The following is a 60948-nucleotide window of genomic DNA, read 5'->3' as shown; positions in this document are numbered from 1 at the left end:
CTACACTCAAAATCGTGATGAAAGACTTACATGGGGATGATCAGGGGGAGAAGGAGATCACGAAAATGGGAAGGATCGGCCGAGGGAATGCCGGAAAATTGGTTTTCTGGTCGGGTCACCGATCGGAACTGTGGCTCCTTCGATCCATCTTTCGGGGCAGCGGCGGAGCAAAGCGACACCAGAGGGAGGCTTGTCGTGGGCCGGCGATCCCAGGGGAGCCCGGGTCCGAGGACGGAGGAGGCCGGAGGAGGAAGAACAGGCCGGGTCGGGTCGAGCTTGACCTGCCGGGTCTGAAGGTCGAGAGAGAGAGATCGGAGGGACCATTCCGCAAAATTGAAAACTCTCGTCCTTAATGAAAAATTCTGAAATTTTTCCTATTTATAGAAAATTCCCAATTTTTAAATATTCATAACTTATTCATACGAACTCCGAATATTGCGTTCCACATATGCACGCGATCGTATCGACGAGCTCTACAACTTTCATGAATGAAGTTTTCCCAAATTCCATACGTATAAAAAGTCACTTTCCACGAGCCCCTAAATAACGTTCGTTTTCGAAAATTAATCGTTCGAACTAATTCCACAACTTCTCCGAGTCTCGTACTCGCTCCCACTATCGTGAAATCATTTCTAAAAATCCACGGAATTTAATTTGGATTTTTCGGGGTATTACAGTAACTTGGTAATTTGTTTTGTTTTTCCTACTTTTGCCATGGTAACTAATTGAGATGTAAACACCAGGACAGATTTAATGGGTTGATCTTTGCACAATTGGATAATGCATTCATGGTTTGGATTTGGGTTGGTTTCAGTTGCTGAACTATGAGTGGTGGACTTCACAACAACCCAAAGGGGCTCCCGGTTAATGACCCAGAGAGTACTAGAATTGAAGGTGAGAGCCCCCCATTATGATAATTATTAGTGGATGAAGTTCAAGTTTTCTGTTTTCTTATGTTGAAAGTTTGAGGATATTAGTTAAAGTTGGCTTCTTTGTCCTTTAAAGGTTAGACGTTTAAAACCAAATGCACTGATTGGTCAAATTTAGTACAGAATTGCATTTGACCAAAAAAGTTGTAATTAAAATTTGCATTTAGTATAGATTTGCATTTGACCAGAACAAGTATAGATTTGCATGTGGTGTTGATCTTGATCTTCATGTGATTAGTGAACCTATTTTCTCTGATATCAAAAGAAGTACAGAAGTTTCATACTGATTGAACTAATGGATGCAGCAACATTAAGATCATTTTGAGCATAGAGTTTCTTGTTCTCTAAGAGTTGAATAAAGTAAAGTAATGGATTCAGAAATTTGGTTTCCTTTTTCTTAATTTTACTTTATGGTGCATCTGAGATAGGAAACCAACATAACTAATTGTGATCTCGTAGAAATTTTTATTACGACTTTTTTGTCATAAAATGTAAGGTTTGGTATCTAAGTTTGCAAGGTACTACCTCCATATTTTAGGCATTACCATGTCTAGAATTGAATTTGAATAGCAAGGGTGTGATATATTTTGGTGAACTTCAACTCCTGGGACAGGGGGAGCTATATTGCAGTCTTTCAGCTTGAAGATCTTCTGCTATAATGAACTGAAAAAAGCCACCAGGAACTTCCGTTTTAAAAATATTGTGGGTTTTGGTGATTCTAATACAGTCTACAAGGGATGTATTGATGAGCATTCACTCAAGGCCACCAAGCCTGGTACCGGCATAGACATTGCCATAAAGATGCCTAGCAGAAAAGAGAGGTTCCGGCTGCAGGATCACCAGGACTTGTTGGTGGTATCACTTCTTTCTTTCATGCTCAAAATGCAGTTCTCCATATGTTGTTGACCAGCTATTTGTATTGAACCTAGTATGTGTTAATTTTAGTGAAGTATAGAACAAATATGACTGATTTTCATTTGTTCAAAGTGCTCTTCAAGAAATAGGTGATCATATGAAGTTGGAAAGGCCTAAATATAGTCATCAAAAGTTCAATACAATCATAATGAATCTAATTTCCCCTTGATAGTTGCTACCTTTGATGTTGTGTGTGTGATTAATTTCAGACAATGATTAATTGACTTTGTTGAGCCGCTTGATGTATATAGACAGAATTTAACCGCCTTGGACAGCTTATTCATCCAAATCTTGTAAAAATGATTGGCTACTCTCTAGAGGATAACAAAGGGCTCCTGGTGTACGAATTTATGCCTCGAGGCAGCTTGGGAGTACATCTACATTCAAGTGAGTTATAAACTTCCTTCACTCTTTACTTTGCCATAATAAGGAGCTTTTATTTTCTGTATGAAATATATTAACTTTAGGGACTGCATTGTTGTTGGAATAGGGGATCCTCAATCACAACCGCTTTCATGGAACCTTCGCATGAAGATTGCGCTTAGTGCTGCTAAGGGTCTAGCATATATTTCTTCACGGTGACAAGACAAAAATGATATACGGGGACTTATTCTTCTTGATTCAGTATGTGAAACGTTTAGCTTTCATACTTTACAGCTCCTAGTAGAGAGTTTTAGATTTGCTGACATAAAATATCTGCATTGCAAAATAACAGAACTATGAAGCCAAAATCTATGGTTATGGCTTGGTAGAGGATGATGAGCTTGAAGGTTATAGAAGGCCTAGAGGCCATGACACTGAATGCTCTCTGGATTCATCGTACGCAGCTCCTGAGTATCTTACGGACACACACAGACGAGAATATGAGTATAGATTTGAAAGCAGCGATGATGATGAAATGGGTATCTTTTTCTCACCACAAGCTCACTTTTACTCTCTCTGTGTGAGGCATAACTACACACAAGAACTCAAGGATACCTGCTACTGACATCTAACTCCTAACTGCAGCACTCTGGACTTATACATTCCCGCTGGTTTAGTGTATATATATATATACCTGTATATTCCTAAGTAACTTTTCTGTATCAGCTCCATTTCTATTTGCCATCAAATTCCAGCCATTCTTAATCAAAGATCTCTGCCTCCATTTACATTATGTTTACCATTGCAGTTTCCATGACATGATCAAACATATATTCATGCCTGCTCTCATCTAACCCTTGGTTCATTCTTTTCCTTTGAAGATGACTTTGTTCACTTGAGTCCCAAAAGTGATGTCTACAGTTTTGGGATTGTTCTGCTCGAAATGATATCCGGTAGACAACCTCTTGACAATACGAAGCCAATGAAAGAACGCAAGTTAGTGCAATACGAAGCCTTACCTTACCAGAAGAAGAAAATTTCTCAAAATCATTGATGATCGTATTGAAGGCCAGTACTCCAAAGGTGGAGCTATTAGATCAGCTAAGCTTGTAGCTCAATGCTTATCAATAGATCCCAAGGGAAGGCCAAACATGAATGATGTGGTAAAAGCATTGGAGCAGCTTCAGGAATCCAGTGACATGGAGGGCTTGGGAATTTGTGAAGATGAACCTTCCTGAAGAAATCACAGGAGGAAGTATCAATCAGAAAGGCAATGCAATAACTGCTTCTCATTCCAGGCAATCTGTTTGCGGCAGCCATGCATAAGACATTGATGCATGCTTTAAGGAGGGGGCAATAATTTCTTCGTCAGTGTTCCTCACTAATACATCTCTTACACATGAAACTTTTGAACACTTCAAGGGTCTTTTAATGTTTTGTTCTAAATTTTAAGATATAGGCAAGGTCTTGGATGATGAAATAGCCTCAAGGAGCCCGATGCATGAGCAATTGGAGCGAAGAGAGCATGCTGGCAAGTGATCTGCCACTGTGACTTCCATTTCTTTTTTAGGATGGGGACATAATACTTGATGAATTGTCTCAAAATATATGAGGCAGAGAATAAGTACAACAAACAGAGACCTTCATACCTTTTCATTTTGTGATTATAAAGAAAATTTATGACCTCCATGTCAATTTTTACCATTTTGACTAGATAGTTGCTAGTTGATACCATTAATTACCAAGAGAACAGCAAGCTACAAATTGATAATTATACTATTCACTATGAGGACTAGATTTGATCATTAGGGTATATAGTCTGTAGTCTATAGGGTGACTCGTACCTATATGTTGTCTTGGAAGCCAAGCTAGGAACTTTCGTTAGCAACCTGAGATTTGCTGTGGCGGTCTTAAGCATGCATCTCAAATATTCTAGCTTTAGATATATCTTCCATATATCCTAACATTTCTTCTTAATCTGCATGTGGAAAATAAGAAAATCGAAAGAATGTCACACAAGTTTTTAATCTCCATAGGACCATAGACTTTCGATGACCCTGTCAATAACCAATAAAGAAATAACACCAATTTTTAATTTGCTTCTGCCGTCTGTAATGTTGTGAAGCACGGTTTGTGAACTTGTCCATGTCTGTAGACTGCTCTAGAGAGTTGACTAAACGCGCTTCTCCTGTAAATAAATAGCTCTGAGCTCTTTTAATCTGTCCATCTAGCCTTTTGGAATATCTGGCTTCCCTAGTTCGTTAAATGGTAAACTTGTTAATCAAACTGTAATAGTTTCTTATTGACGGATTAGGAGCTAACCATTTTTCTACTAGCTAGCAATAATTAGCTAGCATTCCTCTTCAATCTTGAGAAATGCTCTTCTGATTGCATGCATTGGTTTCAGTGATTGATGTTCTCGGCAAATTAAGGACAATACCAGTGGCAAAGATGAGGGCCAACGCCGTTGCAAGAGCCACAAAACCTCCTCGTCCTCGTCGGAGAGCAGACCTCTGTTACAATTATCCCAGCTTTCGGCATTCTCATTATCAAACACCAGTTCTTGCAGACAACACTTCATTTTCAAAGGACAATGAAGATGATGATGATCCATTGCCAGGTATAGACTGCCTCCAAATTCCAGGTGAAGCTCTTCCGGGATCTGAACTTCAAGCATGTGGATACCTAACTAAGGGAGCAACCAGTTGCAACTTTCAGTGGGTGCGCCATCATCCGGATGGATCATTTCATTACATTAATGGAGAAACAAAACCAAAATATCTCATTACTGCTGACGATGTTGATGCATACCTTGCTATTGAAGTTGAGCCTCTAGATGATCAAAGGAACAGAAAGGGAGAGCTTGAAAAAGTCTTTGCCAATAAGCACAACAAGATCAGTTTTGGCCCTAAAATGCAATACCAGATACACAAAATACTTTTCGAGGGTGAGAAATCACTTCGAGTGTTTCATTTCACTCGATGTCTAAATAAATGGCAATCTGCTATGTTGGTCATTAAGAGGAGATCTTACCGAGTTGAAGACCTTGTCTTTGGTGGAGTTAGTGTTATACTCCCTGACCAAAAGTATTCGCTGCACACAGTTGTTTCGATTCCTTATGGAAGTCCTGTAGAATTCATGATAACTGATTTTGATAGTAGCTGCGGTGAAGTTGGTGATCATCTATTCAAATTAATGGACACATCAATTTATTGGTCTAGAGATGTAGTTGTGCTCATACTGAGATCATTTATCCAAAGGGTTGTTCAAAAAAGCTCAAGCGAAGGAAAAGGAAAGCTGGAGGAGAAGGAGAAAACAAAAGATTTTTCTTTCTTTCCTGAAAATCCTTCTTGAAGATCATTTTTCATTTTCAGTGGATGATGATCGAACACCAGCTATAAACCAGAGGTTGCTTCTAAATGTGCCCCAGAACACTTCAAAGTTAGTGAACAATTTGTTTTAATATAAATTGTCAACTCAGCCAACGATCTAATGTGTTGTCAAGGGGCATTAATCCGGAAAATTAAAACATGATGAGCCCAGATTATTGTTGAGAGGAGGTCAAATAAATCAAAATTAGAGGGTCTTATTTGTTTACCTTGCGAGACAAGTATCTCCACTGTCATTTCATCTGTCCTGCTATTGTGCACGTGTAGGTGCGCCTACCCTCCTTTTATGTACAGATTATTATATGCCAACCCCTTTTTGTACAGAGTCTCAGATTTAGACTATAAAATGTATTGTGTGCTTAGGAGAAGTTGTGAACAAGAAGAAGATGTTGTACTGTAATAAGTAAAGGAACAATTCTTAGGTTCAACCCTAGAGTGAATGAGCAAATTCACCCTCTCTTGCGATTAACGCATAATAACTTTATAATTTTCTAATTCAACCGTTCATGTTGTATAACGTAATATAAAGATTAGCTCTGTGAAAAATCAATCAAATTAAAGACCTTTTAGTTATTCATTTCTATGAAATACATGGACGGTTCATCATATATAGTAGTAGTAAGTGTTGTTAGAACCATCCATTTTTTTTATTCAATTAGATAATTAAACGATTTTCGATTCGATTGATTTTTTACAGAGATGATCTTTAAAGGATAATTTAAGATATAGACCGTTGGATTATAAATTTATTAAGTAAAAATATGTTAATCGACAACGGGGGTGAATATGCTCATTCACCCTAGGGTTGAACCTAAGAATTGTTCTAAGTAAAGGGCATGCAATACCTCTGACTCAAGTAATTCCTGTCAAGAGGATATTTTAGTAACATTGTTGGCCACATTTGGCCGCACAAATCACTAAAGAGTTCATGAAATGGACAAAGAAAATGAGGAAACATATGAAAGTGAAGTGGACAATATTCTTCAACAGCTAGCTCATGTTTAGTTTCTGTAGTTTGGACAAAATTTTCATTTTGGTCTCACAATTTAAAGTTCAGAACAGTATATATAGTCTAATCTTTTATAGCTCATCAATATATATTTTTGTCGGAATTATACTTTGGTATCATCTTTGTCCTTAATAAGGACAATGAAAACAAAATAATTAGTGGCCACAGAATAGGCGCCTTGATGTCCTAGGCTCTCTGCGTCTCTATTTCTTGCTCCTTTGTCACTTGTAATTTCTTAATGAACAATCGAAATTTTTTTTAGTTCATATCATCTCATCTTTGAGTTAAAGTTCCTTAATTGATGCATTCGTAGTCGTAATTGATTTACTGCTGAATCACTGACCGGGGCATACTTGAAGGACTGGACTGGAGCTGCAATAGTATTCTAGTAGTCATCAGAAGCGGTAATTGGTTGTTTTCTTTGGCTTCACATTTGTATGACTAATTGAAATGGGTGAATTCAGTCTTTATTTCTTATTCCATATCCATAGTTTTGAAGTAGACAGTCTTGAGCTTTATAGCCTTCATTACAGTACTGCATTGCCCACTAGCTAGATCAGGTACTAATCACTTGACCTCATCCTGAGTTTCGATGGGTTAGTTTCAGTTGTTAACATGAACATGAGTGGTGTGATTCACACAAGCGTGAAGCGTGTCACTTTCGCTGTAAACACAGACAATAAGAATGTACAGAAGAACATGAGCTTGGCCTCAAACCCATACTGTGATGGTCTCATGGTAGCATTCCTTGCATGCCAATGTTGAGCTCTGCTGTCAAGGTACACAAGTCAAAGTCATATAGTAGTTATCGTTTTATGCGCATTGTAGCTGTGAATTGCAGTAACCAAGTGATCAGAGACACATCTCCTGAAAGAATATATCTCCTATGCATACTAGGATAACTATGAGATGTTAAAGAAGAATTCAGAATGCACTGCATCTGCTTCGGAATGGGTTGGAGGAATGTCCCCTGGCATACTGGATGATGTAATCAGACGTCTCACAGAGGTCCAATCAGCAAGGCCGGGGAAGCAGGTCCATCTCTCGCAGTCTGAGATCCAGCAGCTTTGTGTAGCTTCCAAAGACATCTTCCTTCAACAGCCCAATTTGCTGGAGCTTAAAGGCCCTGTCAGTATTTGTGGTATGCTGCCATAACACACATAGTAGTGTTCTCCTAGTCAACAATCTGAATTGACTTCTTCATGCTAAGAATTTCTAAGAGTGAATTTACTTGAGAAGATTTTCTTAACATTCTTAATTCCAATTTCAGGCAACATCAATGGGCAATACTCTGACCTGTTGAGGCTCTTTGAACATGGTGGTTTTCCTCCTAGTGCAAATTATCTATTCCTAGGTGGTTATGTGGATTATGGGAAGCAAAGTATAGAAACAATGTGCCTCTTGCTTGCTTATAAAATCAAACATCCGGAGAACTTCTTTCTCCTTAGAGGGAATCATGAATGTGCTTCTATCAACCTAAAACATGGATTTTATGATGAATGCAAACGGCGGTTCAATGTGAGAATATGGAAATGCTTCAATGACTCTTTTAACTGTCTTCCTGCGGCAGCTCTTGTAGATGACAGAATATTATGTGTGCATGGTGGTCTTTCGCCCGATTTGGAGAACTTGGATCAGATCAGAAACTTGCTTCGTCCTAGTAATGTCCCTGGTAACGGCTTGCTTTGTGATTTGCTCTGGTCAAGTCCTTGTAGTGATGTTAAGGGATGGGGAACGAACAAACACTCAGAACACATTGAAGTCCCATTCTCTTACTTAACCTTTGGCTCTGATAAGGTGACAGAATTCTTAATGAAGCATGATTTGGACCTTCTTTGTTGTGCACAACAGGTTACACACCTTCCTTTTAACCCTTTCAATCTGCTAGAACTACTCATTTTGTACACTGAAACAAAGTTTTTTGGATCCCTTAGGTTGTGGAGTGTGATCGCGGCTATGAATTCTTCGCCAACAGGCAACTTGTTACAATTTCATCAGCCCCCAACTTCCGCGGTGAACATGACAATCCTGGAGCTATGATGCATGTAGATGAGACCTTAATGTGCTCCTTCCAGATTCTCAAGGCAAAAGTCAAGAGATCTGTGTTCAATTTTTCACCAGTCACAAGAGCATTTCATAGAAATCCTTAAATGAATCAATTCACAACTTCGTATATTTCATTGTTTGAATGTTTATAAAGAATTTCAAAAATGAGACTAGCCATCTACCATTTGAATACAACTTGAATTTTTTTACAACATTTCATAGTAATCAAGGATCGAGATAGCAAAGAATGAACAACAACGACACCACATGAGTAAATGAGGTTCTACTAGAATTCCAAATTTGATATATAGACCTCCCAAAATTTTTTTAGTAACATTCAGGATCTATATTCAAATTCAAAAAATTTATTTCCATATAGACTGTAGTGTAGCTCTATTTTGACCTAACTTAATTATATCTCGATCACAATAGCGCTATCTCTCTACCGATCATGTGACATGAGCCTAACCATCTCTCCCGACCATGTGACATTGTGACCCGAACCTAACCACATCACCTCAGCCATCATAAACAAACCAATGGTGCACCGTGGCCCTCTTCTCTCTTAACCTAATCGGATAACCTTAAAACCACCAAACGACGCCGTTTCACCAACTCATCCAACATATTTATAGGCACCTCCGTCACATAGGAGTTGCAGCCGTCGCCCTCTTCAATGCTTTGACGCTTTCCTCCCTCCAAAAAAAAAAAAAAAAAAAAAAATTGCCCTTTCCTTTTTTGAATTCCCCCTCTTTTTTTATTTTTTAATATCCCAAGAAAAAAAAAAACCTAATAAATGTAAAACAATAAAAAAAAATAGAGTAATAGACCCACCAAACACCAAAAAGGCCGAAGCCCAAAAAGCGAGCCTCCACAAAACAGCTGAGGTAGTAGAACCAAAAAAAAAACAAGAAAAGAAAGAAAACCCCAAATTCAATTTCTTCTTCTTTTTCTCCTCCCTCTTCTGGTTTTCTAGGGTTTCTTCTTTCAATCGGTGCCGTCCGGCGAGGGATCTGAGAATCGAATCGAATGGCGACGCAGGGGCAGGGAGCGATGGACCCTGCCGTGCTCGATGACATAATCCGACGGCTCACGGAGGTCCGATTGGCCAGGCCGGGGAAGCAGGTCCAGCTCTCCGAGTCCGAGATCAAACAGCTCTGTGTTGCTTCCAGGGAAATCTTTCTCCAGCAGCCTAATTTGCTCGAGCTTGAAGCCCCAATCAAAATTTGCGGTACGTCGGAGTTATTACAGACTCGGATACATTGATGGAGTTGTGAAAGTATTGGAATTTTTTCCTTGGTTTTTGATTGGTGAAGAATTGGGTTGATTTTTTAGTCTTCTATGGCTTTGATGGTGATTTTGTGTGTGTTTTTTTGGTTGGGTTCTCATGGAATTGCTGATGGAGCTCTTTGTGGTTGATATTATAGTTAAATGGGGACTGTTATGTATGTGTTTTGAAGTTTTGAAGTTTTGAGTTTGTATCAAGAACAGAAAAACTTGGTGTTTTGAGTGGCTTAGAGAAGCGATGATTTGTGGCAAGCTGCATTACTAAATGATTTGGTTGTTTAATTTGTTCTTTGGTTATAGAAATTTTTTGGTAAAGATTTCTCCTTTAGTTGTGTGGTAATTTATGTAGCTTTGAATGATTGTGGATAGTTGATGGTGCTGTGCAATCATTGTTGTGTTGGAATTGCTAATTTGCTCACATTTCTTGCAAACAAAAGGATGTTCTTGTCATACTCTCTGTATCTGTTTAATCGCTACACGAGTGCACACAGAAGTAACCAGCTTAAAATTTTAAAATGTCGGCCACCATGTTTGTTCCCTATTTATGACTGTTGTCATCTTCATTAAAATCCCTGATGTGCATGGTTATATGTTGCGTTGCTTGAAAATAATGGTGGTTTTTTACTTTCTACTGCTACCGGAGGGAAATCAAGATTAATTTTTTTTTTTTTTAATCAAACACCATTGAGAATGAAATAGTGGAACTTGGAAGGTGAATATGGGAAAGTACATATGTTTTTCTCGTTTTATTTTGTGGGGAGAAGGTGGAGGGCGGATGATTAGGGGCATGCAGTTTAAACCATAAGGTCTTGTCATTTGGGTTCCTTAGTTTTGAGGGAGCAAATCATCTGAGGCTCTGAGAATCATTGATATTTGGAAAAAGGATTACCAGATGCTGATAGACACAAAAGCCTTTGCCGCTGTTATGGAAGTTATTATTGCGACTGTTCTGTTAAATTCATTGTTGTAGTCATCTTATATTTCTGGACTGTGTTTCTGACAGGAATTTTCTTCTTTATTTCAGGTGACATTCATGGGCAATATAGCGACCTATTAAGGCTCTTTGAATATGGGGGCTTTCCTCCGAGTGCAAATTATCTGTTTTTAGGTGACTATGTGGATCGTGGCAAGCAGAGTTTAGAAACAATATGCCTCTTGCTCGCGTATAAAATCAAATTTCCAGAGAACTTTTTTCTTCTTAGAGGGAATCACGAATGTGCTTCTATTAATCGTATATATGGTTTTTATGATGAGTGCAAGCGCCGGTTTAATGTCAGACTTTGGAAATCCTTTACCGACAGCTTTAACTGCCTTCCTGTGGCAGCTCTTATAGATGACAAAATATTATGTATGCATGGTGGTCTTTCCCCTGATTTGACAAATTTGGATCAGATCAGGAATTTACCTCGTCCAACTGCTATTCCTGATACTGGCTTGCTTTGCGATTTGCTCTGGTCAGATCCTGGCAGAGATGTTAAGGGATGGGGAATGAATGATAGAGGAGTCTCCTATACATTTGGCCCTGATAAGGTTGCAGAATTTCTAATGAAGCATGATTTGGACCTTGTTTGTCGTGCTCATCAGGTTATTGACTTTCCTTTTCTTTATTTGCAGCTTTTCAATGTGTTCACTCATGCTACCCGTGTTAGACACTGAACAATTTTTTTGGTTTAGGTTGTGGAGGATGGTTATGAATTCTTTGCCGACAGACAACTTGTTACAATTTTTTCAGCCCCCAACTACTGTGGTGAATTTGATAATGCTGGTGCCATGATGAGTGTGGATGAGAACTTAATGTGCTCTTTCCAGATTCTTAAGCCAGCAGAGAAAAAAACAAAGTTCATGATGTCAACAAAAATGTGATGATTGCAATATCACTGCTCCGGTCTTGATCCAGGTTAGCTTATTGTTGTTGCAGTTCGTTCCTTTTGGCATTTATGATTTTTATGTTTTTCTCATGTTCATGCTCATGGGTTTACTAGTTGTGTATGTATAACTGTTTTGTGTCTGTGTCATGATGTCTGTTATTGTGTAGCACTTTTCAGGTTGTACATTTGGAAAGATGCATGTATGCCTAACTGCATATATCAATATTATTACAGAATACTTGTCTTCTATGATTCTTCCTATCCTTTAAGGAAGGTTGTGCAGTTTTTGGAGGACTCTTTATATAACATTCAATTGATTTCCTATACAGTCTTGTTATTGTGTATTTTCCTTTAATTTCTTGTTGTGGCTGTATTAACATCATTTTAGATAACTTTACCATTTTTAACATACCTGTGAATTTTGATATATGTAATTATAGAAATGAACTTGTTTGAAATTTACTTTAAAAATTACATGTACTCAGTTTTCACAATATTGAGAGCTCATTCTAATCCTTTTCAGCCAATTTATATGAGACATTGTTACTTGAAGTGTTTTGTGTGGCACTTTTCAGGTTGTACATTTGGAAAGATGCATGTATGCCTAACTGCATATATCAATATTATTACAGAATACTTGTCTTCTATGATTCTTCCTATCCTTTAAGGAAGGTTGTGCAGTTTTTGGAGGACTCTTTATATAAAATTCAATTGATTTCCTATACAGTCTTGTTATTGTGTGTTTTCCTTTAATTTCTTGTTGTGGCTGTATTAACATCATTTTAGATAACTTTACCATTTTTAACATACCTGTGAATTTTGATATATGTAATTATAGAAATGAACTTGTTTGAAATTTACTTTAAAAATTACATGTACTCAGTTTTCACAATATTGAGAGCTCATTCTAATCCTTTTCAGCCAATTTATATGAGACATTGTTACTTGAAGTGTTTTGTGTGGACTGGATACTACATTTGCCTTTTGAAGAAAGCAAAATCACTGTCCCTTACTCCTTTCAATGGTTTAAAGACGCATTGAGGCTGTGAAAGAAAAATATATATTACACACGCACACACGGATGTCTCTACTGGTATCTGGAACTATTTAGTTTGGCATTTTCTGTTTTTGTAGAACTCATCTTAATATGTCATCATAGCCGGTCAGTTCATGCTTGTTATTTTTGGCTTGAAGCCATTGCCTCCGTCTTACTTTTGAATAAAAGGAGCTAATGATTTAATCTTCTGATCTTGCTAGCTACCTTTCTTTTTCACTCATAAATTTGGTAAAAGATTTCCTTAACCAGTTGGCAAGGTTCCTATGAGGAGTAATTGATGAGTGTGAGGATACTTGGTTGAGACATAAAAGATACTACTTATGAGTAATTCATTACACTCAAGATGCAGTTGGCAAGTATACTTGGTGTCTAACTTATTGATGCCGTTCATTGGCTCCATAGTACTGTCAAAGGATCAGTGTCATCTCATAAACGTAAAGCCTACTCCGTGTATTTCTGCCCTTCTTATAGATGGCCAATTGGCCCAATCTCATACCAAATGCTTTAGCACTGTTTCTGAAGAGCCTGCTTATAGAAAGATCATTGTATGTCTGGTGTATGCATCCAATTTGTGTCAAATGTGTGCCCACTTTAGTTGGTAAATCACTAGGTCAATTGTCACCATGTCGCATGGTCGTCTTATTGTGCTACATATAAGTTTTGCAGGCAATTTATATATTTATCTTTTGCAGGCTATTTTCTTTTCCCATTTTTTCTTGGGCAAATTGGCAGAAAATCAAGGTTGCCAACTTCAGAACTTTCCTGATCCCAATGATGGGGAGGGGCCATAGAAATTGGATGTTGGAGCAAATAGTCTGGAGCGGTGAGGGGCAGAAGATTTTTAATATTTCCTCGTTCACTTTTCTCTGTAATGCTTATTCTGCAACATTTGTGTACATATATTTGGTCTGGCAACTCATTGTTGTGCTTTCCATTGAGGCCAACATAAACGGCATCATTTCACTCCGTCAAGGATTCGTCGGTTTTCTCAGACTATTAGTTTTAACTTATTGATTGAATTTAACTCTTTGTATTCGTGCCTTAGGCTTATTTTGATTATAAAAGATGGTCGACTGTTATCAATTTTGCATCATTATTGGGGTCAAAGCATTATGGTTATCCATCGATGTTTATAACCTCAGAGCATTTGAGAAAGAACAGCATTTCTGATTGGTCTGTTTATTACCCGACCTCATTGGTGACATATATCCTCTTAAAGAGAGGAACTGGATTTGTCAAAACCCATCAGTATTGTGTTGGATGAAAATTTTATGCTAAAACCAAGTCCTAACCTTGCTTATGAAATCCAGTTTTGAAGACCTGTTAAACAATTGCTTCTTCTTTTCTTGGAGTTTTGATTACAATTTGTGTGTTATCAATTACCGCTGTTTCTTTTCTCAAAGAAAAAAAAAATCAATTACCATTGTTTTTTTCTTTTCTTTTTCTTCTTGCACTTTGTTCTCTTATTAAACAGAATTTGGCAGCATCAACATTGATAATGGATTGCAAATGTTTTCAAACTAAAAATAATTTTAACTCATAAGTTTTAATTTTCGTGCTCTCCGTTCATGGGACGTTGCGACTCATCCTGGAACTACTTTATTGCAGCCGATCATTTGGTAACTAAAACATTTCCATAGTTACTCAACCAAATACTTCATTTCCTTTCTCAAAAAAAAAAAAAAAAAAAAAAAAAAAAAAACCAAATACTTCATTTGACACCTCAATTTCTTATTAAATACACCTACTAAATAATTCGACCATATTTGATTACTAATGAGAAAAATGATTACATATCAATGGAACTCTATTGCTCATAATATAATTACATAATAAATATTTTTTTTTCGTATAAATACATGTCACAAATTCATTTTACAACGCATTTTAAATTTTTCGCCCTCTCTTTTTTAGTAGGGTTTGGTTTTTCTAATCCAAAAACCCAAAATTCAAATACAAACTTACAAACCAAACCCTCTTTTCATTTCCCAATTTCAATTCTCTTCTCCTTTCACTTCCAAAATTCCCCACAACCATAACCACTTCATTTCCCGGCAAATCGGAGCCGGATACCTTCCCGTTGAAGAAAAGGAGAAACCGAATCGGAAAACCTGGTTAGAAAAACAGAGCGACAATGAACATAGTGGATCCGTCAGTGACTTTACTGGCCGCAAGCGGCGGCGACACCGTGAAGCTCTTCGACGTTTCCGTCAAGTCCGGCGATCCATGCGTCTCCAGCTACATTCCTTCTCCCGGTTGCCACGTCAACTCCGTCAAGTGGAATCACACCAGTTAGTCACTTTCACTCTCACTCTCACTCTCGCTCTTTCATTTGTTGATTTAATTTCCATGAATTCGAAGACGGTTATAGATTTCGTTGCGTTTGGTTTCGAACTTTGCAACTGTTTTTATGAATCTATAGTTTTTTAGGTGAAATTATTGTGAATTTTCTGTTCAATGTGGGTTGTGATTTTTGCAGATTTGGTTGTGGTGAGTGCCGGAGATGATAAGAAGATATCGTTGTGGCATAAGAATGGGCAGAGCTTGGGGACTATTCCGGTGGCCGGGACGGACAGTGGTGACAACATTGAGGTAATTAAGTTGTGTAACTGAGAAGATATGGTGTGATATTGGATGTGAAGTGAAATGCTTGGGAGAATGAGTTAACTGAGTGGAAATGTTTATACAGGAGTCTATATCGGCGCTTAGCTTCAGTAACAAGGTTTCGAGATATATATGTTCTGGTGGGAGCGGTCAGGTTGTGAGGATATGGGATTTGCAGAGAAAGAGATGTATTAAATGGTTGAGGGGCCACTCGAGTACTATTACTGGCGCAGCGTACAATTGCAAAGATGAGCACTTGGCTTCCATCAGCCTTAGTGGGGATCTCATAATCCACAACCTGGCATCTAGTACAAGAACAACCGAATTTAAGGACCCTAATGGACAGGTTGTTTTCTCGCTGTCTCTCGCGGCCTTTTTCTTGTCCCTGTGGTGTTTGTGGTTTTGAGGCTTTGGCTTGCAAGCTAATTGTTTGTTTGCTGGCTTTTAAGACCAGGTACTAAGAGTGCTTGATTATTCCCGGATTAGCCGACACCTTTTGGTGACTGCAGGTGATGATGGCTCTGTGCATTTGTGGGACACAACTGGTCGTAGCCCAAAGGTTTGCATTAGGTTAATGAATCTCTCTGAATGTTAATGACCTCTGTGCTGGGTTGTCCTGATCTTTTTTGTTTGTAAATTCCCATTGCATTAATGGAAACTAAAATCTGTTCCCAATACACATTTGTGAAACAGGCTTATTTGAAGTAAAGAGAAATCGCATGTCTTACAAGTTTTCAATTTCTTCTTCTTCTTCTTCTTCCAAGGGGGGCATTCATATTGTCCTTTGAAAAGAGTAGTTGTAAATTATTATCCTTTGATTAACTTTTCTGTTTATCATTTCTGCATTATTAAATCTAGAGATAGTCATAGTTGAAAGATGAAAAGTACTTATTCTCAATTTTCTTGTTTTGTCTTTGGAAATATAACTGGTTTTTCTTCTCCTTTTCTTTTTTCAAACTTGCAGATTTCTTGGTTGAAGCAGCATTCTGCACCAACTGCTGGTATCAGTTTCTCACCGTCAAATGACAAGGTGGCATAAGTAAATATTAACTTTAATATTTTGATTCATTATGGTTATAAGACTAGAAGGCTATTTTACCACTCTGAAGTTGTGGAGTTTTATAATCAGAATATTTGGAAATATATTGCTTGTGCATTCTGATATTCAAAATGCCTTTTCTCTTAACAGATGTTTGCTAGTGTCGGGCTCGATAAAAAGTTGTATACTTACGACTCAGGGTCTAGGAGACATTCATCTTGCATCTCCTATGAGGCACCTTTTTCTGCATTGGCATTTAGAGATGATGGCTGGGTACTAGCAGCTGGAACAAGTAGCGGTCGTGTTGTATTTTATGATGTCCGTGGTAAACCAGAGCCTTTTACTGTTCTTCGTGCTTATAATAGTTCAGAGGTAAATCTCTCTCTCTCTCTCTCTCTCTCTCTCATATGTATATATTTGTATTTTTTTGTTCACGCAAAGATTTGAATTTATATGTCAACCAAAATGTGTCTTCACTTTGTTTTACTAGTCAGTTACACTATTCATCACATTATTACAAGTCTTTGCTGGCAAAGATCAAAACCAGGATTCTTGTTTTGAGGCAGAAAATAGTGCATTTAACTTTCAACAGACAGTCTGCATAAATAACATTTTTTTCCCCTTTTTTTCAGCCAAAGATTTGAATTTTTATATCAACCAAAATGTTTCTTGACTTTGTTGTACTAATCAGTTACACTATTAATCAGGCTGTTACAAGTTTATGCTGGCAAAGGTCGAAACCTGTCGTTGTAAATGAAAGCAGTTGTTCTGTTGAGACTGCGCTTTTAGGAGATGCTGTTGAAGATTCAATCCTTATGCCTGATCCACTTCCTTCTGTGACTTCATCAAACCTTTCTCTATCTATGGCAGTATCTAGTTCTCGGAATCCAGGCCGTTCTGGTTTATCTGCTGATACATTTTCAGTTACAGCAACTGGCAGTGGATTAGCGTCAACCACACTTAATGTTTCTACTGCAGAGGATACACCACATCGCGGGCATTTGTGGCCAGGTGGAACATTGTCAAGATTGCATGCTCCTCGATCTACTTTTAACTTCAAGGATGATATGGAGGTATTTTCCCCTCTTGTGGATGTTCATCCTATCACACCTACACTTGACAAGCTGTGGGATGATCATGACAGATCAAAGAAGGATAGTGTAGATAAGAAGCCTTCATCACTATTATTTCCCTCGTCTGGTAGGAGGTTCCCATTGGCAGAGGATGTGTCAAGTGATCATCCAATATTTGATTGGAAGCCTAGCTCAGCTTCTAAACAGGTGTCACATCCCTATAACTCTAGTATTTCTAGATGAATGCCTAATGTGAAATATTTATCTTTTGAATTTCATTAATCCAGTGCACATAAATTGTTTGCATGATGGTTTTACATTATTCCTTGGTGCAGGATGACAGCAAATCTTCATTTGCTCGATTAGAATCAACTCCTGCTCCGTATTCCAAGAGTGAAGACTCATCCATCACCCCTCCAGAAGCTTGGGGCGGTGAAAGATTATCTGATAAGTATACCAACCTGCTTCAGCCAAACATTATGCCATCTCGCTTTGGGATGTCAGCTCAGACATCAGGATCACTTATATCTGGATTACCAGATACATCCTTATCAACAAGTCAGACAAGTATTAGCTCTACAAGCTTAAACTATGCGAATATGCGCATTAAAGATGTCTCTTTCAATCACGAGAATTCCTTGGGATTTCCAGAACACGTTAACTCTAGTGCCATGCCTATGTCCCCTGGTAGCAAAGGAATCATGGGACAGTGTAGCCTTGATTCACCAACATCGTCTTTGACCCTCCATCGGAGATTCTCTACTTATGCAGAGAGGATAGGCACTACATCTTCCTTCAGCGACAGAACATCACTCGCAGTGGGTTCACCAAAAACAAAGAAAACAGGAGCTGAAATGAGAGAATTGTTAACTAGCTTGGTGTCAAAGTCAGATACATCAACTGCCACAGAATCAGGGATTCTTCCAGCAATGAACGTAAGATGTCTTTGATTTATTAGATAAGTTATTGCCTAATTTTGCATATGAATTGGCATTCAAAAGAATAATAGAAAGAAAAAAAGTGATGGAACTCATGGGAAGAAGCCATTAAAGAAGTTTAGTATGTTGCCTTTGATTTATTAGATAAGTTATTGCCTAATTTTGCATATGAATTGGCATTCAAAAGAATAATAGAAAAAAAAGTGATGGAACTCATGGGAAGAAGCCATTAAAGAAGTTTATTATGTTGGCTTTGTTCTGCCATACTAGATTATTATAGTACACTGAATGACAATACTTTTACAGGGAGGAACCTCACAACTGCAGAAGGTCCCTCAACAAGATGCACAGCAGGGAAATTCCTTTACATTTCAGATTTTTCAACGTACTCTAGAAGAGACTCTTGATTCCTTTCAGAAATCAGTACATGAAGATATGAGGAACCTTCATATAGAAATTTTAAGACAATTCCACATGCAAGAGGTATGCATCTGCTATTGCTCTGGCTGTTCCCTTTTTGTTTTTAATTTTCCTCATTCATTTTCTAATAATTTACAGACGGATATGTCAACGGTAATGAGTAAAATTCTGGCAAACCAAGCTGAGCTAATGGAAGAAGTTAAATCTCTGCGGAAAGAAAACCAGCAACTCCGGCAATTGCTTTGAGCCCTGTGAAGATTGTATTTAGTGTTAATGATTTTTGTGGATTAGAATATGTCCCTTGTTTGTGTTTTACAATTTGCTCTTCGTTAATGGGCTTCTGTTCAGTAGAACGTTGAGGGGTGGTTTCTTTCCTAGTTTAGGGTTTCCTCTTCAGCAATGACACGTTTGGCATATTGTATATTATAATGGAACATCATGATTTTATGATGTTCAACCTGCCAAACGTGCCACTGCTGAACGTTTTTTATTACCACCTCTTTATCTTCTTTGTTTTGTCAGTTATACGTTTTCTGGTATGTTGACAGTTGCAATTATCAATTGAACATGAATAGCACATGGTTGCCTATAAGTAGGGCTAGGATTTCGCGAGTACTTTTAGGCTGTAATCTATGAAATTATATTAGTTAGTATGTCGCGGATTCCAGTTTCAGAAAAGGGGAAGGCCCCTGTGCTGGAGTCTGAAGTCTCTACTATGTTCGTCCTGTCCAGAGTCCAAAACCTGTACAGAGTCCAAAACTCCAAATTTACCACGAAGATGTCAATTTGCCATCTGTGGCTCTTTCCCTAGCCTGCCTCCATTTTTTTGCCAAAAAGCAAGTGTTCTTATACAAGAGCAGTAATAATTTGGTTCAGTTTGGTTGGACTTAATTTAAAGGGAAATGATGCTTGATGAAAAAAAAAAAATGCTTATGGTAAAAAATTTGAAAATAGCTTACAGGTTTGCGATTTTGTTTTCATAAGCTAAAATCAACTGATGCCAATTGTTTAACTACAAGTAGAGCTGTTAAAATCTACGGTTGCTTATTGTTGAGTGGATGATATTATGACTTACGAGACATAGTAAAGAACATTTATATAAAACAGAGAGTTAGAGTCTGGATCTGTGAAAATATGGATGAAAATGTTCTTTTTTTTTTTTTTTTTTTTTTTGAAGTGAGGCTGGTGCGGCTGCCCTTAAGCCTTGATTAATGAAATTGCAGAATACAAAGGGGGGACGTAGAGCCTGAACCCCAAATTACAATAAGCATAGAGAGAACATCTTAGAATAAAACCCGGATTCTCCACAAAATCTATGTATTCTAACAAGCACCAATTAGCAAAGAGTGCACGAATGGCTACTCTATTTGCTTTGACATAGCGGTGACATACCGGAAAGATAACTCTATTACGAAGAAGCATAGTTGCAAATAGCACAGCTTTCCCACTATGTTGCCGCACGGAAATAAATCCGGCGACACTCAATTTCATCCTGCCACTAGGAGGTTGCGTCCATTTGATCAAGCAAATAGCTCGCAGCCTCGCTAGGCCAGACAAGGCACACTGAGTGTGCATACCGGGACAGAGCCCACGTCGCCCTACCCAAAAGTGGTAGGGACTTATTTCTGGCATATAGCCACATCTTATAAAAATGAAATAAACATAAAACAAAACATAAAAGTAAAATGGGTCAATGGACAAAGCCCAAGCCCAATCTTTACCAAGCCTAATCCAGTAAGGAAAGCTGCTGGTGCAGCACGACCGTTTGTGTTGCGTTCCTGTCCTCCCACCACCGGCTGCATCACCGCCGCCACTATCTGTTCGGTTCGCTGGAAATCCCTTCCTCTCACCACCATCCCCATCACGCCGGCGAGGAAAGCCGTCTCTTCCAGCCACCCTCCTCCACAGATCGTCACCGACAAATCCCAACCAGCTCGGAGAACGCCGATCCGATCTGAGACTCTTGGAACGCGATCTGGATACCACCCCTTCGATCCCACCAGGCGGCCAAGTCACCGACCGACCGCACTCCGATCTTAGACTGAGCGACCCTAGCGCTTGAGAAACACCACCGAACAAGCGATTCCCGTCCCTGACAAGTGCTCCCCGCAAACTGGAATGCAAACACCCCACTCTCTCACTCCAACTAGGCTGGCTACTAAACCGAGAACTTCCGGACACAATGTCCACTCTAGCCCGTCCGACGACACTGCCGCAAGGGCGAGCCGTCGGACCGGGCATACACTTTGACAGAAAAGTTTTTTGTTTCTAGGGTTGACTTTGGGCCGATAGAAGCCGAGAGAAAATGAAAAAAAATGTTCTTATTTTCACACTAATTTTTTCAGCCTCAAGTAATGATTTTAAAACACTTCTTGGAATAAAGGAATTGCAAAATCATGATGCAAATTTTGTCTTTTTACGATTTTTTTTAAAGTTGGAAAACAATGAATTTATTAAAAAATAAAATAAAAAAAATCTTTTTAGATTTTGGTGCTCCGTCAATTGGAAAACGTTTCTAACAATCATGCATTACAGAAGAATTTCAAGAAGCACTAGAGTTAATAAGGTTTAACATGTTTCGGCATGTCATTGCATTCCACAGATGTCCCGCCCCATAATACCTGCCAATGTGCCAAACCAAGCAAAGCCCGATTTCAATCTTTTAAAATTGTTGTGTTTCTTAATCTCACCATTATCTATATAATGTATTACAATTGGCGGAATACTAAAATCTCTGATGTATTTTTTTACGATTTCCTCAACGAACCAGTTTTTTATGTTACTTATAGGAAAGTATTAAAAGAGTAGAGATGGACGTGCGTGGATGCCAAAAAGGATCTACCGAGACCTAATTAAACGCAACGTATCAACCAGCCTATGTGCTTATATTAAAGTGTTGGCCATATTTCCAAGGCGGAATTGGCATGGGTGCCAAACCCTATATGCTTACATTTTAGAACAAATTCCACATTGTCTTCTGAACATCTCCTTTAGAGAGGTTTTGCACTCTGCCTTCTCCACAAAGTCATGTATCAATTACTTTCTTAGACCATCTATCAAGCCACTATATAGAGTGGGAGGAGCAAAGACAATATAGGCATATAGCACAACCCAATATTCTACATTAATTCTCATTTTCATTTTCGATCGCTTTCAAGCCTACTTCAAGAACATGGCTGAGGCAGTAGTTAACGTTCTATATAGAGTGGGAGGAGCAAAGACAATATAGGCATATAGCACAACCCAATATTCTACATTAATTCTCATTTTCATTTTCGATCGCTTTCAAGCCTACTTCAAGAACATGGCTGAGGCAGTAGTTAACGTTCTCCTAGAGCGTCTGGCAACGATTGCCCTTGACAAGGTCGGACAAGAGCTAAAATTGGTGGTTGGGGTTAAGAAAGAAGTCAAGAGCCTCACCCGCAATCTCGAAGCTATTCAAGCTGTGCTGCAGGATGCAGAGCAGAGGCAAGTGACGGAAGCCACAGTGAGACATTGGCTTAGTGAACTGACTGAAGTTTCATGGATGATGTGTTGGATGAGTGGATCACGGAAGATCTAAAGAGACAGATGGAGAAACAAGAAAAACATGGTGAAAATGCTCTAGCTACTACCAAGAAGAAGGTATGCTTTTCCTTTCCTTCCTCTTGCTTTTGTTTTGGCCAAGTCAATCGGTCAATGCTTCGTCATGATATTGCTGTGAGGATAAAAGATCTAAATGAAAGAATAGAATTCATAGCTTAACAAAAACAAGATTTTAGCTTTCACAACATCACTAGGGTCGCCGAACTACCTCAACGACAAAAAACTACTTATCTTCCCATTGATAAAACATTTGGTCGAGAGAAGGAGAGAAACCTCATAGTTAGCAAGTTGCTAAGTGATAGTAGTCAAGAAAAAGTGGTACCTCTTATCATCCCTATTGTCGGGATGGGGGGAATGGAGAAAACAACTTTTGCTCAGTTAGTTTATAATGATGAAATGGTTCAGTCTCACTTTGACAAGAGAGTATGGGTTTGTGTCTCAGACCGTTTTGAAGAAATCAAAATTTCTAAAGCTATCACTGAAGGTCTAGATAAAGATAACACCTCAAAAAATTCAAATGAGTTGCAAACTTTGATGCAATCTATATTTGAATTGATTAAGGGTATAAAGTTTCTCCTTGTCTTAGATGATGTGTGGAACCCAAAGTTTAGTCAATGGGAAGAATTAATCAAACTTTTACGCAGTAGTGCTATGGGCAGTAGGGTATTAGTGACCACTCGAAATGAGGAGGTTGCTACTTTAATGAAAGCAACAACTCAAATGATCCCATTGAAGGAGTTGGGTGAAGCATTCTGTTTGTCATTGTTCTATTACAATGTAGACGTGGATGAGAATAGTGTGTCTAAAGAGTTTGAAGATATTGGGTTAGAGATTGTGAAAAGGTGCAATGAGTTGCCTCTTGCTGCAAAGACATTAGGAAGGCTCATATGCACACTAAGAAAAAGATTCATGAATGGCAAACTGTTTTAAAGAGATTCAACAAGATGTTTTTAGACCGCTACTACTAAGTTATCATGATTTGACTCCAGATACCAAACGTTGTCTTCTGTACTGTGTTATATTTTCAAAAGATTATGTGTTTAATAATTGAGTTGTGGTTGTCACAAGATTATCTGAATACCAAAGAAAGTAAAGAAAGGATAGCAGTCGGTCAAAATATTTTGATGACTTAGTAATGTGGTCATTCTTTCAAGATATTGAGGTAGATGATAAGAATGGACACATAACATGCAAAATTCATGATACTGTACATGACTTTCTACGGTATTTGACCAAAAATGAATGTTTGATTTTGCATTATGAGTTGGATGCTAGTGAGAGAAAGGAGGTGCCAAATGACAAAGTTCATCATTTGACCTTATTACATGCAACTAAGAGTAGTGACTCGTTGGTACATTTAACCTTTTTGGTTACTAAGATACAGTGTGGTTGGAAGTTGGAACTTATTCAAGCAGCTGAGCATCTGTTTGAGTGTCTGGACTTTATTAGAGTTGCTGGGAAGATAGGCAAGGTTGTGAACTTGTGATAATGAGCTCTCATGGGAAAATTTTGCCCTGGAATTGTTTCTTTGGCATAACCTAGGGCTGCTAGCTGCTTGTGCCCCTTCTACTGATTTTAACTTGTATCTTCTTTGTTTCTATAGGTAGTAGGTGGTACACTTTCTTGTTTCTCTTTTTTGTCATCTTCTACATTATTGCTCACTTTCGACATTGTGGCACCTAGCTAGCTATCTCTGTGGGACTGACTAGGACTGAGTCAAGCATCACTGATTGCTTTAATCTTTTGGGTTATTTGGGTGTAGCTAGGTTGGAGCAGAGTCAAGCAAGCGAGGCACTAATCTCACATACAATTGACAAGCTCTATGATGATCATGACAGATCAAAGAAGGATAATGTTGCTTCAAAATAAGAAGCCTGCTTCATTCACATTTGTTTCCCATTGCTAGTAGGAGATTCCTATCAGAGGATTGTGCAAATGATCGTCCGATATTTAATTTCAAACACGGCCTAACTTTCAAACTGGTGTCATGGCAGCAAAGGAATCACGGGATGGACTTATGCAGAGGAGGTGATAAGTTTCTTTAGAAGTCTTGTACAGGAAGACATGAGGAACCTTCATTCTATAATTTCATATAGCAGAGGGACGCCCCCGGTATACATTTGATGCGGGAAGCGTGAACACGATAGTAAGAGGCTCCGTCAAGCGTCGAAAGCCATATGAGATGAGCTAGAATCCACTAGCAATTACAGGCACAGCTGTAAGAAACATAGAGAAACTTCTCTAATATTTGGTTTTTTTATTGATAACTTGAATGAAAATTACAATCGAAGAGGTGCCTTATATAGGGCACATAAAATAAACCAAATACAACTAGAAAACAAAAAGAACAATTTATTATAGACTAAAACTAGGAAACCTAATTAAATAAAAATCAGAAATAAAATCCTAGATATTAAAGAATATTACGCAAACATATATTTGGAATCCCAACCAAGATTTCGCTCGAGAATCCCGATATATCCAAAAGAGTAATTTATGATTAATTCCATCATTAAGAAGCCTATTTGAATACCAATTTTCAATATTCAAATCATTCTTCTTAATGTGAAGACGCTTCTTTCTTTTCGAGATTCTTTGTTGAAGTTGGCTAAAATCTCGTCCTACATCAGTCTCCTCCACTTGAAAAGAACTCGACCTCGAGTTCCTCTTGTATGCAGCTCGAACGTTAGTAGGAATAAAACATGATAAGCCATCAACTTCAATATTTTCGAAATTAAAAGGTATCACCATGAATCCAATACCGTAGACAAGTTTAGAATAAGCATCTTGAAACTTGAACTCCTCCACTTGAAAAGGAATGGGCATTGACTTCTCCTTGGGTTGATATTGAACACAATTAGGCATGCATGACATGGATATCGATGTGATGAATGAATCAGCTTCCTTGTCTTTAATGAGTTTCTCTTCAATCTTCAAAGTGGCTTCTTCATGTTCCTTTTCACACACCTCAGGATGGTTATTCTTGACACTACTAGAATTTTGTTCATAGACATCGGCCCAGAACCGATGTTAAACTAATTTTCGACCGATGTCTTAGTGGGTGTAGAGAAAGATATAGACATCAGTATAAGCGCGTTTTTAACCGATGTCCCAGACAACAACCAACATCGATTCTAAAAAACAAATCGATGTATAATCGTTATAATCATCATATTTTTGTATGTTAGGTATGTCTAATTCTTCATATTTTCACATTTTATGCTTAATAAAGTATATGTCGAACAATACTTACGTGAACATTTGCATCGATTTCTATTCCAGAAGCGATGTCCAGTACACTTGTAGACATCAGTTCTCACGAGTATTGTTTGTTCTTGGCCATTTTTACATGTAGCTTAGCACATTATTTTCTTAGGAACGATGTCTGTATCTTTAGGTGTCATCGGTTTTTTTTTAAGGACTGATGTTTCATTTAACACAGCACATCGTTTTCATTTAAGCAAAACGATGTTCAATGGTTTTATGTATATCGCTTGCTTTTTCTAGAACCGATGTGTTGTTTCATTGTAGACATCGCTTTTGTTTTGTAAAATCGATGTGCATTGGTTTTGGGTACATCGGTTCTGTGGACACAATTCGATATATTGATAATCATAAGACATCGATTTTCATTTTGATACTGATTTCTAATCTCTCAAGTGACTTCGTTTTCCTTGGCATTACTGTTTTGTTATGCTTTTATATACTTCACTTCATACTGACAGGCATAATGTGCAAATGGAAAAGAAATGCATTTCCCATCATCCAAAAATCGAGGCTTTCCATTAATTTTCTTTTCAAGTTCATGATTCAACATAATTCACAAAATAAAACCCCAAAACCGACAAAGGCTAGCCTAGACATTTGATCCAGCTTTAGAATTCTTATCTGTAGCCACTTTAGTAAACCCTATTGGAAATATTTCAATGTCTAGAGCTACAACACAGTACTCAGAAATCAAAGTACACATATGTACCCTATTCATATTCATCAGCAGCAACTTTTGGCTCTTCGTGTCGTTGAAACCAAGTGTACGTTGTATTTCCTGTGGTATCTCCAAGATTGCTTCTTCAACTCTTTGCTAGCCAAATATTGCTGGTAATTAAGTGTTCTGCAGGCAATAATAGACTTGATCACAGTTCATATTGATTGCACTGTAGGACCATATGATACATTGCATGTCAATGAAGTGATATAATTTACCCGCTGATAGTAAAAAAAATTATTGTTCACAATTGAATGACAAAATAGAATTAAGTAAACAATCCAATCCGACAGAAGAGGGCGTCAACTAAATGCACTGCAGCCAACTGCAGAAAATCAAGAAGCCAACCAAATGAAGAGCAGAAGGCACATCAATTATTCATGGTCATGGTGAATGGTCAAAGCAACAATATCACAAAAGAAGAATATAATCATACCCTGAGGTTTAACTTCTTTATGAGTTTCATGATAATATTCTTGGCGTTGGAGTAAAGAAAGAATAGTTCCATATTTGGCTAGGAAAATCAAAAAGAAGATAGTGATCTGCAGTAACATTAATAGGCAGCAGAATGCTATTGTCAATTTTACCACTACCCAGGGGACAAACTAGAAGAATGCTAACATGGCTAGCATTCTTCTAGAAGGATTGTGTGTGTAGTGAAGTTTTCAACTTAGGAAATAAGACTTAATGTTTCTCTCTAGCTAAGCTAGCAAGCTATATATACTGAATCTAAAAGTATAAGGAAAAATGTGTTGGCAATTGAGATACGGAAGTAAGAATATGAAAAAGAGAGAGCTATATATGAAAAACAACCGGTAGAGTTGTTATGACAAGTAAATTGAGTTATATATGTTGAGAAGATAAGAAAGGGTACATACCTGTGTAGTCTGAACCACAGACTTCTCAGTCACAATTTTCTCCCCTAGAAGGATTGACTCTACACGAAGCAAGTGTATATCAATGGAAGAAATTGGAACTGCAGATGCTTCTACTGTTAGTTCACCACTAACAGGATCCGATAAAGAACATTGAGTGGCCATTTTTCCAATGATTCGAAATCCACCTATTCAGCAATACCTCTTGTCAGTCATGGTATCATGAAAAAGAAAATGAGCATTCCCTTTCCAATAATAAAGGCTGACAATACTCCAAACTTTTAAGAACAGTAACTAGAGATATGTAAATGAAACAGAAAGCAAGTTACTTTAAATACAAAATCAGAAAGCAAGTTACTTTAACTAATATATGTAAATGAAACCACACAGAATAAAATCAGATAGCATCTTAATCTATAGTCAATGCATACCTTTATCACTTTCAACTATGAACTCCATTGTTGTAGATAACGACTTATACAGGTATCCTCTCGATATATCTACAGTCACTAAATACTATGGCACAATTCATCATCATGTCTCGGTTAAGTACGAAAAAAGAAAATGCATTTCAAAGGCAATCAGAAGCAATGATATATTCCCAACTAATAGTGTAAACTACAGAATATTTGTACTTTCCAAGGCAGAAAGATGCACCTGAATGTTAATATTTCCTCCATGGAACGTCTCATAGAACTTTTCGAGGTTATCTTCTTTTGGTTGCCTGATATGCATAGAAAACGGTATCTGCCACAAACACAGAACTTTAATTCGCAAATGGTATAATAGGAATTTGAATCCACCATAATTTACTGCAACTGGAAAATCGAAAGTGGCTAGAGGATACACTGCTACAGTTCCTAAACTACTTGTTATTCGTACCTCGGTTATGCCTGAAGCAATCTTTCCGGCAGGTCTAAGCTCAACAATTTTGTTCCTGCTTTCAAGTGAGAAAAACAAATCGGTTGCAGAACGCTTCCATATAATGGTACCAAACAAAATCAACATCTTTTTACATTCCGTTTTCTCAGATCATTTCAGACTCAAAATTCAAAGCACTAACAATAAAGATTTACCATTTTTCGAGTTTCCTGAAGATTTGAGATTGACACTGGGGTTCTCATTCTGACTCCCAGTTGCATGACCACTCTCATCACCTTCCTCATCATCTGAACCCTGCGAACACTGCAAAACAAGAAACAACAATTAAAAGAACAATCCTTACTTCACAGAACCAAAACCAAAAACCAAACCAAAAACCTTACTTCACAATTAAAAAATAAAACAAAACCAAACCAGAAACCTTACTTCACATTTTCACTATTAAAAGAACAATCCTTCCACTTACTTTTGGATCATCATTGCCCTGGAAATTGCCGTGGAAAGTATTGAAGTTCTCTTTCAGACCCTCTTCCTATTACACCACCAAACCCAAAATCAGTTCCACATTTCCCAGAAAATGTATAACAAAAAATCAACATATCAAATCTGAATCTTCATAAACAGTAAAAAAATCAAATACCTTTAGCTCCTGCAAAGCATTAGGGATTGCCCCAAACCCTTTCCAAGTATACTGGTTCCTAGCCTTTCGCAAAAGAACCTGTAAAATCAAATCACCCAAGTCAAAAACCCTCAATTTGGGGCAAAATTAAAGAAAATCAACCTCCTTTACATCTCAAATCTGCATCCAGACCAACCTTGTTTAGCTATTGCATTCCTCTAGTTCATTAGACGAGAGAAAAGCACAGACGAGAGAGAGAGGGAGGAGTGATTATAATCGATGCTATAATTTGAGGACTGATTCCAAGCTGGAACAAGGACATTTTAAGCTCTGCTGTAAAATCACCGAGCTCATATGCAAATAAACAACATGGATGACCCTATAACAGACCACCTATTAGCAAACTATTGATAAGATATATATAAGTAAAAAAAAAGGAAGGTTAAATTATATTCTTTGATTAGAAAAGGAATTGGAATCAACATATATAAAGAGGATGTAAATTCACATAAACACAACCCCACTGACCCACTCACTCTTAATAAGAGTAAAACATTTCTCACAGTTCTTATAAGATTAGTCTTTCTGTTGCATTGAGTGTCGTATCATTCCAAAGGGATGCTGGAACAATGCCACTCAGTGAATTGTTCGCAATGGACCTGCCATGCGAAATAAATTCTCAGTTTATTCCATTGCAAAGTTTGTATAACGGAACTGCTATAACAATTAATAGCATTATATGTAAAATAGCTCCTCCAGTATTGACAGAGTACGGTCGAAGCTCAGATTTAGCTAAGTAAGATTAATAAACAATGCAGTGAACCATATAAATAATTGCAAAATAAGGAAAAAGCAGATTGAAATCACTCACAATCTTTGAAGCAGTGGAAGACCGGAAAAGTTGGCAGGAATGCTCCCAGTAAGAGTGTTGTTTGATAAATTTCTGTGGACATGGGTCACATGTTAAAATTAAAAATATCATTACAATCCTTCAAGAATCAAATATGTGAGTCCCCAAAACTCAATGACACATTTTTCAAAAAAACTAACATTAAATTCATGATAAGTGCCAAAATGTATATGCAATAAGCGTCGACCCAACAATCTGTTTCACTTTCCCCTACAAACAAAAACCCACAAAACAATCACACAAATCCAACAATACACAAACAGAGTTTTAAGCCCCAAAAGATTTGAACTTTGAATCTCCAATACCTTGTGTATATCAATACAGGGTCGGAAACGAACAGCACAGCTTATGAGTACTCAATCGCCAAAACCCTATAACCAAACAACAACAAAAATAGGTTCTATGTTATTACTGCATACAAAAAGTTACATACCAAAAACGAAAGCATAAACTTACTGAACGTTGCATATGGCCTAGACCCATCAAACTTCTTTTTACCGAGACAGTCCAATCTCAAAAGCATAACAAAATCAATAGTTCAAACTCAAGGTGACCATACAATTTCATAGCTCACAATTTCAATTGGAACAAAGATTGGAAGGAAGCAAGAGAGAACATAACCAAGCTGGACTTGACAAATTAGTTAATATTGAAGCCACCCACAAACTCTCGCTTCTTAAACTCTAAAGAAAAACAATCATACTTCAACAATAGCCCACAAATAAAAACAATAGCCCACAAAAACAGTCAGACGTACAGATCTGGTGTACAGAGAATGGCGTTCCGAAGCTGGACTTCGTCTCCGACCGGCATCGTAATTGAATCCTTCCTCTCAAACTCCAAGCTTTGATTTGAGAGATTAAGACAGAACGGCCTGGATGATACCCTCGTCCTCCTCGGAGCAAAATGCGGGGTCAGAGTCGCGGAATTTGGTGAGGCGCGTGAGATGAAGGACTGGACGAAGTCGATGCGGAAGAAGCCAAGGAGGCGATGAGTTCGAGTGAGGAAGAAGAGGAGGAGGAGGAGCTCGATCTTGGGAGGAGGAGGAGGAAGAGCTCGGGCTGGGTTCAGAATGGAGGTCGAGAATCGAGATTGAGCTTAGCCGCTTAGGGTTTGTGTTTTGGTTTTGGGGTCGGGCCGGGTGCTTTTTTTTTTTCTAAGTGTGAAAATTTTAAGTTTTAATCCCCGCGTCCTTCAATTCATTAAAACACTTAGCGCGTCCATGAAATGAGGTTCCCGCAAATTTTCAAACAAAACTTTTAACACCGGTTATTTTAAGACCCGATGTTAATAATATACATTTAAATCGATATTTTCGTAAAGCGATGTTGGATTGCTTTTTTACATCGTGTGCAAGTCTGACCGATTTAAAACATGCGATGTCTATGAACAGATTTCTAGTAGTGTGATGTTCTTCCTTCCAGGCTTGATTTTAATTTTGTGCGACTCGCACCTAAATAAATATGCGTTGTCTTTGCAATAACCACCTTTGACGCTTTCATGCCATGGTCTTCCAAAAAGCACATTAGTGTCGTCCATGTCAATCACATGACAAGTAACCTCTTCTTTATAAAATTTTCCCATAGAGAAAGGAAATTTACAAACCTCTGTTACTTGTGCATATTCATCCTCCCCAAATGGAATCCAGTATGGATCACTCAACTTCACTGTCGGTAATTGAAAATAATCCACAATTTTGTTTGCTACAAAGTTCTCTCATATATAGACCACTGTCAATTATTACCGAGCATACCTTGTTGTTGATGATACATGTTGTTCGAAAATCGTCGTAATCCGGCGTTGTGAATATCCAACGTTCCATGTTTTTTTTTTTTTCCTCCTTTTTTTTTTTTTTGGATTGATGAGGTTGTCCTAGGGCAAATCCCTTGGCATGTTCCTCTTCAACGAAACTTTCTTTGATAGATACTCTACGACCAACGTCGTTGAGGTTGGTGGTAGTGAACTTCTCCCTTGGATCGTCGTCTGCTAAGAAGCGGGTGATACCCGCTTTGATACCAAATGATGCGGGAAGCGTGAACACGATAGTAAGAGGCTCCGTCAAGCGTCGAAAGCCATACGAGATGAGCTAGAATCCACTAGCAATTACGGGCACAACCGTAAGAAACATAGAGAAACTTCTCTAATATTTGGTTTTTTTATTGATAACTTGAATGAAAATTACAATCGAAGAGGTGCCTTATATAGGGCACATAGAATAAACCTAATACAACTAGAAAACAAAAAGAACAATTTATTATAGACTAAAACTAGGAAACCTAATTAAATAAAAATCAGAAATAAAATCCTAGATATTAAAGAATATTACGCAAACATATATTTGGAATCCCAACCAAGATTTCGCTCGAGAATCCCGATATATCCAAAAGAGTAATTTATGATTAATTCCATCATTAAGAAGCCTATTTGAATACCAATTTTCAATATTCAAATCATTCTTCTTAATGTGAAGACGCTTCTTTCTTTTCGAGATTCTTTGTTGAAGTTGGCTAAAATCTCGTCCTACATCAACATCGCTTTTGGTGTTCCCGCTCTGCCTTTTGTTTTCGTTTGCCTAGTTCATTTTTTGAAACCCAGCATGTTTTTCCTGTCAAAGCAATCAAACTCTCCGTTATGCACATTGGCATTATTTTCCCCACTTTTTCCTCGATCAAATTATGACGCTTCTAGATTGTCTTCTCTTTTCTTTCCCACTCGGAGAGAAGTATCAAAAGAGTAGAGACCTTTTTTTAAATTTGTGGACAATGAATCAGAAAAGTCAATAATAAGGTGAAATGGTTACAGCAATACAGGGTTGTGGAAACAGTAGGCACTCAAACCCTCATTGTTCCAGAACATGTTGCGAAAAAGGATTCGAGTTTTGCAGCAGAAAAACGGGGGACTTTTACATATGCCTCACTTCTTGATTAATCTGATCAAAACATCACCAAAAAGATATAACGAATCAGTTTCAAAGACCATATAAAAAAACCAGAAGAGATTTTGAAATTGGGGAACCAGTAGCTAGTAGTAAGGATTGCCTCTAACGACTATGGAAATTCATCAGTCAAGGAAATTCAATAATGACAAAATTAGTTCCATTGCTAAAATTTATCATTAGTCCACCCAAAATATATGTAATTATGTATCTCCATAGATACATTCACAACATACATAGTTCATGAGATAATCCGATTAATTAATTTTGTATTTAGAATACATGATTTTCTCCTCATGTCAATCATACTTCCAAAGTTCCAATTATGCATATTGACATAGCCAAAGTGCCCCTCTATCCCCACAAAGATCGATGCTTCCAGATTGTTTTCACTTTTGTTTTCCAGTGTATGATTCATATCACTCGGAAAAAGTATTGAAAGAGTAGAGACGTCTTTTTATCTCTTCAATAATTTATTTTGGTCCATGACACTCCAAAGCAAAGTCAACATCAAATATAATCCAGCACAGAAACGTTGATGTTAGAAAGAGCCAACTACTGTCTGCAGAGAACAAAATCTATCACCATTACCTTGAAGCCGAAAGCAACTTGGTCTTTACTGTTTACTAACATCTTCCTTTTGATAGATAAGAAATTTGAGTGTCGGTGGTGTGAAAATATCGCTGATTGCAATCATTGCATTAGTAAGTCGCGTGACACACATTGAGCTGAGACATTAAAGCCACCCACCCATTCGGCTGAGACGATTAATGCGATATAAAGTTGGGATAGCAGCATAGCACGCCATTTCTGTTAGTTGCTACTCCGTATTTCTCCTCTTTTTCACTTTTATTCCAGATCAGACCTTCAAGTAAGAACATGGCAGAAGTACTTGTTAACGTTCTCCTTGAGCGTTTGGCTACGATCACCCTTGACAAGGTCGGAGGAGAGTTCAAACTGGTCACTGGTGTTGAGAAAGAAGTCAAGAGCCTCACCCGCAATCTCGAAGCTATTCAAGCTGTGCTCGAGGATGCAGAGCAGAGGCAAGTGACGGAGCCAACTGTGAGACGTTGGCTGAGTGAACTGACTGAAGTTTCCTTCGACATGGATGACGTGTTGGATGAGTGGATAACTGAAGTTCTGAAGCAACAAATGGAGAAACAAGAAAAACAAGTTGAAGATGCTCTTATTGTTACTACTAAGAAGAAGGTATGCTTCCCCTTCCTTTCCTCTTGCTTTTGTTTCGGCCAAGTCAATCAGTTAATGCTTCGTCATGATATTGCTGTGAGGATAAAAGACCTAAATGAAAGATTAGCTTCAATTGATGAAAGAAAACAAAGTTTTGGCTTTCAAAACATCACAAGGGTCTCCGAATTACCTGAACGACAAAAAACTACTTCTCTTCCTAATGTTAAAACATTCGGTCGAGATAAGGAAAAAAGCCTCATAGCCAGCAAGCTGCTGAGTGAGAGTAGTGAGGGAAATGAGGTTCCTCTTATCATCCCTATTGTAGGGATGGGGGGAATGGGGAAAACAACTCTTGCTCAACTTGTTTATAATGATGAAGAGGTCAAATCTCATTTTGACAAGAGAATATGGGTCTGTGTCTCAGACCCTTTTGAAGAGATCAAGATTGCTCAAGCTATCATTGAAGAAATAGATACAGATAATAGTTCAAAAAGCTCAAATGTGTTGCAAACCCTGACGCAATGTATATATAAATTGATTGAGGGTAAAAAGTTTCTCCTGGTTTTAGATGATGTTTGGAGCCCAAACTCTGATCAATGGGAAGAATTGATCAAACCTTTACGTTATGGTGCTACTGGTAGTAGAGTATTGGTGACCACTAGAAAGGAGGAGGTTGCTACTTTAATGAAAGCAACAACGACTCAAATGATCTCTTTGAAGGCATTGAGTGATGCATTTTGTTTGTCATTGTTCTATTACAGTGCAAACATGGACGAGAATAATGTGTCTAAAGAGTTTAAAGATATTGGATTGAAGATTGTGAAAAGGTGCAATGGGTTGCCTCTTGCTGCAAAGACATTAGGAAGCCTCATGCGCAATAAGAAAAAGATTCATGAATGGCAAGCTGTTTTGAACAGTAAGACATGGGAATTGAAAGAAATTCAACAAGATGTTTTTCGACCACTACTACTAAGTTATCATGATTTGACTCCAGCAATCAAACGTTGTCTTTTGTATTGTGTTACATTTCCAAAAGATTATGTGTACAATATGAATTGTTTGATTGAGTTGTGGATGTCGCAGGATTATTTGAATGCCAAAGAAAGTAAAGAAAAGATAGTAGTTGGTCAAAATTATTTTGATGACTTAGCAATGCGGTCATTCTTTCAAGATATTGAGGTAGATGATGAGGATGAGTATGGAAACATAAGGTGCAAAATTCATGATATTGTACATGACTTTCTACAATATTTGACCAAGGATGAATGTTTGATTTTGGATTTTGAGTTGGATGCTAGTGAGAGAAGGGATGTGTCAAAGGATAACATTCGACATTTGACTTTAGTGCACGCAATAGAGAATGAGTCATTGGCACATTTTCTCCTCAATTGTAAAAAATTACGTACCTTGATGGCTATAGATTCATTCAAATATTCCATTGGCCCAATATTTGAGTTGACAGTACAATTGAAATGCCTTAGAACATTAAGCTTGTGTGGTGGGTGGGGGGAGAGTTGTCTCAGAGAAATTCCCGAGACGATAGGTGGATTGATACATTTGAGGTATCTTGATTTATCCGGTAATGAATACTTGAAAGAATTACCCAGCGCCCTGGGCAGCTTATACAACCTGCAAACCTTGCGACTTGTTTATTGCTCTAGTCTCAAAGAAATTCCCGAGACGATCGGTGGATTAATACATTTGAGGTATCTTGATTTATCCTTTAACACCGAGTTGAAAGAATTACCCAGCGCCCTGAGCAGCTTATCCAACCTGCAAACCTTGCGACTTGTTGGTTGCGAGATTCTCGAAAAAGTAGATGTGCGAAGGCTGATTAACTTGAGGCATCTTTATGTTGAAGGCTGTGAGAAGCTAGAGTTAATTAAAGGGATTGAGAAATTAACAGATCTGCAAAGGCTAGATGTGTTTCTTGTCCCATTTATTGGTGGTGATGAAGGAAACAAGTTGGAAGATCTGAAAGACTTGAACCAGCTTCAAGGGAGTCTTGATATTTATATTCGAGGAAATCCAAATATGGCGGAGAATGCAGCAGCAATTATGGTGAACAAGGCTCACCTCCTGCAATTGAGGCTATCTTTCCCTTTGGATTCTGATGAAGGAGAGAGTAGAGAAATTATGAATGGCTTAGAGCCGCATCCAAGTTTGGAATCTTTATCCATCGTTGGGTATAGAGGCGGCGCCTTCTCCCATTGGTTGTCGTCTTTAAACAGCTTGAGAGTGCTCACCCTTCGTTGTTGCGGCAAATGTGGGGTTTTGCCTCCTTTAGGGAAACTGGCGTCCCTTGAATCATTGGATATTTCGAGTGTCTGGGAACTTAAAAAGGTAGGAGTTGAGTTTTTGGGAATAGATGATGGGCAAACCTCGTCGTCTTCCATTTTCATATCATTCCCCAAGCTCAAACAACTCACCATCGAAGACATGGAGTCATGGGAAGAGTGGGAAGGAGTGGAAAATAATAATATTACAATCATGCCATGCCTCTCTCAGTTGTCAATTGAGAGTTGCCATCACCTGAAAGCACTGCCGGACTTCCTGTGGAAGACACCACTACAGAAATTGCACATCGACAGATCTCCAATTCTCCAAGACCTTTACAGACAAGGAACTGGTGAGGAGTGGGCCAAGATTTCTCACATCCCAAGCATCAAGATAGAAGCCCTGATCTGGAAGGTGACGCATCATCCCTCGATGAGTGAAAAGGTACATTTGCTTCTAGAGTGACGGTTGCTTCAATTAATTGGATATTTCTTATTAATTTGGATTGATCGATGTGTAATTTCTCTATCATTCATTTGGTCTCTCTTTAATTCACATTCCAGGCTTGAGCTTCTCTCGAAACAAGCACATTTTTAAAGAGGAAAGGCCTTAAGTCTAAGTCTAATGGTTTATCATATTTTCAACCCGGCCGGTGAGCTTGATATCTTCGTACCTGTTATTATTGGTATCACATATATATATATATATACGGAGCGGTTCCAAAGAGGACGTCCGCACTGTTGCTAAAGTGCGGACGTTGATGCAGCAGCTCGGCTCGGGGCGTGACGGAGCGGCGGAGCTTGCCGGACGGATGCCAGGGGTCGGACGGACGGGTCTGCAGTGGGTGGAGTCGCCGGCGACGTGGTTGCAGCCTTGCCCAGAAACCTGCAACTCCGACCTCCTCCGACCTCGAACGCTGCCCAGAACCATCCGCCAAGCCTCAGGCCTCCGTCCGCCAAGCCCCGAGCCGCCGTGGCCGCCTGGAACACCGTCGCTGCGTCGCCGTCCGCACTTTAGCAAAGTGCGGACGTCCGCTTCAGAACCCGCCTGTATATATATATATATATATGTATTTTCAAATTTATAATTGAATCATTTCTTTTTCCATGCATTGTGTATTGTAGGGACGCATGTCTTCAACACTGATGTCACTATTGGAGGGCAGAAAGAAACATCAATTGAGGAGCATGAGGCATTGTCTTCTTCAGATACATCAGTGATTAGTTGAGAATGATCTGGCAGACTCGAAGAGGTCAAAGACTCGAAGATCTTACTGGTTCTTTATATATGTGCTTCCTCGGATGCTCAACTCCTTATCAATTTTAGCCATCTTTACTTCTTTGGCTTGATTTATTCAAGTTACAGGTAATTTCACTGCTCTGATTTTTATGCCAAGTCTCTGGACCTATTAGAGAAGCTAAGTCGCTTATATACAGCAAATGATGATTCACGGCCATGTGAATAGCTGAAAGGATGGCTGAACTTCCCAACACAAGATGGTCCTCACCCCTCAGGTTTGTTTTTCTTTTGTGCTGACATTCCAGATGGGAAATCTCCCACAAATCTTTTTATGGTTTGTAATTTATTGATTCTCTTCTGTAATTCATTTTTATAGATAAGTCCTCTAATTATGTATGAATTGTTGTAAAACGAACATAAAAGTGTTTCAGAAAATGGAGAGAGCTATGCTTCAAAGAACTTGAGAGAGAGAGAGAGAGAGTTTAGATGCAGAGAAGGAGTGTAGTCTCCATATTACATTGAAGTATAAATAGGATTACAAAGGTAGAGCATACAGCTCACTGAATCATTAGCCCTAGTTGTAGATTGGTTGTTAGTAGACATAATCATTCCGATCTAGATCTAGATCTGCATACAACTCATTACAACAACCTATTAACATGATATGGCCAACATAATAATTACAACACTCCCCCTTGGATATTTCATGTCAATAGTGTTGCCTAGGCTGTGTGCTTTTAAGTTGCCTCGTCAAAAACCTTGCCAAGTAATAAAAACCCTGTGGGAAAAATAACCTTGGTCGAAGGAGAAAAAGAGCACAACGCGCATGAGTGTGGAGTAGCAATATCATAGCTTCGGAGATAAGTGGAGTCTTCTTATCAGCATCATAAGTAGGTAGTATGTCTACGAGAGGGATGCATTTAGATTTGCTACACCAAAACCTTGCCCGGTAAACCCAGTGGGAAAAACCCGTGGTCGAAGGGAAAAGATGAGCAAATGCATATATGTTGAATCAAAAACATCTTCAGGATGGAGCGACCATGCTAAAGATGTGCCTCGTTAAAACCTTGCCAGGTAATAAAACCCAGTGGGACAAAATAACCCTGGACGAAGGACAAAAGAGTACACGATGGTCAAGTGGGTATGCTTCTGGATACTCCCCCTGATTTCAACTCCCCCTGAAAATTACATGTTAGGTAATTCAGATAATTTACGTAGACCAATACCTTGTACATGCTTCTGGAATGTAGACTTTGGTAGTGACTTAGTGAAGAGGTCTGCACGATTGTCTTCAGATCGAATCTGCTTGACCTCAATCTTCTGATGCTCTTGTTGTTGAGTGAAGAAAAACTTTGGTGCAATATGTTTGGTATTGTCTCCTTTGATGAAACCTGTCTTCATTTGCTCGATGCAAGCAGCATTATCCTCGTGGATAGTGGTTGGTTCATTAGTGGTGGAATGCAGTCCACATGTGCTTCGAACATGCTTTGTAACGGCTTTTAGCCATGTACATTCACATATTGCTTTGTGAAGAGCTAGAATCTCAGCATGATTCGAAGAGGTAGCAACAAGGGTCTGTTTTGTAGACCTCCAAGAAATTTCGGTATTCCCAATGGCAAAGACATAACCAGTTGGGGAACGCGCCTTGTGCGGGTCTGATAGATAGTCTGTATCAGCATATACAACAAGGCGAGCATCATTCTGAGGATCAAGTGGGTTTGATCCATTCCTTGATGCATAGGGATAGAATAAGCCCATGTCCGCCGTACCTCTACGGTAGCGAAAAATGTCTTTTATGCCATTCCAGTGGCGGCGTGTTGGCGCAGAGCTATATCTAGCTAACAAGTTCACTTTAAATGAGATGTCTTATCTATGGCATTGAGCTAAGTACAATAATGCGCCTATTGCACTTAGATATGAGACTTCTGGCACCAATATCTCTTCGTTATCATCTGCAGGACGATACGGTTCTCTCTAGACTTCAGACGACCGTGGGTGTGCTTGCTTTTATCCTCATCAAAGCATCTTAACATCTTCTAGATGTAATTTGGTTGATGGACCAAAATTTCATCTGCACTGTCCTCAGACTTCAGGTCGAGACAATAATTTGTTTCTCAAGGCCTTTCATCTCAAATTCCGACTTCAGGTGTTTTGCGGTGTCCTTGATCTCTTCAGGAGTATCAGTCAAATTTATGTCATTGACATAGACCGCCACAATTCCAAACTAGGAACTTGCTTCCTTAATAAACACGCATGTGCATAGTTTATTATTCACATATCTCATCCCGATTAAATATTCACTTAGACGGTTATATCACCTCCGTCTGGATTGTTTCAATCCATAAAGTGAACGCCTCAAAACTAATGAAGAGCGTGTTCCGTGGTCTAGAACTATTTGCATCGGGTATATTAAGTCATTCAGGAACTTTCATGTATATCTCTGTATCGTGATCCCCATAGAGATAAGTTATGACCACATTCATAAGCTGCATATTCAGTTTTTCGGAAACTACCAAACTGATAAGGTAGCGGAACGTTATGACGTCCATTACGGGAGAATACGCCTCCTCGTAATCAATCACAGGGAGTTGAGAAAATTCTTGCGCCACTAGACGAGCCTTGTGTATCACAATCTCGTTTTTCTCATTATGCTTCCTTACAAATACCCATTTAAATTCTACGGGTTTAACACGGGGAGGTGTAGGAACAACAGGTCCAAACACCTAGCTTTCTCTTTGTCAAGGAATCTAATTTGACCTGGATTGCTTATTTCCTTTTTGGCCAGTCGTCTCTACGTTGACATTCATCAACGGAGCGAGGTTCGATGTCATCGCTATTTATAATTTCGGTAGCTACTGCGAATACAAATATATCATCGATGATAATCTCAATCCGATTCCAAATCTCACTAAATTTACCGAGATTTCTCTATTCTCGGGAGTGGGTTCAAATGTTGGAGCGTCCCCCAATATGGTCTCTTCTAGGACATACCCATAATCCGGATTTATCTCTTGAGATGAATCGGTTTGAGATTGCGATGTCAAGAGGATTCGTTTGTGCCAAGTATACCCTCTTCTGGGGATAAGAATCCTTCGAACCTAATGGTCTACCTCACTTCTGGGCAGGGACATATGACTGGTTAGCCGCCATGGTCGTACCTCGTCCATCTAGGGCGACGTGTCCTACAGGGACATCTATCCTTGTAGGCACATTTGCAGCAGGTATATGTGATCTCGTCACTTTAGCTAGATCAGAGAAAGCGTCTGGCATATTTTGGGCTACACTCTGTAGATCTAGAATTCTCCGCACTTCATTATCACATTGTGCGGTTCGGGGATCAAGATGAGACATAGTGGGGACATTCCACGTCAATTCACGTCGTTCATCAGGAACGGTAACGTTCTTATCTCCCCCTAACGGCGGGAAGACTGTCTCATCAAAGTGACAATTAATCCGCAAATCTAGCGGTAAAGAGATCGCCTGTCAAGGGCTCTAAAGAGCACATAATGGATGGGATTCATAATCGACATACACGCCCATCATTTGTTGAGGACCCAATTTTGTACGTTGTGACGACACAATTGGCACGCGGACTGCATACTCAAATGCGCGTAAGTGCGAAACATCAGGTTCGTACCCAGTCACCAGCTGTAACGCGGAGTAAGGTTGGTAGCAGTGGGCCTCAACGGGACCAATATAGCTGCATGCAAGATTGCATAGCCCCACGCAAAAACTAGAAGCTTGGTGAGCATTACCAAGATTCTATTTGCGAGACCATCTTGGGTGTGAACATAGGGAACTATATGTTCAGCATCAATCCCAAGGGATATGCAATAATCATCGAAAGACTTCGATGTAAACTCTCCGGTATTATCAAGTCTTATAGACTTTATGGGATAATCCGAGTGGTGAACCCTCAATTTCATGATCTGGGTGAGAGTTTAGCAAAAGCAGCGTTTTCTTGTGGACAATAGTGTAACATGTGATCACTTTGTCGATACATCAACCAAAACCATTAATATTTAACTGGTCCACATGGTGGTTGGATATATATGTCCACAAATTTCCCTTGCATTCTGTGCAGAAAAATGGTGGTGTATGTACTAGTCTTTGCATATGATGGTCTAGTATGGCATAGCATGTCATTATATACAAGACCCTTATTCAGAAGGGGATGCACCTGCGATGAATTGAGGATACAGTGCATCATACTTTGACCTGGGTGTCCCAAACGGTCATGCCATAGCAAGTAGTTGCTTGAATTAGTTAGCTTCTAGCTAACAGATTCCAATTTCTCCAATGTACGCTTCTGGCCACACACTTTGGAGGTTATGCAAAGATATTACACTCATTTTTCTTAGTGGTTTCAGCGTGATAACCGTTGGTTCGAATATCCTTAATACTCAATAACGTTCTTCTGGAACGTGGAGATTATAAGGCCTCATTAATGGTAGGTTCAGTACCATTGGACAACATATAGTGGGTTTTGCCATAACTCTCTATCAGGTTGGATTGGCCTGATACGGTTGTCACAGAGGTATGAATAGACAATAAGTTTGAAAAATATCTCCGATCTGGGAGTATGGTGTGCGTAATAGCACTTTTAACCAGACAACAAACTTCCCCACAGAATATGCCTATTCATTTGTTTAATTCAATGGATCACATGTATGAATAAGTTTATTGAATTAAATATATTCGAACATAACCACATTTCTATAATCCAAAATAATTGAAAACATAAATCACCAAAATCCGAAGATGTTTCATTCATTAAGATGAAATAGATATGGCACAGGGGGCCAATTATACCCATGTCTTTGAGTTCTAATCCTCGGTATGTTCAGTAACTGCCTGAAAATCTGTGATCTCTAGTGTGGAATCGATAGGAAATGACCTTTTAATAAAGTTGGTATTTCGAGTTCCGCGACCGGCGTAATACTCATCTACTGCTTAGGCTATCGCACAACAGGTGCGGGACCAGCAGTCAATTCCTCCACATTGATAACAAAGATCATGCTGATTCTGGTGGTAGCGGGCCGAACCAGTGTTCCTTTCAACTCGGGCTTGCTGAGTTATGGCATCATGGTTCCTACCACGTGGGCCTTGGCCACGTGGAGCCTGATTACATGGCCTCTTGGGCTTTGGCCAAGTGGCAGACGGTCATATGGGCTAATTTCGTTCTGCCAATCATGTCTTGCTTCAAGCAAGAAAATGGTCATTTGATGGTGAAAGTGCTCTTCTAGAGCGACCCAAAGAGTCTGTGTATCCTCTTCATCGGATACTCAACTTGGAGTGTTTTCTCCCTATGTTTCCTTTGAAAATTATGGCACTCATATTAAAAGCCTCAATGACGACATTGTTAGCATTGATTGTTGATCTCATCTTCTTTGCAATCAGATGAATTTTCACATCTTGAGTTCACTTTAGATAGTTTCTTCTGGAGACCTCCAAAGCAACAAAGTCAAACATGTTGAGATTTGACATTTCTTACAGGAAAGGAACAAATAATATTAGTGCTTTGGGTAATATCATCCATAAGCAAGTAATGAGAACTTCAGGTTCTATAACATGGTATGAAAAATTGGATTAGACATGTAAAATCTACTGGTTTTATCATGTGTAGTGAATTTATGAAGGAAACTTCAAGTTTCTTAAACGGCATTATCGAAACTTATCGAAACTACAAGTTCGATATATGTATGAACTACTGGTTCATTTAGAACTTCTAGTTCATTGGGTACCTGCATTTTCTACACATATATTCTAGTGCGAAAATTTAGACAAGTAACACAATAATATTGAATTGAGCAAATTGAAATAATCTCACAAATTGGATAAATAAAAATCACAAATCAATTGAGATATTAATTGCATGCTAGTAAAATAACATATTAATTATCACACAATTATGTGAATAAATGCTTCTGGCAATTAATTACACATTAAATATCAAATCATTTTTCCTTTTTATTTGATTTTGTTGGACCAAAGGAGTGGGCTTGATAGTGAAGCCTATCGGGCTTAGTCTGCGGGCTTGTGACCCGGCCTTTCATGCGTAATTCAAATGGTGTATGAGGCCTGCTGGGCTGCTAGGTCCCGCAGAGGGAGAGTGGGCCTGCTGGGCTCAAGCTGGTCTGCCAATGAATGAAAAGTTATTACTCAACCCTTTTGGTAACTCCAATTAAATACGACCAGGTAAGAGTATGAGGTTTGGGTGGAGCGAGGCTCTCTTAAGTACACAGCCTCATTGTATCTTGCCTAGACATCGCATCGAATTGGGTGCGCCTACTTGGAAAGATTCATAACCTTTCAATGTTATCGAAACTACGGGTTCGATACGTGTGAACTTCTGGTTCAATATTTATGTATGAACTTCTGGTTCAATATTTATGTGTGAACTTCTGGTTCATTAAGTACCTGCATTCCGCACATATATATTCTAATGCAAAGAATTTAAGCGGGTAAAATATTTAAATTTAATATGAGCAGGTAACACCACAAAACATTATCATAATAAATAATGAAGGAAAGATGTATCATTATCACAAAGTCCAAACAAGTATATATAAATATTTGCCACAATATACATGAACTGAAGAAGTTGATAGCTATATTAAAAGCTACTGATTTTCCTTTTTCTCATTCAATTATGCCAATTAGTGCAAGAGAAATAAGTATCTCTCATAGAGGATTAGGTTAAACTAGATGCTTCAACAAAAGTCATAAATCATGACTGCAGTTCCTACTGAACAACAGTCGAAAGACGAACTGAAACACTAAGCAAAACTACCCAGAAAAATATGAAAATTTACAGAGATGCAGTAAACACACAGGGGCTCCAGCATACAAAATTTGGTGAGTTTTGGAGTTGATTTACTATTTCAAATAAATACTGGAACACAGAGAACAGAAGGTAAAATGAAACAGCAAAATCGGTTTTTGTTTGGAAAAACCTACTTGGTTGTAGAGCTGGTAGAGTGAAGTTGATTGAATGATGAACTGCCTCTTCTCTGCAACCCAAGAGTTATTCACCTCTCCTCTTGTCAATCTGCAACCCAAATCGTAGAGCTATTCGTGCTGATAACGTGTTGTAAAACGAACATAAAAGTGTTTCAGAAAATGGAGAGAGCTATGCTTCAAAGAACTTGAGAGAGAGAGAGAGAGAAAGTTTAGATGCAGAGAAGGAGTGTAGTCTCCATATTACATTGAAGTATAAATAGGATTACAAAGGTAGAGCATACAGCTCACTGAATCATTAGCCCTAGTTGTAGATTGGTTGTTAGTAGACATAATCATTCCGATCTAGATCTAGATCTGCATACAACTCATTACAACAACCTATTAACATGATATGGCCAACATAATAATTACAACATGAATGTATTTATTGTAGATGAGAATCGCACCAGGCTACTTGTAATGCTCGTATTAAAGCTTGATATGCTTTCAGAATGGCATCAGACTATCAGAGTTTGGTAAGCTGCATGCATACCTATTTGAGATTATATCATAACTTGAAGTTCTTGGTTTTCAAGTTGGACTGATTAGCTATGTCACAGAAAACCTTTTGGTTAATCAGATGGACCGAGGATGGAGCTTACTCAAGAGCATCTCTTGCAGTCTCTGGACTTTAGTTATTGGGAAGCTGTGCAAGGTTTTCAATAATGCCCAGCCTTTGTTCGTTATCAATTTGTGACTACCGCCAACTGAAAGCACTGCTGGACGAAGACACCACTGGAAATTGCACAACTGCGAATGTCCAATTCTCGGAGACGTTTACAGAGAAGGAGAGGAGCACATCAAATTAGATAGTCTTTGGATCCAGCAAGAAGATGAAGATGAACCCAAGAATGATGATTTTAGTTTATATCATCCCAAGTGACCTGTATATCCTCGCTCCTTTCCAAATGATTGAAAATGTATGGATGCTTCCTTCAATATTTCATAGTCGCATGCACTTGCTATTTATTGGATATTTCATATTTCATAGTCTCATGATTCAACTTGAGGCATAAACAAGTTAATTGAGTCCTGATTACCAGGTTGAGTTCAAGGACAATGATTCCCCTGTAACCGTTGCAAGTACTCTGAATTGAATCCTTGTCTCTTCCTCATGTTATATATATGTTTTGTTGAAGTTAGGTTGTGCATGTTTGCGTTATGTTCTAATGTAGTTTTTGGTGATGGAGTTGTTATGGTTTTTGAAATTGAAAGAAATTGATATGGGTAGTGTCAATGAAAAACCTCTGCTTTGTTTTGTGTGTTGGGTGGTGTACTGTATTGTCAATGTATTCTGAACTTTAGTGAAACAAGGCTCAACTTGTTCATGTTTAGGTACTAATGTTACTACCTAGCCATGTTGGTTTTTGTTGAATATTTTGCTGTGTGGGTATTAATTATCTGTGGCAAACTTTTGCAAGCTACTGGTTTTGTGATTAGATGTAAACAATGGATGCGTTTATTATTGGAGAGTAGAGAAGGTTGCATCAATGCCACAGCAGCCATTATATTTGTCTCTTATCGATGGTGGCTAGACAGTCTATCATTGATTTTCCCTTCTGATACATCATTAAATGAGCAGGATCAGGCAGTCCTGTTTTCAGCATTGATGACAGAGCCTTTAAGATACTGAAGAGGTCAAAGACTAAAAGAGTTGCTGGTTAATTGGTTAAGGTTGTGCTACCTCAGATGCTGAACTGAACTCCTGTCAATTTAGGTGCTTTGATTTCTTCGATACGTAAAGGTAATTACAGGGCGGTATGATTTAACTATAAGAAACTAAGAAAGATGAAAAGAGCGTTATTATCTGTCTGTAAAGCTATGATTTTTGTCTGAAGTCTCTGGATCTTTTAGCAAATGAAGTTGCTTGTATACAGGAAATCATGATTCATGGTCATTAAAATAGCCGAAAGGATTGCTGGAATTCCCAAGACAAGATGATCCTCTCACCTCAGGTTTGTCCTTCTGTTGCGCTACCTGACATTCCAAATATACTAAATATCCTATAAATGTTCTGATAGTTTGTAATGATTATCTTCTTCTAATTCAGGTTCTAAATGCGTCCTCTAGTTTTGTTTATATTGTAGTTAAGAATCACACCAGGCCACTTGTACTGCTCAGGTTACCACTTGAAGCATTTGGAATGGCATAGGAATTGTCAAGCTAATGTGATGCTAATTTGATAAGCTGCATGTGTACATGTGTGTGTATTATCATAACTTGAAGTTCTTGAATTTCAAGTTGTGAGTAATTCAGATTTCTTAAAACCTTTTGGCTGATCAGAGTTGGAGCTTAGTCAAGCAGCCAAGCATTGTTCGAGTGTCTGGACTGTATTAGAGAATTTAGAGTATTGGGAAGCTAGGCAAAGTTGTGAAAACAAGCTGTTGGGAGAAAGTTTGTCCTGGAATTGTTTCTTTGGTGTACCGAGGGCGGCTAGATTCTACTCCTTCTGATTTGAACTTATATTTTCATTGTTCGTCCTGTGACAATAAGCTAGGGAAAGACTTGAATCTATGGTACAACACTTTTGTTTCTCTTGTTTGTTTTCTGGGGATAATGGGATATAGTCATATTTTTCATTACTTCTTTAGATTGTTATCTGGAGTTCTGGACATGACTGGTTTAGCTCAAGACCTTCTTTAATGTCATGACTATGAGTCATGATTCCTTTCCATCTTGTAGTGCTGCATAAACCTTCTTTAATGTCATGACGATGATTTATGATTCCTTTTCATCTTGTAGTGCTGCATAATGCTATAGAAGGTCATGACTATGAATTATGATTCCTTTTTTTCTTCTAAATTTGCATGTTTTAGTATCCTATGATAGTCAGTCATGGAAAAGGAATAAGCAAGTGAAAATAGTGCAGAAAAATGCATTGAATGATTGTAGTAAATATGCACCTTTTACCCAGAACCTTGTTTCTCTTTATAGACTTATGACTGCAAACAGTAATAGGATGATGATGCAAAATATCATAGCAAGAAAAAACCACAGCACACGAACGCAGAATTTTATAGAGGTTCGACAAAAAACTTTGCCTACGTCCTCTGTGTGATCTCTCTTGAGAATCACTAGCAATATGGAGAATAACAACTTGATTACAAGTACTTATTGAAATCCCTATGCTAATCCCCAACCCCTTTGCTAGATCTCTCTATCACCCTTGGCTCTCCCTGCCCCTGTGTTTATATGTAGCTGAGATCTCTCTTTGATCTCTTCTTTGATCTGAGGACACATTATGTGACCTCCCTGCAGCCCTATTTATAGATTGTAGGTGCTGGTTACAAACATGTCACATTAGGATTCCTAAAACTATTAGAACAAGGAAAGAGAGCTAGTTTTCCTATTCCTAACTAAAATAGAACTTACTTTCCAGGTCTAAATCAATAGGAATAACTCTTCCTATTCCAAAACCCATTAGGATACTAGAAGAATTCCTGTGCACACTAATCTTCATTTACCCATCTGGTTTTGCCTTGAATCCTAATCAATTTAGGCATATCAACGAGCCAAATTCACAACAATGATAACCACCTTACAAACATTATAGATGATACATTTAGCATGATGCATCAGATGTGCTAGTTAGAAGGAAAAACATCAAGATGACCACCTTACAAACATTCACGGAATGATAACCATGAATAGTGTAAAAGTGATGGAATGATAACCACCCTTAAAAACCATTATACATAAAGGTAGTAGAAGAAAGTCTTTTATGTTCGTGTAGCATTGATTTTCTTTTATATTCAGGTTATAGTCAAGTGCTCTTACTATGTATTCATTGCAGGAGAAAATTACACCAGGATACATATACAGCTCACATTGAAGCTTGAAGCATTTAGATTGGTATTGGCGTTATAAAGCTTATGGGATGCTACTCTGGTAACCTCTGTATATCATAACTTGAAGTTCTTGGTCTATGGGTGTTTGTGGCACATATACCTCTGTCAGACTGAGACTAGTTTTGAGTAAAGCGTGGCACATTGCTTTATTTTTTGGGTTGCTTGGGTGCACCTAGGTTATTAAAGCTCAGTCAAGCAGCTAAGGCTCTATCGGTCACACCTACACTTGCTTAGGTGCTTACTTGCTTGTAGATAAGAAAGCCTTCATTCACTTTTGTTTCCCTTGTCCAGTAGGAGATTCTCTTTAGCAAAGGACGGGGCAAATGATCATGCATCCAACATTTGATTGGAAGTTCACCTCAACTTCTAAACAGATAACACTTCCATTGTCTAACTTTGTAATCAGCATTTGTCATTATACACTTGGGATAGTTTCTTTGGTCTACCTAGGTGTTCTTGTGTCCCTTCTGCTGATTTTGACTTATTTCTTCATTGCTTATAATATTCTGCTTCCTCTGGCGTGTGTAGAATTGATTATTCTGATTCAATTCAGGTAAGTAAGTCCCCTAATTTTGCATGTATTGTAGAAGATAAATGTGGAGCACAGATTGAAAGCTTGAAGCATAGAATTGCCTTGGAGTTGCAAAACTGATGGGATGCTACTTTGGTAAGCTAACACCTCTCTATATCATAACTGCTGCCTTGAGGCAGGGATATGGTGAAACTGCTGTTACTTCGTGAGTTAGGTTGCAACATTATCTGAGGAAATGCCTTCGTCCCTTTTACATTTTCTGAAGTTTTTTTTTTTTTTTCAATTATTAGATAACATTTTGTCTTGTATTCGTAATTTTGTCTTTCAAAAAAAAAAAAACATTGTTCGACATCTTTCTGTTAACCTATGTATGAGTAGCACTAAGTCCAGCATCACAGATTGACTTTTAACTGTTGTGGTTATTCGGATGTAATTAGGTGGGCTGCTCAAGTCGAGTAGCTGAGGCACCAATCACACTACCACCCGACAAGGTGTGGAATGATCATGATGTAGAGATTAAAGAAGGTTAAGAAACCTTGATTACTCTTCTTTCCCTCATTCACCAGGAGATTCCCTTTTGCAGAGGATGGGGAAAATGAGCATCCTATTAATATGATTGGAATCCCAGCTCAACAACTTCCCTTTGTCTTGAAAATCAAGTCATGCCTTTCTGAGTTGACAATTTCTTACTGCAACAAGCTCAAGCACTGCCGAACTTCGTGTGTAAGACACCACTACAGAAATTTCTCATCGAAGGATCTCCAATTCTCCAAGACCTTTACAGACATGGAGTGGGCCAAGGTTTCACTCACATCACAAGCATCAAGATATAGTCAAATCTGATGATGCATCTTTCGATGAAGATGATTAATCAAGATGACTGATAAGTGAAAAGGTACATTTGCTTCGATGTTTAGAGTCACAGTTGCTTCATTTAATTGGATATTTCATATTTGGACGTGTAATTTCTCTTTAATTTGTTTGGCCTCTTTAATTCAGATTTCAGACCTCAGCTTCTCTTGGAACAAGCACATTTTTAAAAGGAGAGATTTGTCTAATGTCCATTTTTTCAAACTGGTGAGCTTCATGCATACCTGTTATTATTTGTATTACATGGGACTGTTATATATCGTATCTTTGGATTTATAATTGAATCATTTATTACCATGTATCATAGGGAGGCATGGCTTCAACACTGATTTCCAATGGATGTCATCATTGGAGGGCAGAAGAGAAACATGAGGCATTGTCTTCCCCTAGCCTTCAAATACATCAGTGATTAGTTGAGCATGTTCTCGCAGAGTTGTAGCATTGACCGAACCCTTGAGGGTATTGAAGATGTCAAAGATTCGAAGATCTTACTGGTTGGTTATAAATGTGCTTCCTCAGATGCTCAGCTCCGTATCAATTTTAGTAGTTATTACTTCTTCAGCTTGATTTCTTCAAAATACAGGTAATTTAAATGCTCGAATTTTTATGCCAAGTCTCTGGACCTATTATCCAAGCTAAGTAGCTTATATACAGCAAATGATGATTCATGGCCATGTGAATAGCTGAATGGATTGCTGGACTTCCCAAACAAATTGATCCTCACCCCTAAGGTTTGTCTTTCCGTGGTGACATTCCAGATAGGAAATTTCCCATAATTATTTTGATAATTTGAAATTTGTTGATTTTCTTCTGTAATTCAAGTTACAGATTTGTCCTCTAATTATGTATCCATTGTAGATGAGAAGTAGACCAGGCTACTTGTACTGCTCATATTGAAGCTTGATGCATTCAGAATGGCATCAGACTATCAGAGTTTGGTAAGCTGCATGCATACCTTGTTGTATATTATATCATAACTTGAAGTTCTTGGTTCTCAAGTTTGACTGATTAGCTATGTCACAGAAAATCTTTTGGTTCATCACATGGACCGAGGATGAAGCTGAGTCAAGAGCATCTCTTCCGAGCCTCTAGACTTTAATTGTAACAATGACCTGACATTGGAGAAGTTAGACTCGGGATTGTTCCTTTGGTCTAACTAGATCCTGCTAGCTTGCGTGTCCTTCTGCTGATTTAACTTCTAGTAGGAGATTTTCTTTTGCAGAGGATGGGGCAAATGACCATGCATCCAAAACATGATCGGAAGTCAAGCTGAACTTCTAAACAGGTAACATTTCCATGTGTCTTAACTTTGGTGTACCTAGGTTATTCTTGTGTCCCTTCTGCTTTCATTGCTTATAATCTCCTGCGTCCTCTGGTGTTCAGTAGAATCGATTGTTTTCACTCAACTCAGGTTACTAAGTCCTCTAATTTTGTATGTATATATTGTAGAAGATAAATGTAGAGCTCAGATTGAAGCTTGAAGCATTTAAAACTGCCTTGGAGTTGCAACATGTATTTAGAACGAGAAAATGTGGTTAATGTTTTTTCTGCACTCTGATTTTCTTTCAAATCTGTGGACCTATTATAGCAAATTTAAATTGCTTATACACAGGAAATGATGATTCATATATGGTCATGTAAAAGCTGAAAGCATTGCTGAACTTCCCTAGACAAGATGATTTCCATGCCTTAGGTTTGTATTTTGTTGTGCTCACATTCCAGAATCTTTTGATTGCTTTTCTACTTTTAATTCAAGGTATACATAAGTCCTCTAATTATGTATCTATGTATTATAGATGAGAATAGCACCAGGCTGCTCATACTGCTCATACTGAAACTTGACGCATTCAGAATCGCATCAAGGTTGTCAAGTTGATGGGACGCTAATCTGGTAAGCTGCATAAGAATATATTCATCCTATGATACTTGAAGTTCTTGGTTTTCAACTTGGAGTCATTAGCTACGTCACAGAAATTATTTTGGTTAATCAGATCTCCAGAGGATGGAGCTTAGCCAAGCAGCTGCGCAGCTCTTCGAGTGTCTGGACTTGATTAGAGTTGTTTGGTAACTATGCAAGGCTATAACAATGAGATGTAATGGGAGAAAGTTGTTCTCGGGATTGTTTCTTTGGTGTACCTAGGTTCTGCTAGCTTATGTCCCCTTCTGCTGATTTTTATTGGTACGACATTCTTTTTTGTTTCTCTTGTTTGTTATATGGTGATTGTCCTCTTTTTCCCATTCTTTCTTTTGTTTGTTATCTGGACTTGGCTGTGGGATGTAGATCAGCTAATATATCATGGATATGATTTTTGGTTCCTTTTTGCTTATGGTGCTGCATCTTAATTACCATAGAAACTCTAAAGTTGCATGTCTCTTAGTGTATCCAATAATAATCAGTTATCAACAAGGCAAAGGAAAGTGAGATCAGTCCACAAAAGATGCTTGAATTATAGCCACCCTTATAAACCATTATACATTGAGCATGATGACATCAGATGGTTCTTATGACTGTCAGGAGCATATATAGGAGGTCACAAAAAGCACCAGGTGTGCCTGTTCTTGAAGCTTTGACGGAACCCATGTATCAAGTATTCTTCATAGTTGGTAGTCATGCACTGCATATCGAAGATCTTCCTGGTTGGTACTTTAAAAGGAAACATACGAAGCTGACCATCACCAACTCAAAAATTCATCAAACAACTTCGAGCTCTTGTTGTCAAACTTCTCTTTCAGTTGAGGTAACCTCTCAAATCACTTCTCTTTCAGTTATTTGATGAACTTTTTTTTTTTTTTAACTCTTTTATTGCAATCCTAGGGATTTATTCCAGCTCATGTTGATACTAAGCTTCGGAGGAAAATGACTACATGACACCCAATTCTCTTTTTGCCACTGCTGACAAAACATTCGTTGTGAGGGATCAAAGAGAACAGAATGTGGTTCATGAATCTAATGGCAATGAAGAGGTAAAACTTTTAAACTGATTAATTCGATATTCATCATCTACATGCTTAATGCCTCTTTCTTGACTTCTCAGTTTGGAGAGAGTCGGCCCCCTGCTAATGACTTGGATGAAATTCAAGAGGAGTTGTTGGTTTATCAAAATGTTGTCTCAGAGGCTCAAACCGCATGCAGCGTCAATGTTGAGCCACAAAAGGGTTAAGAAATTCAGATTTCGGAACAAGCTGTTGAGCACACCGTTAACCCCTGAGGAACAGCAGAATGAGACATCAATGAGTCCTGTGATTGAACAAGACCAAGGGAGTTCCGATGAAGCAGCCACAATTTTCAGTGTAAGTATTACTTTATCTGCTTCAAGCTCGTCCAAAAGTTCTATTGAGTCTCAAGGAAGCCATGACATGTCTTTTGTTGACTCGGTTATAACTATTGCCATGCACTAACTTTGGTCTTGCTGCAAGTTTATTTCTGGCTCATTCATTTAGACTTAACCTCTGTTTTTACCGCATGGGAATCGTCAGCGCCAAGTAAACAAAGTGCTGGAACAAGTTAGTCCTTCTGGTGTTGTGATTTTAGAGGATCAGGTTGAAGGAACTCCAGGGGATGGAGACAATCAACCTAGCCGAAATGTGTTTGTACCAACCATCTCGGTAACTCCATCCCCAACCATCTCAATCTCTCAACTTGAGACCTCAAGTGAACATGACAATTTCCAAGCTGCCATAAACCAAGTTGTTACTTCAATTGACGGCGCCACGAATTCAATTGACATTACTCCTGGCAGCAAAGAGACTAGGACTGTTTCTTCACCAGCAAATAGAAAGTTCCAATCTGTTTTGGTCTCTATTGATCGTTCATACCATCCAAAACCTCCAGAGATCTGAACGTCAGATCCCAGGGCTCAAAAGCCAACTTCAGAGATCTGAACGCGAGGTGGATGACCTCAATCACAGTATAGACCAAGCCCTTGAGTACGAAGAAAGCATTGAGGATGCCAACCTCCAAAAGCAGATGGTTTTTCCACTTTTTCGCCAGATAGAGACCTCTTGCATTTGGTCCTTGACTTGCTTTCAAAAGTTGCAAACAAAATGAAAATTGTAGTATTTCTAATGGGATTGGAGCATGTCCGTTGTTTTTGTTTTACAATTTGCTCTTCATGAATGGGCTTTTGTTCTAATGAATGAACTCAATGAAGGCTTTGATTCGTGAACAATTGAGGATTAAGATTTTAAGCTCTTGTTCGGTGGAGTTTTTCGGTGATAGATGTTCAAGTTGGCGTATCTGTCCCAACTCGCGTTCTTTCTCTTTTAGTTAGTTCAACTCACATTTAGGTGATAAAAGTATCATTTATAGTATCTTCAAGGAAACCCTTGCTGGTGTTAAGGAGGTCATTATCAGATGTTTGGTCAAGATGAGTAAAAGCATCATATTTAACTAGTTAAGAGATGACGAGTGTGTGTATAACTATATATGGCTAATATGTACTGTTAAGAACAACAATTAAATTGCAACAACAATCGTCTGTTACATTTAATTTCACAAAGAATCAGAAAATCAGTAACCTGAACGAGGTCATGAGAGCCATAAAGGGGTGTATAAATAGTACACTCAAACAAAATGCCCCATTGTAAGCCATCGTTAAGATCAAATTGTGCCCTCGGAAATGCCAACTCGATATCTGCAGCAGTTTCTGAAAATGGACCACTTTATACTGGAGTCCAGAATTGACCTGAGAGAGACTCACTAGGAAGTTCAAATAGTTCAACGCCTTTGCCATGCCTCTTGAATGCCAGAACATGTTGCAACGAGATGGAGATGCACAAAATAGATTCACTTTTACTTCGTACTTTGCCTCATTTCTTGACTAATCTCAATACATCACCAACAAGATGTAGCGAACCAGTTACAAGGACCTGACGAATAAACCAGAAATTTGAAACTAAGAAAGAAGCAGGAGAAAGATATATTCATTTCAACGTCACCAAGAATCTTATATAACCATATTAAGATTCTACATGTTATCCTACCAAGGTATAATAAGATTCTATATGTTATCCTACCAAGGTGAAATGGTTAGAGATGCCAGTACCCTACAGTTCTAGTTCACTTTATTAAAACAGTTTCTGCAAGGTGTTAATTCCTTCAAGGCTTGTTCTGCAACTTCATCTAAGTTGAAACTGTGAAAATAAAAATATGAAGTACCAGTTACCTGAAAACGAGCAGATTGATTATGTCGGACACTGTCCCTGAGCCACTTTATAGCTGATGGGAGTGAGGAAAAAACTGCACTATTTTCACAATTTTTGACAGCCATTTCCACATCATCTCTTAATTCTTCAGAAAGAGTATCTGGGATCCTATCATCACCTCCTGTTAAAATCAAAAGAAAAGAAACAGACTCCCAATGAGAAATACAAAGTGTTGTTTGAAGACCAACAAAATAAAATGTGATCGCCTCACATGACTGTGGAAATTGATGAACTCCCAAGTAAGGAAATTCAGTGATGATAAATTTGTTTCAATACTAAAAGTTAGTGAAACCAAAATTTTGAAATGATATGTTAAGTAGTTTTATAATATAAATTATATTGTTTACATACCTTTATTTCCCATTAGATTTTCCCATACTCTCTGAAGAGAGAATTGCCACGACAAATCAACTTGAGGATCAGTGGGAGGTAAGGAATGTGAACCAACCTTGTGATACACTGAAGTGTTTGGTACAAACAGCGCCTTCTTGAAGTAGACACCTGAATATTGTCAAAAATCAAAAGTGATTTTGTGTTTAGAGAATTTTATTTTGATAAATCCAATCAACATTTAAGTTTTGGATTCTAGTCAAGAGTTCGAAAATATCAGCTTACTCGAAGGTCACTCATCAATAAAATCATTCGCAAATCCAAATTCTCTGCTATACCATTTTGTAATTAATACTGATTCTTAATTTATATTATTCAATATGAATCATACAATGCTACTCACCATGACTAGCACATGTTTTCATCAGGTTCGGAAGAAGCAATTGAGGATCCCTCACTGACATACAATTAAACAGCAGTATCTGCAAGTATTTCAACAAGGTTTGTTTAGTGACGGCCATAGGAAAATGAAGCATCTCAGAAGGCTTACTAACACAGTTGACTACTTTATAAATAAAATAAAATAAAATAATATAATATAAAAAGCATTGACTTGAACTGCCCATGGAAATGCTTGTGCAAGTAAATTGAAAATTTGGGTACATAATGAAGGCTGCTGTTCGAGTAAGAGTTTGCAGCCCAAGTTCCTTTTTTAGCACAGTCATAATATAACCATGCACCCAGGAAAATACTTTATGACAACTTTTAAAGTACAAATTTACACAAGAAAGTGGACACAACTGCTTAGCAAAGACAGCTATAACCGCACATAGATATAAATGAGGATCAAAAGTATACTGACCTGTGAGTTCTTCTTGGCTTCCACATCAGGATGCCTTTGTACGAAGTCATGGGATCTAGAGGAATCCAGTGTCTTTTCCTGAGAATTCTCTTTAGTGGAAAGAGAAAACCATCTTGCACATATTTCCATGCTTTCGGGGCTATGGGCACCATCTAAATAGAATGTCAGATCTCCTGGGCTTTCATTGTTAATATAGTGATCTGGAACAATTTGAGCTCGGCCTTGTAAACTGACAGTAGCCGTTAGTCCTTTTATAAACTGCTCCGGCAGAGAGGTCTAGTCCATACAGATGTATATATATCAATCAACATAAAAATTATAATCAAGTTAAAAGAATGACTTTTTTAGAACTTACAGTATTTTCTGGGTGTGTGATGTCAAGATGACCAGTCCTTTGAAGCCATGTAGAGCATAGTGCAACAGCAAGGCCAGCATTAACATATTGGTGCTCACCTTCAAGTCCAAGTTTTAAGCCATTCAGCAAATTAGCATCCACTGGGGGTACTGTTTGAAGAGGTACCTGGAACCAGCAAGGTTTTCTCAGCTCATTGAACCATTAAAGAATACACACACACACTGTTGTCTCCTAGCTGGAAAGAAAGTAACTGCTCCTACAGTTAAATTAAAACAGCTAATTTTGACTTTGCCTAGTATATGAAAATGAAGAACACATCACTATTCTATCAGTTGACTCTTGGACAACAAAAAAAAAATTAGAAAAAAAGTATGAAAGGAAAGCTCTTGCAACCTACATCCAATTGAGAAGCTTTCTCTTCAAGTACCCGCATTGCTTCATCAGGTTGAGGCACAGTGAAGGCAGGAACCCCGTGCTGAATTTAAAGAGAAGGAAAGATGGATACAGTAATAGAAGTGACTGTAAGTTCTGTTAGACATAATTCCCAACATCATATGCTTTAAGGAATGTAGTTTTAATGCAAACCTTGAAGATTCCAGCCTTCTCCCCAGCAATTGCTCCCAGAGTATATCCTATTTTCAGAATCCAGAAAAAATTACAGTTATGGATGAAATTACGATATACAGTTATGTAAGTTCTTATACGCTTGAACTTTTAATTCAATAAATCAAATGATCACATGTGATTGGGTGGGGTTGAGAAGAGAAAAACTCACCAAGAATCTCCATGTGATCATATCCAAGGGATGATATACCACAAACGACGGGTGCCTGAACCTGAAATGTTTATGACATCTATGCTTAGTTATTCCAAAAGTAACCGACTTGTGAACTTAGCACTCAGAAACAATTTCACGTACCACATTTGTTGCGTCAAACTTCCCGCCTAACCCAACCTCTAAAATAGCAACATCTACCTGAATGGAAGATTAGATTAAAAGTAATATTTCATTATTGATATTAATAACATTTCTGGAGAGGAAGGATGTTATAGGGAAGCAAATAAAAAGATACACATCAGACCTTCTCTCCTGCAAATATCTTGAAGGCAAGTAAGGCAAGGAAGCGAAAGTAGGTGGGCATTGGTATATCATCATTAGCTTTTTCCTGCAATTGAAATACACCCATGCATTTGAGATAACCATCATTATTAAAAAATGTTAAGGATTAAAAGATAAGACAACATGTAACATGATCAATTTACATTAGCACAAAAGAAGTGTTGATTCAAAAATATGAATACAGGCAAGGAGCTTAGATTACCTTTAGTCTATTAAAAGACCACCAGAAATACTCCAAGAATTTCTCTTCACTGATGTCCACTCTGTAGCAACCAACCACACCAAAGCAAAACAATCAAGGGACCTAAAGTAAGTCGAGAAGGACAACAAAATGAAATTTCACTATACTTTGTACTTCAGAGACATAAAGCACTATCCTCTGGATACTTCATAAGTTGCCAAAACTTGCAATAAATCAAATATGGAATCAACAAACGATAAATGACCTGATAGCAAACTCAACTCACCCATCCAACCGAAATCTTTCGCGAACATCAATGAGATGAGGAGATGTGAAAAGTCCAGTGCGGAAGCCACAATGACGTAGTATTGATTCAGAGAAGGTGCATGTGGATCCCTTCCCAAACCGAAGCGAAAACAAACAAAAATCAGTGCCACAGCATACTTAAACAAGTAACCAAGCCTAGTGTAATTACAGTACCAAATTACAAAGATAAAGATTAGTAACTTTCAATAGAAACTAAGATAAACAAAGAAGACGAGAGTACCTTTCCTTTGGTACCAGCCACATGAATGATCTTCATCTGCGCAATCGGCTCCTCTAATTCCAGAATCTGCAGTATTCAACACTCCATTAATCTACACAACAACAACAGAAGCTCAAATACACTGGAAATCCGATCAGGAAATTTACTCTGAGATAGTCAAAGAGGAGGTCGAAGCGGTCGCCTTTGTTGCTCTTATCGGCGCGGCTGCGTTTTGTGATCAAGGAGGAGAGAGCCTCCAGTGCCGCCTCGTATGGAGTTTGCGAAGACGCGTCGCCATCTTCAAAAAGGTTAGAGGAGGAGATGAGGAGAAGTATCAGTACTCAATAGTAAAAAGAAGAAGAAGATGGAGAAGGTTGGAGAGTGACGTACCTTGAACCATGGCGAGTTGGTTGGTGTTGGGATCTGAACCCGAATGTGAGGTGATTGGGTTTGTATTGCTATTTTGTGGCATTGGAAAGGATTAGAGAGGATTGAGAATGAAGGGTTGGAAGCTTAAGAAACAAACAAGGCCGAGATGAGCAACAACCGCGCACTCTCGTCCAGTTCGTTTGGATTCTTTCGACTCTCTTATTTCGCAAAAATTGTTGCTACGTATTCCATTTCTTTCTTTTTTATCTCTGTTAATAAAGCCAACCCCAAAGTACTGTTCATTTTGTGTCCAATTTTTGAACTTCTGATTTTGCCCCTAGCCAATTAACCCAATTTGAATAAATAACCCAACAAATCATCTGTTTTTTTTTTTTTTTTAATAGCCATCTAGCCTCTCTTTATTACATTACTTTTTGTGACTTTTTTAAAATTTTCAAATTGCCATTAAACGATTTAATTATTAAAGCACTTCTAAAATTTCAAGCCCTGAAAGCATAAAACATAACTTCAACCTTAAAAAGTAGAAAAACTAGACAAAAGATTGATCGAATAAAGTTGGAAAATCTGCAAAATGCAAAGGAAAATTGGACCCAAGATCAGGATATAGATTGGAGAAAATACAAACAACTTGAAGCATAAAAGGGATCCCGGTGGGCCTTGGTTCCGACCCATAAGTGTGATACAAATTCTCTATTGGGCTCCCTTTCGATTATTGCATTGGGTTTGGGATTTTGAGGTTAATTTGTATTGGGTCGGGGACCCAGGATTATGGTATTTGTTCGAAAGGGATCGTATGCCAACACGGCCATGTTCTGACACCCTTGGCCGGCTTCGATCTTTTGATGGAAGATTGCCCTCTGTTTTTCTTCCAAATTGACTTTTGTCATTTTGTGAGTTGGATATGCATGGGTAGTCATACCATCGACTACAAATTCACTACACGGTAGCAATCCATAGTGGTAAAACAGCGCATGCGCTATTGCTATATTCATTTTTTCTTGCATAAAGTTTGTATTATGAGTTTCTTCTTGATTATCAATAAAGTCTGACCTCCTTCAACTCAAAAAAAAAAAAAAAGACAATTATAAATATAATTTTATTTTATTCAAAAAAAAATTAAGATAAATACACACACAAAAAAAATTTGACAACCCATTTTTCTCTCCACTATATTTTTTCTGCAATAATTGTTTTCTTCCATTATATTTTCTTTGAAGGCTAGTTTTTATGATATTTTTAGAGCAAATTTCACTCATTGAATGGAAAATAAGGCATGAATTGTGAATCAAACGTTTTGAATTATTCACCCTTTGAGTTGCCACATAACATCTCTACGGCATAGTACCACCTACTTGATGTGCTACCACTTTCAATTTTTTCTTTCACAAAAGAGCATTATCAATTTTTTTTTTTTTTTTTTTGAGAATAAATGTCAACTCCATTAATAATAAGAAAGATTACAAAAGACAAATATAGAAACTACATCATAAATGAAAAGTAAGAAAATAAAACAATGAACATAAAACCTAGCAAATATACGATTGGATGCAAAAATGCATATGAGGACGCATCGGGTGTAAACCGTGCTATGTGAAAAGTTACTAATAGTATGACCGACCATAAAAGGGCAATCTTCTATCAAAGCAACCGGTGGTATAACCGACCAAGCAGGTTCCTCGTACATCTTACGTCGAAAAGAGAACAATCTTCCACCTAAGTTATCGATAGTGTGACCGACCACTAAAGGGCAATCCTCTAACAATATAATTGGTGATGTGACCATCCAAACATCTTCCACGTAAAAAGTATGCCAAACAGAGATCAATCTTCCACCAAAGTGACCTATGAAACAAAAAGATGAAAACCAAATAAAATCAACCTCAACGCCCACATCCAGGCCCAGTACCAAGTCCAAACCCAGACCCTACCCGTGATCCAGATCCAGACCCAGCACCAAACCCAAATCTAGATCCGACCCGGATCCAAAATCCAGATCTTCAAACCAATCTGCACCATGCCGTCGCGCGGCGTCTTCAGCCTAGAAAAGCTTTCGACCATTGGCTCAACATCTGGCGATCTGTCGCTCTCCGCACGCCTCTAGATGCCGCCCATATCAGCATTCCAGACACAAATCCAGGTCCGCCGTACACGACCACGACCAGGGACGAGGTTCCCTGCCTCCATTGCTGGCTGACAACCGCTCGACCTGCTCACCACCGTACTACCCCTATCCACCACCAGAATCGGAAAGCTATTCCACCATCTGATCCTCCAATGGCTTCGATAATAACTCCG

The 60948-nt window shown here is 38.3% G+C and overlaps 6 protein-coding genes and 3 long non-coding RNA genes across 10 annotated transcripts; 6 read left to right on the top strand and 3 right to left on the bottom strand.

The window, feature by feature from the left end:
• Positions 1-708: 708 nt before the first annotated feature.
• Positions 709-3890, top strand: LOC133717674 (probable serine/threonine-protein kinase PBL10). 2 transcript variants are annotated; one of them, XR_009849874.1, is made up of 6 exons: positions 709-894; positions 1543-1784; positions 2096-2231; positions 2335-2468; positions 2560-2746; positions 3089-3890. XR_009849874.1 is itself a non-coding variant. In XM_062144384.1 (5 exons), the coding sequence occupies exons 1-4, from the start codon at positions 825-827 to the stop codon at positions 2424-2426; spliced, it is 540 nt and encodes a 179-aa protein (XP_062000368.1). In that variant the 5' UTR covers positions 709-824; the 3' UTR covers positions 2427-2468; positions 2560-3890. The 2 variants fall into 2 exon arrangements, 1 of the variants encoding a protein (XP_062000368.1); XM_062144384.1 differs by having other exon boundaries at positions 2560-3890.
• A 3663-nt stretch (positions 3891-7553) lies between these two features.
• On the top strand, positions 7554-8755 carry LOC133716879 (serine/threonine-protein phosphatase PP1 isozyme 4-like). Its single transcript, XM_062143524.1, has 3 exons — positions 7554-7746; positions 7876-8456; positions 8540-8755. Exons 1-3 carry the CDS (start codon positions 7569-7571, stop codon positions 8753-8755), a joined length of 975 nt encoding a protein of 324 aa, XP_061999508.1. The 5' UTR covers positions 7554-7568.
• A 750-nt stretch (positions 8756-9505) lies between these two features.
• On the top strand, positions 9506-13956 carry LOC133718821 (serine/threonine-protein phosphatase PP1 isozyme 4). Its single transcript, XM_062145703.1, has 4 exons — positions 9506-9882; positions 10963-11522; positions 11613-11835; positions 13556-13956. Exons 1-3 carry the CDS (start codon positions 9681-9683, stop codon positions 11799-11801), a joined length of 951 nt encoding a protein of 316 aa, XP_062001687.1. The 5' UTR covers positions 9506-9680; the 3' UTR covers positions 11802-11835; positions 13556-13956.
• Positions 13957-14777: 821 nt separating this feature from the next.
• On the top strand, positions 14778-19541 carry LOC133718820 (protein NEDD1). Its single transcript, XM_062145702.1, has 10 exons — positions 14778-15154; positions 15343-15455; positions 15553-15813; positions 15922-16026; positions 16432-16497; positions 16657-16878; positions 17214-17786; positions 17915-18514; positions 18824-19000; positions 19076-19541. Exons 1-10 carry the CDS (start codon positions 14998-15000, stop codon positions 19181-19183), a joined length of 2382 nt encoding a protein of 793 aa, XP_062001686.1. The 5' UTR covers positions 14778-14997; the 3' UTR covers positions 19184-19541.
• Positions 19542-27363: 7822 nt separating this feature from the next.
• On the bottom strand, positions 27364-29267 carry LOC133713752 (uncharacterized). The gene is made up of 8 exons (XR_009848234.1): positions 29080-29267; positions 28905-28982; positions 28731-28796; positions 28459-28567; positions 28265-28319; positions 28040-28129; positions 27814-27898; positions 27364-27570 (listed from the first exon to the last, which is right to left on the bottom strand). It is a non-coding gene; the product is annotated as an uncharacterized LOC133713752 (long non-coding RNA).
• A 153-nt stretch (positions 29268-29420) lies between these two features.
• LOC133714399 (uncharacterized) lies at positions 29421-30763 on the bottom strand. Its single transcript, XR_009848655.1, has 3 exons — positions 30551-30763; positions 29755-29826; positions 29421-29542 (listed from the first exon to the last, which is right to left on the bottom strand). It is a non-coding gene; the product is annotated as an uncharacterized LOC133714399 (long non-coding RNA).
• Positions 30764-33607: 2844 nt separating this feature from the next.
• On the top strand, positions 33608-39059 carry LOC133716878 (putative disease resistance protein RGA3). The gene is made up of 2 exons (XM_062143523.1): positions 33608-36578; positions 39028-39059. The coding sequence occupies exons 1-2, from the start codon at positions 33608-33610 to the stop codon at positions 39057-39059; spliced, it is 3003 nt and encodes a 1000-aa protein (XP_061999507.1).
• A 7659-nt stretch (positions 39060-46718) lies between these two features.
• On the top strand, positions 46719-53801 carry LOC133714775 (uncharacterized). The gene is made up of 16 exons (XR_009848814.1): positions 46719-46950; positions 48228-48322; positions 48870-48949; positions 49252-49709; positions 49814-49891; positions 49992-50267; positions 50339-50415; positions 50543-50622; positions 50708-50969; positions 51297-51377; positions 51481-51575; positions 51676-51863; positions 52200-52422; positions 52500-52648; positions 52720-52975; positions 53162-53801. It is a non-coding gene; the product is annotated as an uncharacterized LOC133714775 (long non-coding RNA).
• Positions 53802-54122: 321 nt separating this feature from the next.
• On the bottom strand, positions 54123-58872 carry LOC133714773 (folylpolyglutamate synthase). Its single transcript, XM_062141026.1, has 16 exons — positions 58654-58872; positions 58431-58561; positions 58285-58350; positions 58024-58133; positions 57759-57819; positions 57519-57602; positions 57356-57412; positions 57212-57272; positions 57022-57068; positions 56834-56911; positions 56437-56601; positions 56082-56357; positions 55623-55701; positions 55241-55390; positions 54850-55010; positions 54123-54553 (listed from the first exon to the last, which is right to left on the bottom strand). Exons 1-16 carry the CDS (start codon positions 58733-58735, stop codon positions 54494-54496), a joined length of 1668 nt encoding a protein of 555 aa, XP_061997010.1. The 5' UTR covers positions 58736-58872; the 3' UTR covers positions 54123-54493.
• Between the last annotated feature and the right edge of the window lie 2076 nt (positions 58873-60948).

This window comes from Rosa rugosa, chromosome 6, assembly GCF_958449725.1.
Source record: "Rosa rugosa chromosome 6, drRosRugo1.1, whole genome shotgun sequence".
NCBI lineage: Eukaryota > Viridiplantae > Streptophyta > Magnoliopsida > Rosales > Rosaceae > Rosa > Rosa rugosa.
Note: the sequence above shows the minus strand (reverse complement) of the source record. Positions and strands in the feature narration are given on the sequence as shown.

What these genes read in the sequence shown, in the direction of transcription:
- LOC133717674 (XM_062144384.1), top strand. Translation starts at nt 825, where the DNA reads ATGAGTGGTGGACTTCACAACAACCCAAAGGGGCTCCCGGTTAATGAC. An exon ending in AGAGAGTACTAGAATTGAAG is followed by an intron (nt 895 to 1,542) that starts GTGAGAGCCCCC and finishes CTCCTGGGACAG; the next exon opens with GGGGAGCTATATTGCAGTCT. An exon ending in ATCACCAGGACTTGTTGGTG is followed by an intron (nt 1,785 to 2,095) that starts GTATCACTTCTT and finishes TGATGTATATAG; the next exon opens with ACAGAATTTAACCGCCTTGG.
- LOC133716879 (XM_062143524.1), top strand. Translation starts at nt 7,569, where the DNA reads ATGTCCCCTGGCATACTGGATGATGTAATCAGACGTCTCACAGAGGTC. An exon ending in AGGCCCTGTCAGTATTTGTG is followed by an intron (nt 7,747 to 7,875) that starts GTATGCTGCCAT and finishes TTCCAATTTCAG; the next exon opens with GCAACATCAATGGGCAATAC. An exon ending in TTCTTTGTTGTGCACAACAG is followed by an intron (nt 8,457 to 8,539) that starts GTTACACACCTT and finishes TGGATCCCTTAG; the next exon opens with GTTGTGGAGTGTGATCGCGG.
- LOC133718821 (XM_062145703.1), top strand. Translation starts at nt 9,681, where the DNA reads ATGGCGACGCAGGGGCAGGGAGCGATGGACCCTGCCGTGCTCGATGAC. An exon ending in AGCCCCAATCAAAATTTGCG is followed by an intron (nt 9,883 to 10,962) that starts GTACGTCGGAGT and finishes TCTTTATTTCAG; the next exon opens with GTGACATTCATGGGCAATAT. An exon ending in TTGTTTGTCGTGCTCATCAG is followed by an intron (nt 11,523 to 11,612) that starts GTTATTGACTTT and finishes TTTTTGGTTTAG; the next exon opens with GTTGTGGAGGATGGTTATGA.
- LOC133718820 (XM_062145702.1), top strand. Translation starts at nt 14,998, where the DNA reads ATGAACATAGTGGATCCGTCAGTGACTTTACTGGCCGCAAGCGGCGGC. An exon ending in GTGCTTATAATAGTTCAGAG is followed by an intron (nt 16,879 to 17,213) that starts GTAAATCTCTCT and finishes ACTATTAATCAG; the next exon opens with GCTGTTACAAGTTTATGCTG. An exon ending in GACAATTCCACATGCAAGAG is followed by an intron (nt 19,001 to 19,075) that starts GTATGCATCTGC and finishes AATAATTTACAG; the next exon opens with ACGGATATGTCAACGGTAAT.
- LOC133716878 (XM_062143523.1), top strand. Translation starts at nt 33,608, where the DNA reads ATGGCAGAAGTACTTGTTAACGTTCTCCTTGAGCGTTTGGCTACGATC. An exon ending in CAAGATTTCTCACATCCCAA is followed by an intron (nt 36,579 to 39,027) that starts GCATCAAGATAG and finishes TAGACCTCCAAG; the next exon opens with AAATTTCGGTATTCCCAATG.
- LOC133714773 (XM_062141026.1), bottom strand. Translation starts at nt 58,735, where the DNA reads ATGCCACAAAATAGCAATACAAACCCAATCACCTCACATTCGGGTTCA. An exon ending in AGTTTGACGCAACAAATGTG is followed by an intron (nt 57,273 to 57,355) that starts GTACGTGAAATT and finishes TAAACATTTCAG; the next exon opens with GTTCAGGCACCCGTCGTTTG. An exon ending in TCACACACCCAGAAAATACT is followed by an intron (nt 56,358 to 56,436) that starts GTAAGTTCTAAA and finishes TGTATGGACTAG; the next exon opens with ACCTCTCTGCCGGAGCAGTT.